Here is a 72,089-nt window from a genome sequence, read left to right on the forward strand (position 1 = left end):
GCATAGGGCAGTTGGCGAATGCACTGAAGGATAATAACAGAGGCCAGTTTCCGAGCAACACTGAGGTAAATCCCAAGGAGCAGTGCAATTCCATCGAGTTGCGGAGTGGAAAAGAAGTTGGAGACCAAGAACCTGCTGTTGAAGAGGAGAAATTTGAGAAGGAAGTCGAAGAGAAAGAGCTTAAAACTGAGCCAAAACCGATGTACAAGCCTCCACTTCCCTACCCGCAGAGGTTCAAGAAGAAGGCGTTGGATGAGCAGTTCTCCAAGTTCTTGGAGATTTTCAAGAAAATTCACATCAACATCCCCTTTGTTGAAGCTTTGGAGCAAATGCCGAACTATGCAAAGTTCATCAAGGAGGTGATGTCCAAGAAGAGGAAGCTGCAAGAGAATGAGGTGGTGAGCTTAACTGAAGAATGTAGTGATGTGCTCCAAAAAAAGATGCCACAAAAGCTTAAGGATCCAGGGAGTTTTACTATTCCTTGCACAATTGGTTATTCTTATTTTAATAATGCACTTTGCGATTTAGGAGATAGCATTAATTTAATGTCTTTGTCTGTTTTCAGGAGCTTAGGACTTGGTGAGGTGAAGCCCACAATGATCGCATTGCAGCTAGCTGATAGATCTATCACATATCCGCTTGGAATCATTGAAGATGTTCTGGTAAAAATAGATAAATTTATTTTTTCGGCGGATTTTGTTGTTCTAGATATGGAGGAGGATGCAAATATGCCACTGATATTAGGGAGACCATTCTTGGCCACTGCTGATGCCAAGATTGAGGTGAAGAGTGGTGATTTATCGATGGGTGTGGACAGAGAAAGAGTTATTTTTAACATATTCAAGAAATCCAGTAATCCACCCATCGAGGAATTATGCATGATTGAGCGAGTTGTGAAGCTGGATGGCCATCCCAAACTTGTTTATGAGGTAGATTCAAAGAAGAATGATCTGAAGGTTCCAAAGAAGAAGAAGAGAACGAAGAAGAAAGCAAAGTTTAAAAAGATTGTTGAATTTATTTGGAGGGTAAAAGAGAAAGGGAAGACCCTCAACAAAGCGGAACCGGGCTAGAATTGGAATACAGTCGAGCTATGGACTATAAACTAAGCGCTTCTTGGGAGGCAACCCAAGCTAGTTTTTATGCGTTTTTTTTATCTTTTAGTTTTTTTTATTTTTTTTCATGAGGAAACTAGAAATTAATAATGATTTTGAATTGTGTAGGTGAAAAATTACGGAGCTGAAAGAGTTTAGGAGCCACCCCTGATGGAGAGTTTTGAGTGATTAAGATGGTGCCGAGTACTGACGCTCGGTGCCTAAGGTATGCGTCCCTTGTTTTTAATGATAATGTACATTGAGGACAATGCACAATTTAGGTTTGGGGGGATGTGTGAAAATTTAAAATTTTCATGAGTTAGGTTGAGTTAAATGCATGATAAAATTTAAAATTTTCATGAGTTAGGTTGAGTTAAATGCATGATGTTGTAATTGTGTTGGCCTATGATGAAAAATATTTTTTTGTGCTAAAAAGTTAGTGTTAGCTAGATTTAATCTTGAGTTCTCACTTACATGCACGAATGCCATGATTTTCGATACTCCTAGCAATTAGAGAAATTATGTGTATTTGTGATGTGGATTAGAAGATTTGATTCTTAACTCTCGTGATTTTTGCTTGAAACTGAGGTAGATTTTTAAGAGCACAGAAGTGATTTAGGCATTTTTGAATTCGTTGAGCCTTTTTAGCCATTATTCATTTGTTAGTCATATGAATCATCAAAAAAATCCAAAACCAATTGAGTAGCTAAAAAGTACAAAGAAAAGTAATGGCGGAGAAAGTAAGGTGAGGGGAGACCTTGTAAAAAAAATGGATTGAAATTCTAGTCCAAAAACAAGGCTAAAGATGTAGAATGTATGGAGTAGAAGGAAGCCTAGATGGAATTATCTGGCAATGCAATGCAAGTAATATTTTTAGCTATTCAATACTGCTCAAATTAAAAATATACATTCTCTTTGATTGAATCCCGAGTCTTTGATTACCATTGATACATATCTGGACACAGATCTCCTGCTGATTATACTTGAGCCTAAAATTTCACCGAAAAATTCCTTTTGATCTGTGTAAATAAAAGTTGAACTTGGTTGATAGTATTTTGAAACTTGAGGGGGATTAATGAATCTGTGAAGCTTACGGATTGCAGGATTTTATCGAAAGTTAGGCGGGTAGATGAGATTGGCTAAATCACACACACACGAGAACTCTTGAGAAAATTAGCCTACATGTGAATTTAATCTTGGAGTGTAAAAATTCGGAGGTCGACTATATTGCTCATTGTTGTTTTGCTCGGGACTAGAAAAAGTGTAAGTTTGGGGGAATTTGATAAGTGCATTTTATGCACTTAATTTATATATGATTTGGCTTGGCTTTTGTGATGTATTTAGTGGATATTACGCATATTTGTTGTTGTTTTTGTGAGTTGCAAGGATTGGAGCAAAAGTAGCTATAAGAAGCGGAAGGATGAATTTTGGAGCAGCAACTTCAGAAACTTACTGGGAATTATTGAGCATCCAAATCCGATCTTCACCGTTCATAATAAATTTAGGATGTTTAGCAATTGCTGCCAAAATTTCAGCTCAATCCGACGGTTAGTTGGAGAGATATGATTTTTTGAAAATTGTCGCGCGTTGCAGAATTCCTCATGCGAGAGAAAGGAGCGCCCGCCCCGATTTTAGGCGCGCCCGCGCCGTCCCTGGACGTAAAAAGAAGTGCAAATTCGAGGCTTAGGCGCGCCCTCGCCACTCTACTGCACGTGAAAGAGTGGGTGCCCGGTGAGCCAACTTGTGGCTAAGGGCTTTGATGACTCTTTGTATAAACAATCTTTTGTTTAATATAATTTACACTTTTATTAATGGCAATGACTTTATCTTTCTTCATATTGTTATATTGTGATATACTATTGTTGTTTTGATAAAGACCTTGAATATACTATAGTGTATGTAAGATGTGGTAGCACATGGGGATGACTATCATGAAACACATCTTATAGTCACTGTATATTCTAAACTGTTCCTAGTCGATTGAGCCGTCCGTTAATAAGGATAAGGATCGCTCGAGATTGAGACTAGCATTTGCGATGCCGAGTACCACGTTTCATTGGTATGGAACATAGAGATGTTCAAAGCATGCAAATGGATATTCATACGATGAATGATCGAACTACCCTATCTGGACTTTCCAAGTGGTTATCACTTATCGAGTGGATAAAGTCCGCGGTTTTGGTTGTACACCATTAGTCCTTACTACTTGAAACATCATTGAGACTCTATATGCTAGTACTGTGCTTTGACTCGTTTACCGACTCTATTGGGGTCATCAGGTGTCGGATTGGGTACAGTTACGACACATATAGGAGTCGATGCTTTGTTGTCAAGGATTCACCACATACTTGCGAGTGTGGATATCTTATGCAATCTGAGGAGATATTAGTGTGACGAATCTCTGGCCAGAGTACATGATGTGTTTTAAGAAATGGTTTCTTAGTAGCACATGCGATGTCACTATTTGATCTTCAAGATGTATTGCATAGTTATCGAATCTCGAACGACTCTCGATTTACCAATGGTTGTTGATTCGATCGGGATATATGGATGAAGGGACCGTACTGTACGCTAACCAAAATCTATTGGTTCTTGCAGGCACTATCAGTGATACCTAGGGAATCATGGGGCGATGTTGCTAGGCGCTCTTACCATGATTCGATGGGTAGGCCGGAAATTGTTGTTCCGAGTCACAAGGAGTTGTGAGCCCACGGCTAGCTGTATCCCTGAACCATTGAGGGTCACACAGAGTAATGGATTTTTAATCCCCGTTGAGATAGTTAAATTTAAAGAGTTAAATTTAATGAACAAAGAAGTGGGACTTCTTATTTAAGAGTAGAGGAGTAAGATTTCCTAAAATGACATAGGGATTGGCATTTTTGGAAATCACTGAATTCGGATTCAGAAAATTTATCTTGACTCTAAAAGATGCAAAAATGGTTTCTGTGAACATTGGTGAAATTGGTTTATCAATCTGAGTCACGATGAATTTTATATTAATTTCTGAACATGCGGGCTTTGCTTGTCAGGCTTGAACTTATGACTAATGGGCCCTAAGCTGTTAGCAGCCCACATTATAAATAAGTAATTGCAGTACAGAAATTAAATAACAGAGGTCACAAAATATTTTTCGAAAACCCTGGTTTTTCCTACTGTGGCCGCCGCCCCTCCCCTCTGCTCGGGAAAAATCCAGCCTGTGAATTTTGAATTACAGTCTGGTTTAACGGATCAAATTCGTTAATTCTCTTCGTAGAAACTTCTGATAGATTTTCTAGTGCAATCTATCAGAGGGATTAAATCTCTGTTCGTGGACCTGATTGAAGAACAGTTCGTCCATCAGTTCCAGGGATATACAACAAGAGCAGAGTAATCTGTTGGTGTCCATAATCTCGATTCGAGATTGGAGGTAAAAATTTATAATTGTTATTTAATTTTTACACACACAATTTAATCGTAAAGTTTTGATACCCATTATGGAATCGTTCCATATAAAATTTTTAAACTTCCGCTGCACCGGGTATCAATAATGATTGATCTGATCGTCGTTCTCCAACAGTGGTATCAGAGCCAGGTTGCTCAGATCAAGCGATTAAATTAATCGATTGTACAAAAATTTTTAAGCCTCGGTTTTTGAAACAAAATAAATTTTTTTTAAAATAAAAAATTAAAATTTTTCGGGCAAAACACGGGCAGTGATTGGATCGTTGCCCGGGGGGCAGCGACAGTGCACGGCGCTGCCCAGGGCAGCGTCGAGCTGCCCGGCCCGAGCCCCTTTGGGGCGCGGGCAGCCCGGGAGCGTCCCGAGCGGCCCGCGAAAATTAATTTTTATTTTTTAAAATTAAAATTTTAATATTTTAAAATTCTATTTTTGGTCCGATCGAAAATTGTTTTTGATTAGTCCACGAGGCGTCGGATCGAATTGTTCGAGTTCGAAAATTTTAAAATTGATTTTTGGATAAATTTGAATTTTTGGAAAATTTATAGATTTTATCCGTTAAATCAGATTTTATGAAATTAATTATTTTTGGTACAATTGATGATAAGATATGATCTTATGGAAATATAGAGTAAAATATGATTTTATGTATAAAATTGGATTTTATATGTAAAATATGATTTTATTTGATAAAAAGATAAAATATGATTTTGTATGTAAAATAAGATTTTATATATGGAATATGATTTTATCCTTTTAATTTAAATTTCCATTGCATGTTATCCAATAAATTAATTTTGAATTAAATATTATTGGATAAGGATGATCGATTGCCATGACCAATTTTGTAGGTATATGTTAGGAATTTACATTTGTTTTTATTGTTGTTGGATTTATTAATGGGCCTGGTTTATGGCCCAATATGAATTGTCATATGTAATAAAAGTGGGCCTGGTTTATGGCCCGTTCCCACCCCTTAAAATGTATCCCCTACTTTTCATGGTTATTTATTGTAAATACATTAGACTTAGTGAGAGATGAAGATTTGAAGATGGAGGTGGGCCCAGCAGACAATAAAGACTGAAGAAATGTAAATTGGAAGCTCAATGTAATAGGATTGCATTGCATACTGCATATTACCTAGGATTGGACTAAGACTCGTGATTGGCAACCACGGGTCGATTAGAACTGGAATCGATCATCCTATATAATATATGATATTATAGTTGTATGCATGTTTTAGACAAAATTGTATGAATCCCGCAAGCATACAAATTTTAAAATGATGAGACAAATTTTCAAAATTAAAATCCCTCATTTTAAATATGATTTAAAATTGATATCAAGATAAATAAAGGAAATTTAAATATTGTTTAAATGTTCCTACCTTCCATCAACGATCAATGTATGAGATGCTACCCGCGGATACGGTACGGCTCATATTATTGGGGGGGCCCGTTCGTCGGAAAGCTGTACATTGGATCGACACATGTTGTAAGTTGGGTGGAACTCCCATGGGATCGGCTCATATTATTGGGGGATCCACATGGCGACCGTCCATCACAACTTAATATTGATGGGTCATCTTGACATGTCACAATAAACGGCGTCATATTATTGGGCCCTTATTGGACGTGAGGTAAAAACGTGGAGGTTGCTTTGGAAGCAATTGGGCTCTACCTTTTGAATATTATGGTTGGCTGATATTATTCGGGACCATAGTTTGTCAATTGGACTCCATGTTCCCACTAAGGAAAATAGTTTCCCGTTTTCACTAGAGGGTAGTGAAATCGTTAAAATAGTGGGAGTGAGATTCATAAAATAAATTTCGCCTATTTTATGTCTTAGTAAATTAATTAAACAATCACTGATAATTGTCTGTTTCTTTTCAGTATTTCATTAAGATGAATTTGCGCAATCCACTATTCTCTATCCTCGAACAAAATAAACTGACTGGCGCAAACTATACGGAATGGTTCCGTAAGTTGAAGATTGTCTTGACTTCGGAGAAGATGCTCTACGTGTTAGAAAAATCTCCTCCGAAGGAAGCACCAGCTGATGTAAGTCCGGAAGAGTTGGCCAAACTTGATACATGGTGGGACCATGATATCAAGGCCAAATGCTATATGCAAGCCTCGATGTCTGATGAACTCCAGAGGCGATTTGAGGATACCGTGAATGCTGCTGACATTCACGTACAACTCAAGGAACTTTTTGGGGCTCAATCGAGAGCTGAAAGGTTCACTACTGTAAAAGAGCTAATGACGTGTCGCATGCGTGAAGGGACTTCGGTCCGTGATCATGGGGTACGAGTGATTTGGCTCATACAGAAGTTGGTAACGCTTGATTTGGTGTTGGAGCATGAACTCAACGTGGACTTATTACTTCTATCTCTTCCTTCTTCGTTTGACGGATTTGTGGTGAATTTCAATATGAACAAGATAGAGGCCTCCCTTGAAGAGATGGTCAATATGCTTGTAACATATGAATCCACTTTAAAGAAGGATAAACCGGCTTTCTTGGTGGGCTCCTCTTCTTCTGCTAAGAAGGGGCCAAGTACAATGAGTAAGAAACGTTCTGCCCCACCCAAGAAAATCGAACCCGAGAAGAAGTACAAGACAAAGGCTTCAAACATGGAAAAGTCCAAGGATGTTTGTCATTACTGCAAGAAGCCCGGTCATTGGAAACGTAACTGCAAGGAATATCTAGAGCAGTTGCGAACTGCGAAGGGTATGTTCTATATTGAAATAAATGTTTCACTTAATACTACTTCTTGGGTATTGGATACCGGATGTGGATCTCACATTTGCAATGATTTGCAGGTGATGACAAGAAGTCGCAAGCTTAGAATGGGTGAGACCCAGCTGAGGCTCGGAAATGGTTCTAGAGTTGAAGCTAAAGCTGTAGGAGACGTTTATTTAATTTTGCAGAACGATTTTAAGTTACTTTTGAGAGACGTTTTATTTGTTCCAGATTTAATTAAAAACATTATTTTTGTTTCTATGCTTGATAGAGATGGTTTTTCTTGCAATTTTGTGAATGGGATTTGCAATATTTACAAGAATGAATGTTTAATTGGAAATGGACAACTTGAAAACGATCTATATAACTTAAAATTAAAAGACGTTCCAATAAATTATGTTGATAAACCGACAACAACAAACAAAAGGAAAATCGATAGTCAAAACCCGGCAAACCTTTGGCATGCTAGGCTAGGTCATATTTCCTCAAGGAGGATGAACAAGCTAGTGGGAGAGGGCATGTTTGATATGTCTGATATTAACTCTCTACCTACTTGTGAATCCTGCCTGAAAGGAAAAATGACTAAATCTCCTTTTAAGGGGAAACCTGAGCGTAGTCAAAATCTGTTGGATTTGATCCATACAGATGTTTGTGGTCCATTTAGAATTGGTACTCAATTTGGCCACACCTACTTCATTACCTTTACTGATGATTATTCTAGGTATGGGTATTTATATTTAATGAAATATAAGTCTGAAGCATTTGAAAAGTTCAAAAAATTCAAGGCTGAAGTAGAAAACAAGCTAGGTAAAAGTATTAAAGCACTTCGATCGGATCGAGGTGGAGAATACTTAAGTACCGAGTTTTTGGACTATCTGAAAGAGAATGGGATTCTCTGTCAGTGGACTCCTCCTATGACACCACAGCTGAATGGTGTATCGGAGCGTCGTAATCGAACTTTGTTGGACATGGTTCGATCCATGATGAGCTTCACTGAGCTTCCACCTTCGTTTTGGGGCTACGCGCTTGAAACGACGGTGTTGTTGTTAAATAACGTCCACACCAAAGCAGTGGACAAAACACCATACGAGTTATGGAATGGCAAAGCTCCTAAGTATTCGTACTTGAGGATTTGGGGATGTCCTGCTTACGTGAAGCAGACAGTGGGATATAAGTTGGATAGTCGATCCACCTTATGTTATTTTGTAGGGTATCCGAAGAATTCAATCGGATATTATTTCTATCATCCTGCTGAAACAAAGGTGTTTGTTTCAAGGAATGCCACCTTCTTGGAGAAGGAGTTCTTATTGGATAAGAAAGGCGAGATGATGGAACTCGAAGAAATTCGAGAAGAACCCGAAATACAAAATAATGATCCTACACCTGAGGAACCATTGATAGACACGCCTATACTTAGAAGATCCGAGAGGACTTCTAGACCTCCTATTCGATATGGTCTTCTTCTTGAAGGGGATCAAGATGAACCCGATGTTGGATGTGATCCAAGAAACTTCAAGGAAGCAATTTCTGATGCGGATTCAAATTTATGGCTTGAAGCTATGCAGTCGGAAATAGATTCGATGCATACAAACCAAGTTTGGTCTTTAGTAGATCCTCCCGATGGAATTGTTCCAATAGGGTGTAAATGGATCTACAAGAGAAAGCTTGGGCCTGATGGTAAGGTATTGACCTACAAGGCACGATTGGTGGCGAAAGGTTATACTCAAAGACAAGGAGTTGACTATGATGAAACCTTTTCACCAGTTGCAATGTTCAAGTCCATAAGAATCCTTATTGCCATAGCTGCTTGGTATGACTATGAGATATGGCAAATGGATGTGAAGACTGCATTTCTTAATGGTAACATTAAGGAAGAGATCTATATGACGCAGCCTGAGGGATACACATCCATGGGAAGCGAGCATAAGGTATGCAAGATTCAGAGATCAATCTATGGTCTCAAACAAGCATCAAGAAGTTGGAACCAGAAATTTGATGAAACAATAAAGGATTTTGGTTTCATCAAGAACCCGGAGGAACCATGCGTGTACAAGAAAGTAGTTAAGGATGCTGTGACATTCTTAGTACTTTATGTTGATGACATTCTACTCATTGGGAATGACGTAGGGATGTTGCAGTCAACAAAAATATGGTTATCAGGTAGATTCTCGATGAAGGATTTGGGTGAGGCATCCTATATTCTAGGGATACAGATCTATAGAGATAGATCTAAGAGAATGATAGAACTCACTCAAGCAACCTACATCGACACCATATTGAAACGGTTTTCAATGGATGGGTCCAAGAGAGGACATCTACCTATGTGTCATGAAGTTTCTCTATCCAAGTCTATGTGTCCCAAGACTGATGAAGAGATAGAGAAAATGACACATGTACCATATGCGTCAGCCATTGGTAGTATCATGTATGGGATGATATCTACCAGACCGGATGTAGCATTTTCTCTGAGTGTCACGAGCAGATATCAAGCTAATCCCGGTCAAATGCATTGGAAAGCCGTGAAGGACATTCTTAAGTACTTAGGAAGGACTAAGAATATGTTCATGGTATATGGAGGAAGAGAACTAAAATTGGAAGGCTATACCGACTCTAGCTTCCAAAGTGATGTGGATGACTCGAAGTCAACCTCTGGATTTGTATTCATGCTCAATGGCGGTGTTGTCTCTTGGAAGAGTTCCAAGAAGGACACCACAGCGGATTCCACCACTGAGGCAGAATACATTGCAGCATCAGCTGCTTCTAAAGAGGCCGTTTGGATGAGGAATTTCGTCCAAGAGTTGGGCGTCATTCCTGAAGTTGTTGGTCCAGTCCCGGTGTACTGTGACAACACGGGTGCCGTTGCTCAGGCAAAGGAACCAAGGTCTCATCAAAGATCCAAACACGTACTGAGGAAATACCACATCATCCGGGAGATTGTGGAAAGAGGAGACATCACTGTCGAAAGAGTGGCCTCTGCAGACAATATCGCTGATCCACTTACTAAGCCCTTGCTAGGACCATTATTTGACAAACATCGCAAAGCAATGGGTCTACGTAGTATGACTAGTTGGCTTTAGGGCAAGTGGGAGATTGAAAGAGTGGGTGCCCGGTGAGCCAACTTGTGGCTAAGGGCTTTGATGACTCTTTGTATAAACAATCTTTTGTTTAATATAATTTACACTTTTATTAATGGCAATGACTTTATCTTTCTTCATATTGTTATATTGTGATATACTATTGTTGTTTTGATAAAGACCTTGAATATACTATAGTGTATGTAAGATGTGGTAGCACATGGGGATGGCTATCATGAAACACATCTTATAGTCACTGTATATTCTAAACTGTTCCTAGTCGATTGAGCCGTCCGTTAATAAGGATAAGGATCGCTCGAGATTGAGACTAGCATTTGCGATGCCGAGTACCACGTTTCATTGGTATAGAACATAGAGATGTTCAAAGCATGCAAATGGATATTCATACGATGAATGATCGAACTACCCTATCTGGACTTTCCAAGTGGTTATCACTTATCGAGTGGATAAAGTCCGCGGTTTTGGTTGTACACCATTAGTCCTTACTACTTGAAACATCATTGAGACTCTATATGCTAGTACTGTGCTTTGACTCGTTTACCGACTCTATTGGGGTCATCAGGTATCGGGATTGGGTACAGTTACGACACATATATGAGTCGATGCTTTGTTGTCAAGGATTCACCACATATACTTGCGAGTGTGGATATCCTATGCAATCTGAGGAGATATTAGTGTGACGAATCTCTGGCCATAGTACATGATGTGTTTTAAGAAATGGTTTCTTAGTAGCACATGCGATGTCACTATTTGATCTTCAAGATGTATTGCATAGTTATCGAATCTCGAACGACTCTCGATTTACCAATGGTTGTTGATTCGATCGGGATATATGGATGAAGGGACCGTACTGTACGCTAACCAAAATCTATTGGTTCTTGCAGGCACTATCAGTGATACCTAGGGAATCATGGGGCGATGTTTCTAGGCGCTCTTACCATGATTCGATGGGCAAGTCGGAAATTGTTGTTCCGAGTCACAAGGAGTTGTGAGCCCACGGCTAGCTGTATCCCTGAACCATTGAGGGTCACACAGAGTAATGGATTTTTAATCCCCGTTGAGATAGTTAAATTTAAAGAGTTAAATTTAATGAACAAATAAGTGGGACTTCTTATTTAAGAGTAGAGGAGTAAGATTTCCTAAAATGACATAGGGATTGGCATTTTTGGAAATCACTGAATTCGGATTCAAAAAATTTATCTTGACTCTAAAAGATGCAGAAATGGTTTCTGTGAACATTGGTGAAATTGGTTTATCAATCTGAGTCACGATGAATTTTATATTAATTTCTGAACATGCGGGCTTTGCTTGTCAGGCTTGAACTTATGACTAATGGGCCCTAAGCTGTTAGCAGCCCACATTATAAATAAGTTATTGCAGTACAGAAATTAAATAACAGAGGTCACAAAATATTTTTCGAAAACCCTGGTTTTTCCTACTGTGGCCGCCGCCCCTCCCCTCTGCTCGGGAAAAATCCAGCCTGTGAATTTTGAATTACAGTCTGGTTTAACGGATCAAATTCGTTAATTCTCTTCGTAGAAACTTCTGATAGATTTTCTAGTGCAATATATCAGAGGGATTAAATCTCTGTTCGTGGACCTGATTGAAGAACAGTTCGTCCATCAGTTCCAAGGATATACAACAAGAGCAGAGTAAACTGTTGGTGTCCATAATCTCGATTCGAGATTGGAGGTAAAAATTTATAATTGTTATTTAATTTTTACACACACAATTTAATCGTAAAGTTTTGATACCCATTATGGAATCGTTCCCTATAAAATTTTTAAACTTTCGCTGCACCGGGTATCAATACTGATTGATCTGATCGCCGTTCTCCAACAGCGCGCCCGCGCCACTCTGTGCGAGAAATTGGCAGATTTTTGCAACTTTAAAACTCTCGATTTGTCGGGCTTTTTTTGACGGGCTTCGAGGACATATAAAAGAGATTTTAAAGACACAATCAAAGGGGGAGAACCGCCACAATACATAAAAGAATTATTAGAGCTTAAACTAGAGATTTGAGATAAAATATTGGAGGAGAAATCTGCAGTACATCAAAGGAAGAACACGAAGATCGATCAACCGGACAAGGAAGAGCGACTACGGATTTGTTTTTCTATTTTTATCTTTCTTAATTGTTGAATTGATGTCTAGATTTCTGAACATGATTTGTTTTATTCAGAATTTGATTATGAACTAAACTTTTCTAGTCTAGAGATTGACGTAGCTTGGTTGAGACATATTCATGAATCTTTGATTTTAATGAATTGAATTTCTATAGATTAATTGTGTTTCTAGAATTGAATGTCTTCTTAATTTACTGGCCATAAATTGAGTTGTTATATTTACTTAGAATCATTGCTTGGGAGAGGGGATTTTGAGTAGGATCAATATGAATTACACTATTAATTGTTTATATAGCTCGGGAGAGTATATAGCTTCAATAGAATCTTTAAGGAACATCTTTTTACACATATCACTACATCTAGATTTTTAATAGGGATATTGAAATCGAATTGTAGTTGATACAATCTATTCGTTGCTCGGGAGAGGGGAATAGAATAATCTTAAGTGTTCTTGGTTATTAATCAAAAGAAATTCATAAAATAGATTAATTAGGATTGAATATTGTCGAGACCAAGTGAAATCAAAACCTCTGGACTATTTTTCTCTAATTTATATTTTCTCAAAATTTGTGTGTGCGTGAGCTTGATAATTCCCCATTACTGGTTTAAGTTTTCAGCAAATTTTCCAAAGTTTGATTTTTCTAGATAAAATTAAGGCTATTTTAATTACAAGTATTGAATATTTTTAAATTATTTCCTGTGGGATCGACACTCTCTTTATCACTATACTAAAACTTGACACTCGTACGCTTGCGAGTATTTTTCACAACAGTTATATGTTACATGAATAAGTTAGGGTGTGTTTATAGCCATTTTTTGCGACGGTTTTGATAAAACCATCATAAATACTACATGGTTTGTTTATCACGTCCACCTATTTAAGTGAGGCGGTTGACCCATATGACAGATTTTAATAAAATCATCGCAATTTGTAATGGTTTTTTAATTAACCGTCGCAAATTTCAGGAGAACAGGTTCACCATGTCCATCTATTTAAGCATTGCGGTTGACAATATCACTAAATACTATTTGTGACGGTTTTTTATACCGTAGAAAACCATTTGTTATGATTTATTTAAACTTGTCGCAACACCGACGGTTTTATATAAATCGTAGAAATTTTTGGCAGTTTTTATAAAACCACCACATTTGCGATGGTTTTTTAAAACTTGCTACGGTTTAAATAAAGCGTCATGAAAGAAATTAATTATTCCTTGATATATTTTCATGTTTTGAAATATTATAATAATGTGTTTTGCCTTTTTAGAATTCATAGTTTTTCCTATCTAAGTATTTGAAATATTTTAAATTAGGAATTGTTTGGAATTGAATTGATATAATATAATTTTCCAATATTTAAAATAAGATTGATTTGTTTAATTATGATAGGAATTATCTTATATTAAATAGCTCGATTTAGTCATTTGATTAGTTTGGTAGGAGATATATTTACACTTATCAAAATATATATTAAACTCCTAACTTAATTATTTTTTCCTTATTTTGGAAACTAGATCAAGCCTTTTTGGAGATAAGGTCGAAAGGCTGTTAGGATCGAAAATACGTGTAGAAGGGGCGTGAATACAGTATTTAAAAATTTAAAGTTTCTTCGATCTGATTTGTGAAAATCAGACATAAGTTTTGTTGTTAAAAACTTTGATCTGCTCGAAAGATCTGAAATTATCAGGCGGAAGAAATCTTCCTCGTAGATTGAATACTTATAAGGATAAGACAATAATGAAAATGCAGTAAGTAAAGAGATAGAGTTGTTTCTGGATGTTCGGAGATGAATTCTCCTATGTCACCCTTCTTTTGTTTCCAAAAGGATTCAACTAGAAGACTTTGATTTATACAACGCTTTGTACAAATCCAATCCAATCAATCCTTTGAAAGGAACTCCTAACAATACTTTCTCTCAAAGCAGAAAAAACTCTCTGCTTAGAGTTTACAAAATGAAGCTACAAAATGTGCTTCGGTGATTTGATCTGGATCGTTGTGAATGACTTCGATCTGAATGTATTTCTTTGGAGCTTTGATCGATCTTCAATATTTTCTAACTCAGAGTGTCGAGACTTTGATCTGGTGATATGTGTATCTGAGTTAGTGTATTGAGTGAAGGCTTTTTGACTTGAAAAAACTTTAATATTTGATAGCTTGTAATTTCCACTCTTGGTCTCGTACTTGAATCTCTTAAATGCTCGAGTATTTATATCCTTCAAAAGTAGCCAATGAGCCGCCAACAATCCTGATATTGAGCTGCCAACATATCTTATTAAATAGGTCACAAATATTGGCTTTGATGGAGGAAGATCAACATTCAAAAATATCATTAAATGATTTTGTCTTTTACTTCAACAACCTCAGCAACGGTTACTTAGAAGTGAGATTTTGACCTGGTTGATAGCTACTTGATATGTCTTTGATCGATCTGTATTTGATCCGTTGAAAGTATTTTTGTGGTTCATCCAGATATCGGACACTTGATCTGGCAGATTTATGCTTCGATTGGTTTATCCGGATATCGGGCATTTGATCTGGCAACTTTATACTTCGATCTTGATGAATCCGAATATATTAGTTCTTAACTTATTTTATTACTTGGTTTTGTTTTGACTTGTTATCACCGAAACTTTAGAATTCTATCTCCAACAATTTTCCCCTTTTTGGTGATGTCAAAACCAAGTAAGTATTCGGATGAAATTATGATAATCGATGATAGATCAAAGTGCTTTCATAGATCGAATAATAATGACAAAATAAATGTCAAAAATTAATTTCCCAAGAAAATCATTGCATTGATCTGATCTACTCTGCTCTTCTTCTGATCTGATAGTTTTTACTTATTTCCTTTGCCTTTGGTTTTAGATGAAATAACATTTTCTCCCTTTTTGGCATCATCACTCTTAGATAAAAGGTCTAGAATAACCGTGAGTTGGGTACCAAAAGTATCATGAATCTGTTTGTTGTGAGCTTCAGTGGAGGCTTCCATACTCTCAAGCTTCCGAAGAATATTAATATATTTTTTAGTTTGTTTCTCCGAACATTCAAAACAGATTCACTAATAATATTTACCATTGTCAGCACGTGTGACTTGAAATCATGAAGTTCTATAGAATTTTGTATTTGATTTACGTGCAGTTCGGATACCAAAGCAGATAGATGAGAGAGGGATTCAGATAGAGAGGTATCTGAACTGACATTAATCGGATGATAAGTGGAAGTAGAAGCATCTTCAGAATGAGGAGATCCACATAGTTGAAGCAAAGGAGCAGAAACAGCAGGAGGTGTAAGAAAAATATCTTCCATAAGTCTTGACGGTTCATTTGGATCAGTGATGGAGATCTCTGAGAGAGTTGCAGATGGAAGATCCAACTTGTTCTTGAACGTGACGGTAATAGGCTTGAATATACTATGAATAAGATCGGTCCTAACTACCTCAAAGACATGAGGCAGATCCATTACCAAGTGTTCATAAGAGCCTATCTTTATAGAATCGTCAGACAAGTCATGACTTTGTTCTTCCATTGGAAAAAATGGTACCATTGTTGTGTGCGAATCAATAACAAAGGTCATCGTTCGTTCTGGAGAGTCCATTATCATTTCTTCAATAAGGGAATCATCTGGAACGGAAGTGTCAACTGGCAATTTATTTGCAGCTTGTTCTTCAAGAGAAATAATGGTTTCAACCGGTAGGGTGTTGAGAACAGCTGATGCATCCAGTGGTATTTCTATATCACTTTCATTGATTGAAAAGTCCGGAGGGACAGAAAGTTCAGTCTGTTGTGTATTGACAAGTTGATCACTTGATGCATTTTCAAAGTGAGAAAGAATCAGTGGTTCCTTGGATAGGAATTCCATAGCAGACTGATCTGTAGGAGCAAAATCAATTATCAATGACTTCTTTGGAGGAGAAGCAACTTTAACTGGTGAGTGATATTGGATCATCAGACAGACTAAGTTCATCCGATAAGGTTAGATCATCTATTGCAGAATGCATATCAGATGAAGAATATTGTGCTTTGATTGGAGCTTCCAGAGGAAAGTCTTGTCTCATTAACTGATCATGTGCAGTCAACAAATGAGCGTCATTCTCCAGTTGATTAAGTGCGGTAGTTTTATAAAAAATATCCAAACTCGTAGGATTGAGCTTTGCTCTCTGTATTTGGATATGAGATCGAAGAATGTTTTCCTTAAGCCGGAGTTTCACAAACTCTCTCCTTTCCAAAGCTCGAGAGATGACTTCAGTTTCAGCCCATTCAAGAATTCTTTCCTCAAGAGATGCAGTGTTTTCCAGCTTGTTCAAATTCTTGATATTTGAGAAGTGGTCCTCAGTGTGATGAAAGACCCAGTTGGCAAAAATCTTCATATTTATATCTACATTTTTGACAATGCGATCAGCAGTCAGATCAATTAGTCGTTGAGTCCTTGATTGAGGATCCAAGACATCATCAGGCTTTTTGAAAAATCCAGAGCAAAGAGTAGTGATGTTCATCTGAGTGACCAGAGGAATAACAATTTCCACCATAGAAATAGGAATAGCTGGAACAGGTCTAGGTTGGATAGGCTGAGGAATCCGAGGAGGAAGTCTAATTGTCCTCATTCTCTTTTGAAGATTGGGCTCAACAATGTCTGCAAAGGTCATTTGATCTGATTCTGAAGTCTTTGAGTCAGAAGAGTGAATCAGCAGCTTTCTCTTTCCTGAAGATTTTCTCCTTGGTGTAGCCTTTTTGGGAGGTGAGGCTTCTTTATCTGCTTCGATTAATAGTGGCTTGGTTTCATCCGGAAGAGTCAGGTCTTCAATTTCATCTGAATGAGGTGAACCACGTTTGAAGACTATCAATTGCTTAGCCCTGTATACTTCAATTGATCTCTCATTCAAAGTATTTTGCGGATGAAGTGTAGATGAGGGTCCCAGATGGACATTCAGATCATTCAATATATCTTCGATCTGAACTGCAAATCCTTGGGATTGTTCTGTGGGTGCAGTTATCATAGCAGATAGAATGTTGAACAGAACAACAGACCAATTCATAGTAATACCAGCAAATATAGCAACCACAACATCAAATTTTTCAGATGTAATTGCATCAAAAGAACCTGCTTTGGCCAGAAGAGACTTGGCCACAATGTCGTGAAAATTTATGAATTCCATCTTCAATTCCTTTTTTTGCAAGGAATGCGGACTGGTTTGTCTGTCAAAGTGTCATGCTCTTCATCTGTTTCTTCGTTTCGGCAGAGATTGTTGAGAAATCAGTTATGCCCTGTCGTGGTAGATCGAATGAAGTGGTGAATAAGGCGGATGTAAGTTGGACTGATTCTCCACCCATGGTTGCAGAGATAACACCATCTTCAAATTTGGTTGTCTGAAAGACTTGGGTAGTGTCTGCTTGTAAAGCGATTTGCCTCTTTTGAGAAATTTCTGCAGCCCAGATGCTTCAATTTTTCTGAACATATCCACCATACCTTGATTTGTAGGATCGAATATGGTGTGGAAGTCAACGAGAAGAACTTTTTGGGTAATGTGTGTCATTTCGTTCCTGCAAAATCAAAGAGACGAATGCGAGTAGTCTGTTCTTGCAACGAAAACAGGTTAGGGCTTAATAGAAATGTTAAGTGTTGGAAGAAATACATATCCGATAAGTTTAAGTATCTCAAGTACGTGGAAAATGACGTAATCAGCGATTCAATATCAAAAATATGCGGCTAAGATAAAAGTCAGGCACGCGGCAAAAATAATATTATTTTAATGATTTCTCGGGAATCCTAATCGACAAAAATAAATCCCTTATAAACAGGATACTCAGATGGAAGGTCCGAATAACCTTTCTCATTTTCAAGGCTAAATAAAATAAGTTAAACATGAGTTCTGATCTGACTGTTGAGGAATTCAAAGAAGGGTTGCAAGAGTTCATCCTAAAATGGGTGATTAGGCTCTGGTTCATGGTTAAGGAGATCCGGATGTATCACCAGGCTCCATTCCCTCCACGCAAGCATGAGGATGAGTGCGAGCTGGAAGATCTCAAGGGTAAATATATGGAGCTACTGGGTGCCATCAATGTTGATGAGATTCTTACTCATCAGGGCATGTCCTTTCTGATGTACAGGAAGGAGGTGAAGGTCCTTACTCAGCTGATCAATTCAGGTGATTTCAAGGGTAGGCGTTTTGATCCGGCCCTGCTTGAGTGGTTGAACCTGTGACATCTTGATGCCGATGTGAGAAAGAGAGTCCGGGGTCCAATGAGAGAGACTCTAGGTGATTAGGTTAAGAATTTGTAAGGTGTAGTGGGATTTTTTAAGCACTCGAAGTTTTATAGAATGAAGTATTTTGCTGAAATATTTTAATTTTGTTCATATATGCAGATGAAACTAAGTGAACTAAGCACATATAATTCAAAGTAAAGCTTTAAACCATACTTAAGATCAACTAAGATTACATAAATCAGATAAGGTTGACCCAGATTAAAGTTTATAAACGTTTCATCTTAGGCGGATGAAACATCCCATTAGTCAGAAGAAAGATTACCTAAAAATTGGTCAATCGATAAAATTAATGCTTAGTCAGATAGTAATGATGAGATTTTTTAGAAATTCGAAGCAAGAAAATGTATACATTCAGAAAATAAAAGAAAATATTTGTGATTGAACATGCTGTCTGTGAAATAATTACGTGACTGATCAATTTCCTGCATAGAATAGGAAATGGTATTTAAAGTCAAAATAAAGTTGATAGGTTTTGAGAATCTCAAGGAGGATTGATGAAATCCAGGAGACATGCAGATCAATTTTAATAGTCCATAATAACCATTGATTGGACAGTTGTGAGGTTGATGCATTCGATCTTCCTTCATCTCCTTGAAATGTACCTATAAAAGCAAAGCTAAATGAAACATTATAACCAAAAGATAGAAGAAATAAAATATAATTTCCAATATGAATGATAATAACAGTGTTCTATCTGTTGAGCAAGAGTATGAGATCCGGAGGGATCTTTACAGGAGGAGAGTTTTTGAGCGAGGGATGAGGATGTGGAATTTCCTTGATTCTCTACGCTGTCCTCGCCGTGCTAACCTTCCTCCATTGTATCCTGCAATGCGTCGCCGTAAGTATGAAAAGATGCGCTGGTGCAAGTTTATGCTTGGTACTCAAAATACTCGAGACGTCCTGAAGTCTTCTGGAGTTCGTCTGCTCATTCTTCTCACTGAGCGAGATGAGATGCAGAACATTTTCTTTGAGGATGACGTTTGCAATGGCCAAGGCTCCCTAAGTACTTGGATGATAAACTGGAGTCATGAAATGAGTAGTAGGATAGATCTTGCGCGTGTAACTTATGATGCAGATCGATGAATGAAATGCAATAACTTTATGTTTTTCATCTATTCCTTTGTACTTGATCAAACATATAATTATTATATAAGCAAATATTCCCCCTAAACATGTGCTTAATTAATCAATATCAATTTAACCAAAAACATTTCGAAAATAAGAAAACTTAGCGTCGGGTAGTGGCTTGGTGAAAATATCAGCAACTTGCATTGGTTGAGACATGTTCCAGACGAAAATATTTCTTTTGAACATGGTCTCGGATGAAGTGATGTCGAATGTAAATGTGCTTCATCCTGAAATGTAGAACAAGATTGTATGTGATAACAATTTCACTTGTATTGTCACAGAAGATAGGTGATTCAGATAAATCAACACCATAATCTCTGAGTTGATGTTGAATCCAAAGCAATTGTGCACAACATCTTCCTACGGCTAGGTATTCTGATTCAGCTGTAGATGTAGAAATAGAGGTTTGTTTCTTACTAAACCAAGAAATAAGTTTGTCTCCAAGAAATTGACAAGTCTCACTTGTGCTTTTACGATCAATTCTGCAACCTGCATAATCTGCATCTGAATAACCAATAAGATTAAAACTTGAATCCTTTGGATACCATAATCCGACATTCTGAGTTCCTTTAAGATATTTTAGAATCCTTTTGGCAGCAATGTAGTGAGATTGCTTCGGATTGTATTGAAATCTTGCACACATACCGACTGAGAACATTATATCTGGTCTTCTTGTTGTCAAATAAATTAAGGATCCTATAAGTCCCCTTAATAGAGTTTGATCTACTGAAGGTCCAACTTCATCTTTATCCAATTTGATTGAAGCACTCATTGGATTACTAGCAGCAGAACAATTCTCCATTCCAAATTTCTTCAAAAGTTCTTTTGTGTACTTAACCTGATTTATGCCATTTGTCTGACTTGTAATCCCAGAAAGAATGTTAATTCTCCCATCATGCTCATTTCGAATTTGTCCTGCATCATCTTAGAAAATTTCTTGCATAATTTGGGGTTAGATGACCCAAATATGATATCATCAATATATATTTTAACTAATAAATTATGATCGCCTTTGACAAATTTAAAGAGAGTTTTATCTACAGAACCAATATTAAAACCATGATCATTAAGAAAAAGTGAAAGAGTATCATACCAAGCTCGTGGAGCTTGTTTCAACCCATAAAGAGCTTTATCCAGTTTGAACACACGATCTGGATATGTTTGACTTTCGAATCCTGGGGGTTGTTCAAAAAACACTTCTTCTTGGAGAAGACCATTGAGAAATGAACTTTTAACATCCATCTGGAATACTTTAAAGTCCTTGAAAGCAGCATAAGCAAGAAATATTCTAATAGCTTCAAGTTTAGCTACAGGAGCAAAGGTTTCATCAAAATCAATATCTTCTTCTTGTTTGTAACCCTGTGCTACTAAGCGAGCCTTATTTCTTACTACATTACCACTTTCATTGAGTTTATTTTTAAATATCCATCTAGTTCCTATTATAGATTTATTTGAGGGCCTAAGAACTAAATGCCAGACATAGTTTTTTTCAAATTGGTTCAATTCATCTTGCATGGCTTCTATCCAGTTGCTGTCAAGAAGAGCTTCTTCTATTTTCTTAGGTTCTATATGAGAAATAAAAGCAGCATGCATGAACTCATTAATCATCTGACCTATGGTTCTTAAAGGAGCAGATGGATTACCTATTACCAAACTTGGTGGATGATTCTTGGACCATCTGTAATATGGGCCAAGGTGATATGTGTATCCTTGTTGATCTTGATCATCGTGAAGTTCAACATGATATGTGTTTGTTGGGATCTCATTATCAACTGGTGGTTCAACCTGATCTGGCTCACATTGACTTTCTCTATTCTGTATGATCTGGATCTCTTCTTCATCATCTGTGTCAAGCTTTGAATCTTTTATTATGTTACTAAGATCATTTAATCTTGGAGATTCATTAGTGACAGATGTTTCATCAAAAACAATGTGAACTAATTCTTCAACTGTTAGAGATTTAGTATTGAATGCTCTATAGGCTTTACTAACAGATGAGTAACCAAGAAATATACCAGCATCTGATCTGACATCAAGTGCAGTCAGATGAGTCTTACCATTGTTGTGGATGAAACATTTACAACCAAATACCTTGAAGTATGATATCACTGGAACTTTACAATACCAGATCTCATAAGGTGTTTTTCCGACTTTCTTGTTAATCATTGATCTGTTCTGAGTGTAACAAAATGTGTTTACAGCTTCTGCCCAAAACTTTGTGAAATACCTGAACCAACAATAATTGTTCTAGCAGCTTTTTTTGGAGTTCTATTCCTCTCTTCTGCAACACCATTTTGTTGTGGCGTTCTAGCTGCAGAATACTCATGCTTGATTCCATGATTTTCTAGATAAGTAGACAGAGTTTTATTTATAAACTCGGTTCCTCTGTCACTTCTAATATTATCAATCGATTGAGATTTCTCATTTTGAAGTCTTAAAAGAAATTTAATCAATTGGGTGACAGTTTGATCTTTGGATTTTAAAAATATCACCTAAGTATATCTCGAGAAATCATCAAAAATAACAAGGGTGTACTTCATTTCCCCTAAGCTCGTTACTGGTATAGGACCGAAAAGATCCATGTGCAATAGCTCTAAGCTTTTGGAAGAAGATTTACATCCTTTGTTTTTAAAATTTGATCTGATCTGCTTACCAAGTTGGCAGGCAGAACACACTTTATCTTTCGAAAACTCGATTTTAGGCAGACCTGTAACCAATTCATGTTTACTCAGATTGGCTAACGCTTTGAAGTTCAAGTTATTAAGTCTGTTAGAACCTAATGGGGGGGGGGGGGGGAATTTAGGTTCTATTGGAAACTTTAGCAATTTAAAGCGATTATGCAAATACGCAAGCGGAATACTTAAAGCAATTAATAATAAATGCGGTAAATAAATGCGTAATGTAAATAAAGCAGTAAAATGGATAAGAGATGTTTATGGAAGTTCGACGATAAATCGTCTACGTCTCCCCTTCTTGGTTAATATCGATTAACCAAGGATCCACTAGAACTTCAACGTCTTGGCCTTGATGGCTCCAAGGATAGCCACAACACTCGCAAAATACACTTGACTTCACACACAAGTGTTTACAATAACCGAGCAACCAACTCACAAATGATTTAATACAAACAACCCTCGATTTTGAATAAATCGCTCAACTATCACTTGAATACTTTGAAGAAGATGATATTGCTTGAAATGAGATATGAGAGTGAATTGGTGAGTTGAATGGCCTTGGAATGCATCTATTTATAGCTTAAAATTTGGGCAGGCTCGTTGCGTCCGTTTGGGCCTTCGTTGCGTCCGTTCGGTGCACATTTAATTCTTCCAACGTTGGTGACGAACGTTGCGTCCGTTCGTAGGTTCGTTGCGTCCGTTCGGCGTGTTGTGGCTTTTGTCGGGCGACTTTCTTCCTTAAAAATTGGATCGTGTTTTTGACAAGGAACGTTGCGTCCGTTCCTATGTTCGTTGCGTTCGTTAGTCACAATGGAGACTGCGCGGAAAACTTCAAAAATTCATAACTCACAATCCGTCCGTCAGATCGACTTGAAATTTGGACAGTAGCTTTAGAACATCCTGAATTTTATTTTGAAAGGTGAAGATTGGATTTGAATGCCTCAAACGATTTCAGTACTTTTTTGAATTACGTCGTCGTATTTTTGCTTCTAGTTCTGCGTGGAACTTTTGAAAAATTCATAAATCTCAATCCGTCCGTTGGATTGAAATGAAATTTGAACCATAGCTTTTGAGCATCCTAAAATTTAATATTACTGGTGGAGATCGGATTTGGATTACTCGAAAACGTTCAGCATTTTTCGCAATGTTTCTGCTCCATGGTTTGTTCAATTTCATCGATAGAATTGATTTAATCTAATCTGCAAGGTCTCACTTTAAAAGATTAAAAATAATAACCTAGTTTTGTAATTATCAAAACAAGATAAGTTATCGCCTTAAAAATATTAATCTCGTTTAAGAGATTTGTATGCGTTTAAGGCGTAACAATCTCCCCCTTTTTGATAATCACAAAACTTGGTTAAACAGGAGATATAAAGTGCAATATATAAAAAGCTCCCCCTTAATGTAACATAATTTTAAGCAAATTTTTTATCACACAATCAATTTTTATTTAACCAATTTGAATATTTAACCAAATTTATTCTCCCCCTTTTTGTGATAATTAAAAAGGCAACAAATATGATAAATGAATAACAAAATATATAAAAACATATTTTATTGATAGAGAAATTTTACAAAAAATACAATCAAAATATAAAACTAAGATTCATCATCCGAATCTGCTTTAAGAAGGTTTTCTTCCATCAAAATGAGTCGCTTATGGACAGATTCAAAAGATCCTCGCATCTCTATTGTCAAGTCCGTGATCGATATCTGGAGAGACTGGATAGCGGTGTAGTTGCGATCCATAATGATCTCAAGCCGCTGAAGATACTCAAAGAGTCGATCGGAAGGTGGATCCGGAGTAGGTGGAGGGTGAGGCATCATAGGAGAAGAAAAAGGTAGATCGCCATAGTCAAACATGGGCGTGGAAGATGGAGGGACCAAAGAAGAGAAAGGAATATCGGTGTCAATGAAACCAATAGGAAATCCTTGCTCTTGAATGGAAGGAGAAATAAGAGAAAAAGGAATGTGAAAGTTGGTTACAGGATGATAGCGGGTGAAAATATGAGCTGTATCATGCACCCATCGAGATAATATAGGATTCCATGACAACTCCATTTTAGTGATGGAGGCATGGTCAAGAGTATAAGTCTCAGTGATAGGTATCTTCTCCAAATCATCGAAGATAATATCAAAGTGAGTCAGAATTCAGTTAATAAACCGAGCGAAAGGGAGAATGACTTTCTTTGAATTTTTGGCAGTGTGATGCATGACCTGAATGATAAACCTAGGCAGGTTAAAAGGTTGTTGAGCAACAATGTGAAAGAAGACATAAAGGTCCAGATATTTTCACATGGAGTGGTCTCCAGCGCGCAGAATGATCGAGGAAGTGATAAGCTTTTGGATAATTTGAAAATCAGGACAAAACATCTTAAGAGATGATCGATCAAGAATGACAGAAAGAGTTTCCTCACGATTAAACGCGGGACTATCCTCAGGCCATTTAAATGCAAAGAACTCACTGGGTCTATTTCTAGGAAGAGAGAACCAAGCAGCGAGATCACCTGAAGAGAAACAAATGTACCGATTTTGAACAATTGTAACAGCATATAAGTCATCGCTGCACAATTCAAGTTCAAAATTGGCATAAAACCCATGGATTAGGGATGTATAGATAAAATATGGATGAGAAGGATGGAAAAATGCTCTCCATTGTTGGAAATCAATAAGATCCAACAAACGAAGATGAGAGGACGCCAAATAAGAGCGATCAAGAATACGACCCGAAAGAATTTGCCTATCGGGGTAATCATCAGGAATAGGCCGTGAGACAGCGGGTTGGTTAAGGTTGTGGACAAAAGGTTTAGTACGAGCACGAGTGCATCGCCTCGGATTGGCGGGATCAACTTGGCATCTAGAAGTCATTTTGGAAAGAATATTTCGAGCAAAAGGAAGGAAGAAGAGGATTTTTGGGGTGAAAATTCTGAATGGTTTAGGCCATTATTTATACCTCGGACGGAGCGAAAGCAATGTTCAGGATCGTTTCATCCATTTGTCCTGGCGGGTAAAAAGTGCGGGAATTTTAAGATGATATTTTGAAATAAGGCGATAAAAATGACAAACGAAAGTAACGTTTGTTCCATCGGACGCAAAGTTGGGACTTTTGGCGGTAAGAATTCGCGGTAAATTTTGAAACTGAGGCGGGAATGCTTGCCAATGGAAGCAATGTTGGTCTATCGGACGCAACGTTGGTTGCTTGGCGGTAAAAGTTTGCGGTTAAAAATTTAAACAAAGGAGGGAAAAATGAAGGGACGGAAGCAACGTTATACGACCGTTTGCAACGATGGTACATCAAACAGACGCAACGTTCCAAGTAACGGATGCAACGTTCGGGCAGGACAAGCAAATTTTGGATTTTTCCTCTTAAAAATATATTTTTGAAATTTTTTTACCATATAATACACATAAAATGTGAGCTTATAATTATGAATAAATACAATTAATTTGTATTATCCAACATTAAATTGCTCAAATTTAATATTAAGGTCCCTCTTAATATGAAATTAAATTTTCATTTATGTCTACAAGTGATTACAACTCAATCATGTCAAGTTCACCACGCAAACGAATAAAAGTATTTTCATCTAGTGGTTTTGTAAAAATGTCGGCAATTTGATTTGACGTGTCAAAATATTGAAGTTCAACTTCATTTCGTTCTATGTGGTCACGAATAAAATGATGACGAATGTCAATATGTTTGGTGCGCGAATGTTGAATCGGATTCTTTGTTAGACATATGGCGCTAGAGTTGTCACAAAAAATATGGATTTTATAAAAAGAGACGCCATAGTCAAGCAGTTGATGCTTCATCCAAAGAATTTGCGCACAACAACTACCAGCAGCCATATATTCGGCTTCGGTCGTTGACAACGCAACACAATTTTGTTTCTTTGAAAACCAAGAAACTAAACAATTTCCTAGAAAGAAGCAAGTTCCACTAGTGTTTTTCCTGTCCACCTTATATCCACCAAAGTCGGCATCACAGTAAGCTTTCAAATCAAAGAAAAAAAATTTCGAATACCACAAGCCGAAATTTGGAGTATTTGACAGATATTTGAAAATGCGTTTTAAGGCAAACAAATGTGATTCCTTTAGACATGATTGAAATCGTGCACACAAGCAAACACTAAACATAATGTCCGGTCTACTAGCAGTATCATATAATAAGGAGCGAATCATACTACGAAAGGAAGATTGATCTACAGATTTACCATTTTCATCCTTGTCGAGTCTGATTGCTGTGCTCATCGGTGAGGATGATGATTGTAACGACCCTCACTACTAGGCTATCAGACTATAATTAAAATAAAAGAAAATTTACGGATTTTTAAAAATTTTGCCATGACCTATTTGTAAAACAAATAAGCCATCAAGACTCAAACAACAATTTAAATAAGAAAAGAAAATTGACTTCAAAACTTAAGTGCGTTAAACATAAACATGCAATCCTAGTAACCACCTCCCGGTTACAGCATAAAGTAAACTAAAGCATTTAAAATTAATTCCAACGATAATCATAAACTTGCAAAAGCGGAAAACGTACTTCAAAACATAAGCTGTAGCACAGGGAATGCACATCCTGGCTATAAATACTACAAGATCTCAAATAATACTTCATTATTACAAATTTGATAACTGTGCGGAAACATAAACTGAAAGGAAGCAACGGTCACTGGGCCTCGCACTACCGATGGCCTCATCCCAGTAGATCACGCCCCTCCGTCTCCTCCACAAAATCCTCACCTGCAAACATTCAAGCATAGTGAGTCTAAAGACTCAACAAGCATAACTAGGATAATAACAAGGGTTTAAAATACGTGATGCAAAAACTCAACCTAAACTGTAATATGCATGAAACTAGAAAGATATAGAAATCATGCATTAATGAACTCACACTATGATAAACTTTAACTTTCATAACATTCAACTTAGACTCATGCATAACTGAAAGACTGACATCAATGCAAAACGAGTCAACTAAAATTGTGAAACTTTAACTTTTAAACTTTTCTTTACTTTTTCCTCTTAGAAATCCGATCCCTGATTTGTGACCCTCTGTTTCGATCATGATCATGGCTGCAGTGCACTATGCCGGCAAGACGACGAGATTTCTCCCGACGAACTTAACCCCTCTATGGCAAGGAGACCGAGATGCCTCCCGATCCCACATTGCCCCTCTGTGACAAGGGTAAACAAGATGTCTCTTGCTCCTTGCCTAACCTCTATAACCTCTTGGTGAGTAGACCGAGGCATCCCCCGGCCTAGCAACACCCCTCTTGTCACAAACAGATCACTTCATTCAAAAATATTTGCTTTCTTTTCCCTTTTCATTTATAAAGACTCAACTCATACATTAAATGGCATGCAAACAAGTAAGCTTCCTTTTTCTTTATTAAACTCAAGAACACGTCAAATGCACACGAATAAGCAATCTTTAAGACATGAGACTCGACTCGAAAATGTGAGTTTAAGGTGGATGAGTGGCTGCCCTTAAGTCCAAAGAAGACAACTTACCCAACAAAATTCTCAAACTTGACTTAACTCGAGCAAGTAAACCGAAAAACCCTTAACTTTGTCATATCTTAACCAAAACCCGTCCCGCTTGAACCGACACCTCATAAACACTCCAAATTACCCCTAGGACCAGAAAGTAACCTCCAAGGATCACCCAAACATTACAAACCAAAAACATTCCCGGACAGCCCCTTATACTCAAAAAAATTCTGCACTTACACCACAAACTTAAAAGACTCATAACTTACTCAATACTTATCCGATTCGGGCCCATTTTATATCGACGCGACCACAACATCATGAACTTTACCATGGAATAGCCTAACCCTGCACAGACCTCAGCCACGACACTGCCCTGCCCTGTGAACAGTGCTGCCCTGCACACTCACAACATCCAACTTACCTCTAACTCAAGAATTCAACCCCATAACTCTTCTTCCTCAAATTTTCTCCATACCAAACAACCAAACACCTCAAATAACCTCTCTTAGGACTTTTTCCAAACACTTGGGCTACACTCAATCCACACTTGCACAACACATATCAAGAACATCAATAATTAACCATCAAAACTCCAAAATGTTGAACAATCAATCAAGACCAATGCAAGACCAATAAATACTTCAACATCAATTAAATTTCAGCCCCTACACATGCAAAATTTCGAAATTTAGGTCCTTATACATTCTGAAAATTCGAATTTTGGCAAGAACAACCATATAATTCCATGTCAATGCACATATACTCAACATTAAATCACATAAACCCAACCCCATAACCCATTTAGCAAAAAAATCAGCCCCTTAAATGCCCAAATTCGAAACCCTAACATCACAACATCATGCATTTTCGAAATTATTGCAAGAAATCTTAAGGGTGGGGGTAGATATTGCTTGAATGAGTGCCCAAAAAAAAAAGTTACACTTGCCTTCAACTTTTACCAACAAAAATTCGAAAATAAGGGGAGATGGAGGGTGGAACTTCAACCAAACACCAAGCTAAGCACCTAGGGGAGCTTCTCCGGTGGCTGGGACGGCGGCAGGCGGCGGCGGACGGCGGCTGGGCGGCGGCAGGAGGAGTTGGCCGAAGTGAAGTCTTCAAGGAGAAGGGGGGGCGGCTCTTGAGTCCAAAAAGGGGCTAGGGTTTTGACTTAGGTTGTAAATATATATTTTAGAGGGAAATAAATGAGAGTGTAAATTAAAAGTGTAGTGTATTGGGTGTAGTGTTTTAAAAATTTCACTTGTACTAGCAAAAGTACTACTTGTACTATTAAAACTTTTTACCTCAACTTTTTGCTATTTCCAAACTTCTAAATTTAAAATTTCAACTCTCAACATTTTAATTGAAATTCCACTAACCCGGATTTAATAAAATCCTATTTTATGAAAAGTCTAGGAATAAATCTAAGAAAATAATAAATTTGCTTTTCGACCCCTTAAAAGTTTAAAATTTACATTTTTGGCCAAAATCCCCTTTTTCTTCTAACTTAAAATCTTAAAAAAAAAAAAACGAAAGTCTTGATAATATACCACCGAAGCCCACCATCGTCGCCTGCCGGGACAGAAACTCACTAAACTAACAATTCAAGGCATTTTATTCAAATAAATCAAGCAATGATATCTTTAACTAAAACTTAAACAATTAACTTCAAAAAATTAAAAACATACATACTGAAAATAAATTTTAGGCATGAATATTTAAATCATGGAAATTCCAGGCACTACATAAACACTAACTTAGAAATTAAAATCAACAATTTAAATATTTTGATGTCGGAACAATAATTAAGATTTTTAAATAATAAGCAGAGCGATTAAAATAATTTAAACAAACTAGACAAACGATTAAAAGTCATTTAACTAAACGCACTATCGGCATAAAAACCTTTAAAATGATTTAGACAGATAACGACTTAAAAATAATTAAGCTAAACATTTAAAATCATTTAAATGAATAAACTAAGCAATTAAAATAATTTAAATAAGAAAGCTTAAATCTTTACAATACTTAAAACAAGTAAGCTGCACGATAAAAATCATTTGAATAAAGAAACTGAAACAATAAAAACATAACTCACATAAATAATTTAAATCAATTAAAATTAAAGATAATGATCTTAATATTTATTAAATTAATGAATGCGATTTAGTAGATTGGATTACAGGTACTACAATGATTTTGTGTTCTCCATCCCAAACTTCTTTAGAATCTTCTTGATGTATTTGCTTTGGTTCACAAAGAACTCATCCTTGCACTGTTTGATTTGTGTAGTGAAAAATACTCGCAAGAGTACGAGTGTCAAGTTTTAATATAGTGATTAAATCAGATATCGATCCCACAGGGAGTAAAATGAAAATAATACTGCTTGTAATTAAAATAGTCCAAACTTTATCTAGAAAATCAACCTTTGAGAATTTTGCAGAAAAATAAAATAATCAGAATGATTTGATAGCACGCACACAACTTTCAGATAATATCAATCAGAATATAATGGTCTAGAGGTATAGATTTCACTTGGTTTCAACAACAGTCAATCCTAATTAATTAATCTTCATGAATTCCAATCAATTAATAGCCAAGAACACTTAAGTTTATTATTTCTCTCTCCCGAGCAACAAATAATGTTTATCAACTACAATTCAATTCCAATATTCCTATTAAGAATTTATCGTAGTGATCTATCACAAAACAATGTTCTCTTTAAAAGCTCTATTAAAGTTATAAGCTCTCCCGAGTCAGATAAATAATTAACAGTGTATTTTCTAATGGTCCTATTCAAAATCCCCTCTCCCGAGTAATGATTTCAAATAAATATAACAAATCAATTATTGATCAGATAATTGAAAAGACAATCAATTCTAGAAAAAACAATTAATCTAGAAGAAACTCAATTTAATAAAATCAAGAATTCATGAAAGTATCTACACCAGGTTTCATCCGACCTCTAGACTCTAAAAATTTAGTTCATAATAAAATTATGAATAAACCAAAACATGTTCAAAAATCCAAACATATTCAGAATAAAATAAATAAAAGATAAAAGAAACAAATCCGTCGTCGACGTCGTGTTCGGACTATCGAACTCCGTCTTCGTTCTTCAGTTAACCTCCAGATTTCTTCCAGAAAAGTTCACGAATCAACTCTGTTCTCTGATATCTTCATTGTGTGGAGGCTAGCCTCCCTAAAGTCTGATAAGAATTGCCTTTTATATCGTTCCACAAAAGCCCAAGAATAAAGCCCAAGAAATATAAAAATTTCCTTCCGATAAAATATTTCCAAGTCCACATTAAGCGACGAGCGCCCGCTCCACGACTCACGCGCCCGCGTATAGGCCCCTGGATTCAACTTTTTCTCGCTTCAACTCTTGCGCGTTAGCGCTTCTTCATCTTCTTGTTTAGCGCTAAAAGAAGCGCACATGTTAGGCCCAATAAGAAGCCCATCAAGCTTCCTTCACTGTACGTTCTTTTCTTCTTTCTTTTCTCTTCCTTTCTTTTCTAAATTCTCTTTAATTCATTTTTCTTTTTTTTTCACAATAATTCAATAATTCTCTGAAAACACAATAACAACAAAACACAGCATAAATCTGCTCAAAATAAACAATTAACAACTAAAATCATATATAAATTAAGTGTATAAAATACACTTATCAAATACCCCCAAACTTAGACTTTTGCTAGTCCCGAGCAAAACTATTCAAATCAAATTCTAAAAACTCATTCTATCAACCAACAAAACTAGTCAAGAAATATTATGGAGCAATGGCCTCAACAATATTTTCAAAACAATATTTCAAATCCAATCCCATCCAACCTACTAACACTGGAAAGTTTCAGCCAGAACAAAATAACCTCATAAACTCACAATCTCCACAACTCACGTTCAAAACACCCTTATCCAAGTTCAATTCACACATTCATAGATCATGAAGACTTTTCAGGTAGCAAGGATCAAATAAAGGATATTTATCAAAAACACTCACAATTAGGTAAATTCAACGAATAATAGTGTGTGCGTGTTTCGATCAAAATTCATAATCATTAAAAGCATCAATCAACAGTCCATAGGCTAAATTCTCGCAACTCTTCTCCACTAGTATATTGGGCAACTGAGACTCGGTCAATATGACTTAATTAGCTTAATATATAAGGCCTGGCTCACGGCTACAAATGAAGAATAAGAATTCAAAATAAGGAGTAATTTATATTCATGCTTAATTCTAATTTCAACTCATTTTCATTCATAATTTCACACTTTTTCTCTTCACTTCATTGTTCATTCAACTTTTTCACTTCACAAATTCTTTCACAACCACAATTTTTTCTACTACCTTTTTTCATCTTTTCAATTCATCCACAACATCATTCCATGTTCACAAATAAAACTAGGAGCATATAACATTTTAGCATTCAAATTACTCCCTTAAAGGTAGGAATTAGTATATAGGCTATTTCGGTAGTCAATGTAGGACCTTGAAATAATAACGAATTGGGGTTTATTCACACGTTTACACGCATGCCATTCGATTTTCAATAAGGCTCAAGCAAGGTAATAGGGATAAAATAGATAAATAGGTAGATTGAAAGGCTCAAACGAATTCAGAAAAATCACCTAAATCATTCCTAATCTCAGTATTGCCCGTATTTCGCCTCGAAGAGTGTCCGAACTAGCTCTATACAATTATCAATCCACAATTAAATCATACAAATTCAATCAGTGCAGAAAAAGAACAATCATCAGCAGTTAAAGATGATTTTCACAACAAATTCAGATTTTTATACCTCAATGTACTATTATACGTGTAGGCTCAAATGAGAAACTAAGGATAAATTTTATTTCAATGAAAATTAGGCCCAAAACTTCAAACAATGCCTCAATCATATCTATGTTTGTATGTTTCAAAAATCAGATTCAAGTATTAATCACAGAGTATATAGGAAATTGTTCATCCAATTGGTTCCGTTTTTCTCAAAAATATTTTGTGAGATAGGTAGAAAATCATGGATTTCCGTTATAGCACAAAAAATATTTATATCATTGCAATGAATCCATTTATTTCTCAACTCAATTCAACTCAAACTAAACAAAAACAACAATTAAACTCAACAAAAATTTTATCTATAAAGCACACAATAAAATTCAACTACTCAACTATCAACCAAACAACTAAATCAAACATTGATTCATCCCCCCAAACTTAATGTAATCATTGTCCCTAATGATTAAAAATCAAAAAAAATGAACAAGGGACTCATACCTTCGACACCGAGCATCAAGAATTGAGAATAATCACGACATGATCATCCAAAAGAACCTAAAAAAAATACAGGCATACAGTTAAACACTAAAATGAAGCTCAAAGCAATAGAAAAACATAGGAACTCGAATTGTAGTCGTCAGGTAATAAGAGCGAGAAAGCTTGATTCAAGCGCTTTTCTGGTAGCTTCTTGGCGCATTTATGAGATCATTGGGGAGAGTGCTATTGCTCATGGTGAATGGTGCCAGGTGAATGAACTCGAGGATGCATGGAATAAGAGCTTCTTTTTTTTTTTACAGCCGGTGGAGAGGCGTGATCGCGAAGAGTTGTTGCAGATGGTAAGCTCGAGCATGGTGCGCTGTTCAGTAGCTTTTCTGCGCATGTATGAGGCGCGATAAAGCTTTGATGAGCGCAGATGATGATGGTTGTTTGCGCAGATGGTTGCGCGGTTGAAGAGGTTGGATGGCGCATGGAAGCACCGCTATCGCGCTAGGGTGAATCGATGCTGGATTGAGCGTTAGCGCTATAGTTTGCGCAGCTTGTTAGTGCGTTTGCGCTTGGATTGGCGCGACTTGGTAGCGCTATCGCTCATGAATTGGCTTGTTCTTAATTCAGTGAACCGTAAAGTATGCGCGGGCGCGGGAGAGTCGACGAGCGAGCACGCATAAAGTTCTGCCCAGACTTTTAAAATCCTGAAAAAATTTCAACACATTTATAAAATCAAACCTCCAAAATTCCCAATAATAATTTTTTTAAAAAAAATAAAATTAACTGAAGAACAAAAATAAAAATAAAAGCATAAAATAAAAAAAATAAAAATAAAAATAAAAAACAAAAATTTTGGGTTGCCTCCCAAAAAGCGCTTGGTTTAGAGTCGTTAGCCCGACTTTCACCGGTATTACGTCTTCCCTTTCTCTTTCACACGCCAAATAAAGTCTACGAACCGCCTTTTAAATTTCGCTCTCTTTTTCGTGGCCTTCTTTGTTGATGAACTTGACGCTTTACTCTTTGCAACCGGCTCAATATCGGCTCTTTGACATCCCACCGGCTTCACAACCGGTTCAATTAAGCACAATTATTCGATGGGTGGATTAGGTGCTTTCGTAAATAAGTTGAAGATTACTCGTTCACACTCCACACCCATTGACAACTCCCCTTTCATCACTTCAATTTTTGCATCCGCCGTGGCCAAGAATGGTCTCCCAAAAATTAGCGGAGCACCATGATCTGCTTCTATATCCAATACCACAAAATCCGCTGGGAAGATGAATTTATCCACCTTGACTAGAACATCTTCAACAATTCCTAGTGGATATTTAATGCTCCGATCCGCCAATTGCAATGAAATCTTAGTCGATTGCATGTCTCCCAACTCCAAGGCCCTGTAAATAGATAATGACATTAAATTAATACTGGCCCTAAATCACAAAGTACATTATTAAAATAATAAGAGCCAATAGAACAAGGAATAGTAAAACTCTCTGGATCCTTAAGCTTTTGTGGCATCTTCTTTTGAAGTACCGCACTGGACTCTTCAGTTAAATTGACCACCTCATTCTCTAGCAGTCGCCTCTTCTTAGACATCATCTCCTTAACGAACTTCGCATAGTTCGGAATTTGCTCCAAAGCATCAGCGAAGGAGATGTTGATATGAATCTTCTTGAACATCTCCAAGAATTTGGAGAACTGCTCATCCAACGCTTTCTTCTTGAACCTCTGCGGGTAGGGAAGTGGAGGCTTATACATCGGTTTTGGCTCCGGTTTAGGCTCCTTCTCCTCAACTTTTTCCTTAAATTTCTTCTCTTCAACAGCAGGTTCTTGAATTCCAACTTCTTTTCCACTTCTCAACTCTATGGCATTGCACTGCTCCTTGGGATTTACCTCAGTATTTCTTGGAAATTGGCCTCTGTTATTATCCTTCAATGCATTCGCCAACTGCCCTATGCTAGTTTTCATGGATTGCAGTACAGTACCCATGCTTGCCATGTGCGTCTCCAAACTGTCAAGACGAGACTCAGTCCTCGACATCCTCTTACCTGACTCCTGCACAAAGGTACTAACCAAATCCTCCAAAGAAGTCTTACCCTCATCCTTGTTTGTATTGAACCCCGCAGGATTCAACACATTTTTGTTGTTAGCATAAGAAAAATTTTCGTGATTTCGCAAGATAGGATGGTAAGTATTAGGGACAGGATTACCTCTGTAAGCTCCAAAGCCCTGGTAGCCACTAGGATTGATATAATTAACTTCTTCTGATGTATGATATCCTTCAACTCTAATTGAATCTGCAACATTAGTCTTATTAAAAGAAGCTACCTGTGTAGTCAGTGAAGATAATTGAGCAGTGATGGACATGAGAGGATCCATAGCATACACTTCAGCTGGCTTCTTAACTCCTATACGCTCAGATGGCCATTGGAAACTATTGACCGTCATCTCCTCCAACATATCATAAGCCTGAACATGATCCTTCGCAAATATAGTACCTCCAGCTGATGAGTCCACATTCATTCTCGTAGGCGCATTCAGTCCGTTGTAAAACCACTCGATATGTTCCCAATCTGCAAAATTGTGGTTAGGACAACGACTTAATAATTCTTTATACCTTTCCCACGCCTCGTAGAGCTATTCAGAATCCATCTGCCTGAAGGTGCTGATCTCGATCTTCAGTTGGGTGGTTTTGGCAGGAGGAAAATATTTCGCAAGAAATTTTTCTGCCATCCCCTCCCAAGTAGTAATGCTTCCAAGAGGAAGTGACTGCAACCAACTTCTGGCTTGATCCCTGAGAGAAAACAGAAACAAGCGTAAGCGAATAATATCCTCAGACACACCATTAATTTTTACCGTATCATTAATTTCTAAGAAGGTCCTGAGATGCATGTAACGCCCCAAAATTATCTTAATGGACTTTAATTGAGATAATTAAAGATTTTAGAAGTCGAGGGCTGATTTGATTTTTATCAGAGACTAAAATGCAATTTTCGGAATTTTCAGGGACTAAAACGCAAAAATGGGATTTGTTATAAATTAGAGACTTTGACTAAGTCTCTCATTCCCTCACTTCATCCCTCCCAAGCGTCTCCCACCATGGAAACCGCCCCTTTGTGATTCCAAGCTTTGGGATTTCCATTCTAGCTCGATCCGTCCGTTGGAAATTGATCTGAAGTTGATATTTGCGATCACAGCGACGAGTGCTCCGTTTAGAAGTAAGTTTATCTTATTTCTGAGATGTTTAAATTTTTGGATGTCTTTAGAATTGATTTATATTCGGAAAGGATGATTATGAGATAGCTGTGATAGTATATCTAAGACGGTTCGAAGAAATAACGACGATTGGAATTGATATGATTTTTGTTGTTATTTTCGAAAATTGGAGTTTTGTGATGTGTTGGGATTGTGATGGAATTGATGTTTGAGGATTGGAATGAGTATATTGAGTTGTTGAATTGCTGTCTGCATTTTTGGTTTGATCAGTTTATAGCCGTTATGCCGTCAATTTGAGTTTTGGATATCGTTTCGATGTTTTGAACGTATCGAGTTTGATTGAGCTTTTAGATGTCGAAATTGATCCTTTTGACTCCTTCTGATAGATTGAAGTGAAGTCAACAGAGTTGCGAGGTAGCAGCTTTGGTCAGTTTGGAAGATTGAAGTCGGTACAGTATCGATTTTCTGATTTATCGATCGAAGAAGTTTGTTTGAGTTTTGAATTGAATTGAATTGGATATTGATTATTATCCTTATTGTTGTTTTCAGATTTCAATACCTTCGAAGAGAATAAGGTAAAAGATGACTTAGATTTGAATGGAACGATTAACTCGAATGAGACTTGATTCGAGTGTTCCGAAGAAATCACATACTTGCATGATTGAATGCTTATTTGAAATCATATTTGAATGTTTATTTGAATGCATGAGATTATATATGCATTTATATTTATGAAATCATGTTTGAATGATTATTTGAATTGATGAATTAAAGCATGATTGAATGCTAATATGAACTGATGATTGAAATGATATTAGAATGCATGAGATGACATATGCATTCATATTGAGCCTTGATTCATTTCAATTTGATTAGACGATCTGGAGATTATAGTTGAGTGGCCTTGGTAGGCGAATTACTACAAGTGTCGATTAACTCTCTATAATGCTCTAGAGTCTAGAGGATTAAAATATATCTCGTCCACCTCGAGAGGGGAGTTCGGTGTGATTGTTGGATATTTTAACCTCGGGATCCCAAACCGAAGAAAGAAAGAAAGAAGAATTCCCTTTGATTATCTTAGTCTGATAATCCAGAAGTTTTAAAGACATGCATATCATTTTAATTCAGTACTTGGATGAATTGTTTGAATTCTATCTTGAAGTGATAAGATATATGGAAGTTGATATATATAAATTGGATTGATACATGTCTTGATTGATATGTTTGATTGATACTGCATGATAGTCTCTTTTACTGGAAATTATATTCTCACCAGATTATCCGGCTGTTGTCTTGTTTTGTATGTCTACTTGGCAACAGGTGGGGCAGGATTGAGTCAGAGACGACAGGGATAGAACGAGATTGAAGATTAGAAGTGAGACTTCGAGTTAGAATTGGAAATGCATGCCAATCTAGTTTATGTTTTGAAATCATGTTAGAATTCGAATATATTTTATTTTATTTTGAAGTATGGAATATTAGAATCGATTGAATGATGAATATTGAAGTTTGTATGTTGATTGCATGTTGTATAATTCCGAATTGAGCTTGCTAGATTGCTTATGATTAAGTTGGTTTTGGTTTTGCACTTTCCCAAGCTTTAGATTGGCTTTTTGGGAGTGTTTTTAAGTGCATCTCGAAGGGGCAGCGCGCCCGCGCGACTTGAGGAGCGCCCGCGCCCCTTCTGGGCTTGGAAATTCGCATTTTGCGAAGGTACGGCGCGCCCGCGCCTATGGTTCGAAAAAAAAAAACTTGGATCTTTGGATGTCTATCGATAGGATTAATTTTTGATTAGATGATTAGAATCGGGGTCTCACAATGCAGGTGAGGATCAGCTGTGGCACTCCCATTAAATTTGTTCGATTGAACCATGTTGATCAAGGCCGGCTTTAGCTCAAAATTGTTGGCATTGATAGTTCCTCGAGCTATTCCAGAGTAGTGAGCCTGGATTATCGGCCTGAAGTGATCTCTGATTGGCACCAAGGGAGCTTGTTGTGCTTCTTCTTCAGCCATGTTACTTAATTCTTCTTTCTAATTCTTCTCAAAGCACGTGCACTGCGCTCGATCTCCGGATCAAAAAGTAACGAATTCGCACTTTGAGATCGTTGCATAAATTGCAATTAAAAATAAGAATAAATTAATTAGTAAATTAAAATTAAATAAAAAAACTCTAAATTAAAATCTAGACTAATTGGTAACACGACTAAAAAATAATCTAAATTTACTCCCCGGCAGCGGCGCCAAAAACTTGTAGTGAAAAATACTCGCAAGCGTACGAGTGTCAAGTTTTAATATAGTGATTAAATCAGATATCGATCCCACGGGGAGTAAAATAAAAATAATAGTGCTTGTAATTAAAATAGTCCAAACTTTATCTAGAAAATCAACCTTTGAGAATTTTGCAGAAAAATAAAATAATCAGAATGATTTGATAGCACGCACACAACTTTCAGATAATATCAATCAGAGAATAATGGTCTAGAGGTATAGATTTCACCTGGTTTCAACAACAGTCAATCCTAATTAATTAATCTTCATGAATTCCAATCAATTAATATCCAAGAACACTTAAGTTTATTATTTCCCTCTCCCGAGCAACAAATAATGTTTATCAACTACAATTCAATTCCAATATTTCTATTAAGAATTTATCGCAGTGATCTATCACAAAACAATGTTCTCTTTAAAAGCTCTATTAAAGTTATAAGCTCTCCCGAGTCAGATAAACAATTAACATTGTATTTTCTAATGGTCCTATTCAAAATCCCCTCTCCCGAGTAATGATTTCAAATAAATATAACAAATCAATTATTGATCAGATAATTGAAAAGACAATCAATTCTAGAAAAAACAATTAATCTAGAAGAAACTCAATTCAATAAAATCAAGAATTCATGAAAGTGTCTACACCAGGTTCCATCCGACCTCTAGACTCTAAAAATTTAGTTCATAATAAAATTATGAATAAACCAAAACATGTTCAAAAATCCAAACATATTATGAATAAAATAAATAAAAGATAAAAGAAACAAATTCGTCGTCGACGCCGTGTCCGGACTATCGAACTCCGTCTTTGTTCTTCAGTTAAGCTCAAGATTTCTTCCAGAAAAGTTCACGAATCAACTCTGTTCTCTGATATCTTCTTTGTGTGGCGGCTAGCCTCCCTAAAGTCTGATAAGAATTGCCTTTTATATCGTTCCACAAAATCCCAAGAATAAATCCCAAGAAATATAAAAATTTCCTTCCGATAAAATATTTCCAAGTCCAGATTAAGCGACGAGCGCCCGCTCCACGACTCACGCGCCCGCGTATAGGCTCCTGGATTCCACTTTCTCTCGCTTCAACTCTTGCGTGTTAGCGCTTCTTCATCTTCTTGTTTAGCGCTAAAATAAGCGCACGTGTTAAGCCCAATAAGAAGCCCATCAAGCTTCCTTCACTGTACATTCTTTTCTTCTTTCTTTCTCTTCCTTTCTTTTCTAAATTCTCTTTAATTCATTTTTCTTCTCTTTTTCACAATAATTCAATAATTCTCTGAAAACACAATAACAACAAAACACAGCATAAATCTGCTCGAAACAAACAATTAACAATTAAAATCATATATAAATTAAATGTATAAAATACACTTATCAAATACCCCCAAACTTAGACTTTTGCTAGTCCCGAGCAAAACTATTCAAATCAAATTCTAAAAACTCATTCTATCAACCAACAAGACTAGTCAAGAAATATTATGGAGCAATGGCCTCAACAATGATTTCAAAAAAATATTTCAAATCCAATCCCATCCAACCTACTAACACTTGAAAGTTTCAGCCAGAACAAAATAACCTCATAAACTCACAATCTCCACAACTCACGTTCAAAACACCCTTATCCAAGTTCAATTCACACATTCATAGATCATAAGGACTTTTCAGGTAGCAAGGATCAAATAAATGATATTTATCAAAAACACTCACAATTAGGTAAATTCAATGAATAATAGTGTGTGCGTGTTTCGATCAAAATTCATAATCATTAAAAGCATCAATCAACAGTCCATAAGCTAAATTCTCGCAACTCTTCTCCACTAGTATATTGGGCAACTGAGACTCGGTCAATATGACTTAATTAGCTTAATATATAAGGCCTGGCTCACGGCTACAAATGAAGAATAAGAATTCAAAATAAGGAGTAATTTATATTCATGCTTAATTCTAATTTCAACTCCTTTTCATTCACAATTTCACACTTTTTCTCTTCACTTCATTGTTCATTCAACTTTTTCACTTCACAAATTCTTTCACAACCACAATTTTTTCTACTACCTCTTTTCATCTTTTCAATTCATCCACCATACCATTCCATGTTCACAAATAAAACTAGGAGCATATAACATTTTAGCATTCAAATTACTCCCTTAAAGGTAGGAATTAGTATATAGGCTATTTCGTTTGTCAATGTAGGACCTTGAAATAATAACGAATGGGGGTTTATTCACACGTTTACACGCATGCCATTCGATTTTCAATAAGGCTCAAGCAAGGTACTAGGGATAAAATAGATAAATAGGTAGCTTGAAAGGCTCAAACGAATTCAGAAAAATCACTAAATCATTCCTAATCTCAGTATTGCCCGTATTTCACCTCGAAGAGTGTCCGAACTAGTTCTAGACAAGTATCAATCCACAATTAAATCATACAAATTCAATAAGTGCAGAAAGAGAACAATCATCAGCAGTTAAAGATGATTTTCACAACAAATTCAGATTTTTATACATCAATGTACTATTATACATGTAGGCTCAAATGAGAAACTAAGGATAAATTTTATTTCAATGAAAATTAGGCCCAAAACTTTAAACAATGTCTCAATCATATCTATGTTTGTATGTTTCAAAAATCAGATTCAAGTATTAATCACAGAGTATATAGGAAATTGTTCTTCCAATTGGTTCCGTTTTTCTCAAAAATATTTTGTCAGATAGGTAGACAATCATGGATTTCCGTTATAACACAAAAAATATTTATATCATTGGCCATGAATCCATTTATTTCTCAACTCAATTCAACTCAAACTAAACAAAAACAACAATTAAACTCAACAAAAATTTTATCTATAAAGCACACAATAAAATTCAACTACTCAACTATCAACCAAACAACTAAATCAAACATTGATTCATCCCCCCAAACTTAATGTAATCATTGTCCCTAATGATTAAAAATCAAGAAAATGAACAAGGGACTCATACCTTCGACACCGAGCATCAAGAATGTAGAATAATCACGACATGATCATCCAAAAGAACCTAAAAAAAATACAGGAATATAGTTAAACACTAAAATGAAGCTCAAAGCAATAGAAAAACACAGGAACTCGAATTGTAGTCGTCAGGTAATAAGAGCGAGAAAGCTTGATTCAAGCGATTTTCTGGTAGCTTCTTGGCGCATGTATGAGATCATTGGGGAGAGTGCTATTTCTCATGGTGAATGGTGCCAGGTGAATGAACTCGAGGCTGAATGGAATAAGAGCTTTTTTTATTTTTACAGCTGGTGGAGAGGCGTGATCGCGAAGAGTTGTTGCAGATGGTAAGCTCGAGCATGGTGCGCTGTTCAGTAGCTTTTCTGCGCATGTATGAGGCGCGATAGCGCTTTGATGAGCGCAGATGATGATGGATGTTTGCGCAGATAGTTGCGCAGTTGGAGAGGTTGGATGGCGCATGGAAGCAGCGCTATCGCGCTATGGTGAATCGATGATGGATTGAGCGTTAGCGCTATAGTTTGCGCGGCTTGTTAGTGCGTTTGTGCTTGGATTGGCGCGACTTGGTAGCGCTATCGCTCATGAATTGGCTTGTTCTTAATTCAGTGAACCGTAAAGTATGTGTGGGCGCGGGAGAGTCGACGAGCGAGCACGCATAAAGTTCTGCCCAGACTTTTAAAATCCTGAAAAAAATTTCAACACATTTATAAAATCAGACCTCCAAAATTCCCAATAATAATTTTTTTAAAAAAAAAAATTAATTGAAGAACAAAAATAAAAATAAAAGCATAAAATAAAAAAAATAAAAATAAAAATAAAAAACAAAAATTTTGGGTTGCCTCCCAAAAAGCGCTTGGTTTAGAGTCGTCAGTCCGACTTTCACCGGTGTTATGTCTTCCCTTTCTCTTTCACACGCCAAATAAATTCCACGAACCGCCTTCTAAATTTCGCTCTCTTTTTCGTGGCCTTCTTTGTTGATGAACTTGGCGCTTTACTCTTTGCAACCGGCTCAACATCGGCTCTTTGACATCCTACCGGCTTCACAACCGGTTCAATTAAGAACAATTCTTCGATGGGTGGATTAGGTGCTTTCGTAAATAAGTTGAAGATTACTCGTTCACGCTCCACGCCCATTGACAACTCCCCTTTCATCACTTCAATTTTTGCATCCACCGTGGCCAAGAATGGTCTCCCAAAAATTAGCGGAGCACCATGATCTACTTCCATATCCAATACCACAAAATCCGCTGGGAAGATGAATTTATCCACCTTTACTAGAACATCTTCAACAATTCCTAGTGGATATTTAATGCTCCGATCCGCCAATTGCAATGAAATCTTAGTCGATTTCATTTCTCCCAACTCCAAGGCCCTGTAAATAGATAATGACATTAAATTAATACTGGCCCCTAAATCACAAAGTACATTATTAAAATAATAAGAGCCAATAGAACAAGGAATAGTAAAACTCTCTGGATCCTTAAGCTTTTGTGGCATCTTCTTTTGAAGTACCGCACTGGACTCTTCAGTTAAATTGACCACCTCATTCTCTAGCAGTCGCCTCTTCTTAGACATCATCTCCTTAATGAACTTCGCATAGTTCGGCATTTGCTCCAAAGCATCAGCGAAGGGGATGTTGATATGAATATTCTTGAACATCTCCAAGAATTTGGAGAACTGCTCATCCAACGCTTTCTTCTTGAACCTCTGCGGGTAGGGAAGTGGAGGCTTATACATCGGTTTCTGCTCCGGTTTAGGCTCATTTCCTCAACTTTTTCCTCAAATTTCTTCTCTTCAACAGCAGGTTCTTGAATTCCAACTTCTTTTCCACTTCTCAACTCTATGGCATTGCGCTGCTCCTTGGGATTTACCTCAGTATTGCTTGGAAACTGGTCTCTGTTATTATCCTTCAATGCATTCGCCAACTGCCCTATGCTAGTTTCCATGGATTGCAGTACAGCACCCATGTTTGCCATGTGCATCTCCAAATTGTCAAGACGAGACTCAGTCCTCGCCGTCCTCTTACCTGACTCCTGCACAAAGGTACTAACCAAATCCTCCAAAGAAGTCTTACCCTCATCCTTGTTTGTATTGAACCCCGCAGGATTCAACACATTTTTGTTGTTAGCATAAGAAAAATTTTCGTGATTTCGCAAGCTAGGATGGTAAGTATTAGGGACAGGATTACCTCTGTAAGCTCCATAAACCCGGTAGCCACTAGGATTGATATAATTAACTTCTTCTGATGTATGATATCCTTCAACTCTAATTGAATCTGCAACATTAGTCTTATTAAAAAAAGCTACCTGTATAGTCAGTGCAGATAATTGAACAGTGATGGACGTGAGAGGATCCACAGCATGCACTCCAGCTGGCTTCTTAACTCCTATACGCTCAGATGGCCATTGGAAACTATTGACCGTCATCTCCTCCAACATATCATAAGCCTGAACATGATCCTTCCCAAATATAGTACCTCCAGCTGCTGAGTCCACATTCATTCTCGTAGGCGCATTCAGTCCGTTGTAAAACCACTTGATCTGTTCCCAATCTGCAAAATTGTGGTTAGGACAACGTCTTAATAATTCTTTATACATTTCCCATGCCTCGTAGAGCTGTTCAGAATCCATCTGCCTGAAGGTGCTGATCTCGATCTTCAGTTGGGTGGTTTTGGCAGGAGGAAAATATTTCGCAAGAAATTTTTCTGCCATCCCCTCCCAAGTAGTAATGCTTCCAAGAGAAAGTGACTGCAACCAACTTCTGGCTTGCTCCCTGAGAGAAAATGAAAACAAGCGTAAGCGAATAATATCCTCAGACACACCATTAATTTTTACCGTATTAGTAATTTCTAAGAAGGTCCTGAGATGCAGGTGAGGATCAGTTGTGGCACTCCCATTAAATTGGTTCGATTGAACCATGTTGATCAAGGCCGGCTTTAGCTCAAAATTTTTGGCATTGATAGTTCCTCGAGCTATTCCAGAGTAGTGAGCCTGGATTATCGGCCTGAAGTGATCTCTGATTGGCACCAAGGGAGCTTGTTGTGCTTCTTCTTCAGCCATGTTTCTTAATTCTTCTAATCTAATTATTCTCAAAGCACGTGCAGTGCGCTCGATCTCCGAATCAAAAAGTAACGAATTCGCACTTTGAGATCGTCGCATAAACTGCAATTAAAAATAAGAAGAAATTAATTAGTAAATTAAAATTAAATTAAAAAAAACTCTAATTTAAAATCTAGACTAATTGGTAACAAGACTAAAAAATAATCAAAATTTACTCCCCGGCAGCGGCTCCAAAAAACTTGTAGTGAAAAATACTCGCAAGCGTACGGGTGTCAAGTTTTAATATAGTGATTAAATCAGATATCGATCCCACAGGGAGTAAAAGGAAGCAGCAGATGCAGCATCCCATGCCACACAAAGGATAGAGAACTACCTGGCCATGCATTTTTCCCATTTCTTTCATATATCATAGGTTTTTCTTGATGACACCATCTGTGATAATTTGTTCTGAGTTATATATGTAAAGGTTTTTTTTATTCTCTTTTCAAATGCAATAGTAATTAATATAAGGTTTTCCTCTTGTGTTTGATTATAGAGCTTTAAACACATTAGCCAGCGCATAAACCCGTCGAGCTGACTTAACCACATGAGCCTGACCAAGCTTTAGATTTTTCTATCTCGAGCTTTCATGTTCGGGCTTTCTGATGAGCTTGATCTTAACTGGTTAAAGATCGTGTGTCCAGCCGATCATGAATCTAAGCTCGCTCTACCTAGTGAAAAAAGCTGAGAGAACAAAAAGGTCCAGACAAATATTTTAATGGGATTTCAGCTTGTTTTTAAATATTGACTTTGAGCTTTTAATTATATCTTAATTATTAAAAATTATGATTTTGAAATCGTGAAGGATTGTTTGATTTTCTTATTATTAAGTTGTACGATTTTGATTTCCAACGTGAGAGATCAGTTGAAGCTAGGTCTATTCTATCTTCACAGACTAGGATTCAAGGAATGGCCCTTCTGCCGTGGGCCTTGAGCATGACTCATCTTCAGAAGATGAGGATACTCAAATTATACCCCAGAAATATTTCAACAAGCATAAGGGAATCCCGAGATCTGTGAGTTTTCTTTTTTTATTACTATCAACAAGGAATGTATTTGGATATTTCTTGTCAATTGTTCGATGTGCAGCTAAGTATCTGTTTTGGCTAATCTTGAGTTGAAATTATATGGAAAAGTTAAAATTTCATGTCTTGTACAAGAGCAAGATGCATGCTCACCTCTCTCATCTAATCCCATCACATCCTCCCAAGTCCCATCCCTTTTGATCCATTAAATTCAGAGTCCACCTGGGATTTAGGTGTTAGGCTGAGAATGGTGAAAATTTATGTTTTAAGGGTATGGCCTAAAGGTAATGTGTTTGTATAATGATAGTAAATTTGGACTTTTCTTGTGGGAAATGGTTCTTTATTTTAGTAAATTGATCAACAACGATGGGTACTATTGTTAAAGAAAATGTTGATGTTATACTATTTTTGATACTCTGCGAAACATTACAATTTATAAAGTTGCAGCGTGAATTAGTCGGACATACCGAGTTTCAGATGCAGCATCAAATTTCAAATGTGGATGCAGATTTGGAAGATTCGGTAAACATAGTTGTCTATAATTTATTTATATGCTGGTGTTCTTTAAGTACTATTTTGCCAGGGAGATGTCACGTGGTCTTTGTTGCTTACTTCGATTCTTTGTTTATCTTCTAAGATGGTTTAGTCATATGCGAATTTTTTGGATAAATGCATGTATTGGAAATTTACTATCAAGTCGATCTTCCCAGCATATTTGTTTTATGGATTTGAATTCCAGAATTTTGACATTTTTTTGCTACTTGAATTTGTCAACTTGTGCAGATAGTCGTTATGCAGAGGATATGTTAATCTGGAAGGAGTGTTCCAAGTTAATTTATATAGATTAGTTCATAGCTCGATATATTGGAAAGTTCCGAGTTAATTTATATAGATTAGTTCATAACTAGATCAATATATTTTCTAGTGTAGATTGATTTAGAATTTAGAATAATAATATTGATTTGTAATATTGAAAAATTGTATATTAAATTTTATTTTAGAAATTTTAAATTTTGTTTCATTTGTAATGTTGAGGACAATGAATAATAACTGTTGTGAAAATCAATTTAAGACAACGGTTTAAAATTGTTGTAAAAAACAACATACGACAACGGTTTTAAAACGTGGTTGAATAATAAGCAAACACCTACATAGGACATCGGTTTTAAAATGTGGTTGAATAATGTCTACGACAACGGATATAACATGTTGCAAATTTGTTGTCGTATGTCAACATAGACAACGGTTTATAACTGTCGTTAAAGGCAACTTAAGACAACGGTTATAAACCGTGGTCAAATACTGCATACGACAACAGATATTTATTGTTGCATATCCGTTGTCGTACGTTGGAATCCACAACGGATATAAACCGTTATTGAATGTTATACTTTCGACAACACCTTAAAGTACAACGGTTTTTTGACCCCTACGATCCGTTGTCGTAGCCCGTTTTTCTTGTAGTGTGTATTCTTTATTAATTAGGTTACTGTCAATTGTAATAGTTATATATAGTCATTAAGTGAAACACAAAATTTATGAAATAATGACTACTAAATTATAACGTACGTAAACTGCGCGCATGCATGCTTTGAACAAAACTAATTGAAAGGTCAATTAAATAAATTAGGCAACAATTAAAACATGTGTAGTCACTAAACCAAGTCCTAATAAGACAAAACATATAATAAACTAAAACACAAAATTATATTATACACATGAAGTTATTAATTGTTATCCTGTTCGAGTCAATAACGTACGCTTCCATCTCCCGTGTGTAGCTGATCATGAGTCAGCCACCCACCCACCACTCGAAGGTGGCCCCTAGCTCCCATCACACCAACAAACCTGCATCAAGTACTTCACCACCCAACTAGATCATGTATAATTCTGTAGCAGAAATTCAAGACCATAAGTTTACTTGGTTGCATAATATATATATGGTTGCCAAAAAAAGAAAAAAAGGAAACCAATATGGTAGTAAAATATAATGCTAAAAATATTTCAAACCTTAGCCAACTGAAGTGCAAGAAATGCAAACCAAACAAAGGCAAGAAGCCCAAACTCCTTCCAGCAAATATATATATGTGTGTGTGTGTGTGACTTTGGTTTTATCGATTATTAATTGATACTTGGAGAAACTTCTCACCTCAAATATTTCTCCTGAATCTGTGGCACCCTTATCCGTAACAACTGGGCCACCAGGAAGAAGCATATACTCTGCCTAAAATTGCAGAAGCTAGCATATATATATATATATATATATACATGCTTTAATAATTAGTGAATTGAGAAGGACAAAAAGGAAAAGGATATGGAATAATCAATCAACCCACCCTTTCGATTCTAATTGCTTTAATTTGCAACATAAGGACTATTAGTTATTTGAAATTTCATACTAGTAAATCACGCACATAATTTTTGAACACTGGAAATATATAATAAATTATGCATGGGTACATTGTAAATCATGTTTAGTCACCTGCATGCTTAACTTCAAGATATATAGTTTCTTTCTTCCATGCACTTTCATAAAGGCTCTGGTTGATGTTGGCTAGCTGAAATCGGCATATACTTAGATGGAAAAAGTATTGTAAATTTGTAATATATAAAATATAATTATTAATGCACCAAAGTATTACGTACTAATTACGAAATAATGATTAAAATTATGTAATAGTATTACATTGAAAGTAACTCCGATCCATTAATACTTAATTATTCTCATGCATGGAGCATTGAGCATTGGTTGGATGAGAACAGTAAGTCATAATCAATGATGGTCATTGTCAACGGAGGGATATATATATGCCAATTAATGTCAAACGAAATCATGATGTTCACAACAAATTCATGTAATACGGTTTTACATTTAGTGTTAGGATCGGTTGAAAGTCTAGAGGGGGTAAATATACTTTCAAGTAGTTTTGTATAAATTATGGAACTCGGTCGATTTAACGAAGGAGTTCAAGGCTTATCTTAGTGTCAAATGTAGCTTGTCAAACAAATTGTGTGCGGAAAAATGTCAAGCTACAGATTTAAAGCACAGAGTGTAAATCAGTTTTGGGATGGGTGTGATAATGGTAGGTAAACTGAAATGACACAAATAATTGTTTATGGATGTTTGAAGATTTCAAACACTCCTACGTCACCCCTTCTTCCACCTCGAAAGGATATCACTAGAAGACTTTGATTTATATAGAAGATTTGCACAAACCCAATCCAGTTTAGGACTTAGACACTGCCTAAACAAGAACTCCTAGTATAACACATTGGTTTCAGTCCTAGACTGATCGTACAGTATAATGAATACAACTCAAAATCTTTTAACACAAAGATTGACCCTGCAATGGTCAGAATAATACTTTTGAGTGTTTGTGCTTTCGAGTTTCTTGATCAAATCTTGAGCGTAAGAAGCTTTTTGTTTATATGAGCAATAGCAGAGATATCAGCACCTTCGTTTGAACTTTGATCAAGATCCCTATTTATACTCTTTGGTTTGCCAACGATCATAATTTCAAGATGTTCTTCAGATGGGATTCAAATTATTTCCGTTGGATTTTTCACTATCATCAACGATCTCTGACGCCGACATTCCCTTAGTATCGCGACACTACCTTCTGCAGAGATCTCAGAGTACGGATAATCTTATCCGGAAGTAGTATGGCAGTGAACTGTTGTGAATACTTTGACGCAATCAGTTTGGCAAGGGTAAACTGATTGATTCAGTTTAGCAAGGTAAACTGATTTGTATCTCTGAAATAATCAGTTGAGTAAGGATGGAATGATGGATTCAGTTTAGCGAGGTAAACTGAATTGTGTTCCTTTAGCGTGTTTGATGGATTCAGTTTAGTCGAGGCAGACTGAATCATTTATGGTTCAGTTTAGCGTTTCAGTCTAGAACTGTAAATCGTACCTGTAGGTCATCATGACGTTATCATTTCCTGAATATCAGTTTAGTCTTTTGCTTAAGTAGTTTGGCTTTTTTTTGTAAATACCAAAACTAAATTTTCCAATAATTTCCCCATTTTTGGTGTTTATCAAAACATTTCAGTTTTTCATATCATAAGCTGATATATATATTGTCATCATCATAAACTGATATATATATATATATATATGTATATGTTTGTCATCAAAAGGTGATATTCATTGTCATGCAAGGTTAATCAAGTTCGTAAGAACTCTTTCCCCCTTTTTGATAAACTGAGAAATACAAGAGTAGATAATATAATGTTCTTGATGTGAGAAACATAAACTATCTCCGATCGGAAGATGGTCTGTGAAATGATGAACTACAAGTTGGTTGATGAGCTGCTGAGTTAGAACGTTGTAGAGCCTGAGTTTCTGTCGGAACACGGTCGTTCTCCGGATAAAAAAGAAAGTGATACCCAGTGCAGCAGAAGTTTTAAAATTTTATATGGAACGATTCCATATTATGGGTATCAAATTCCTACAATTAAAATTAAATCATAAAATTTAAATCATATAAATTTTACCTTAAAATCTCGAAGCGAGATTATGGACACCAACAGATTAATCTGCTCTTGTTGTATATCCCAGGAACTGATGAACGAACAATTCTTCAATCACGTCCACGAACAAAAATTTAATCCCTCTGACAGACAGCACTAGAAAGTCTATCAGAAGTTTCTACGATGAGATAGAACAGATATGATCTGTTAAATCAGTCTGCAAATTCAAAAATTCACAGACTGAATTTTCGAACACTGTGAGAGAGGGGGAGGGGTCAGCCAAATCCCTTGAGAGAATGCTCTCTAGGGTTTCAAAATTTTGAACTGTGTTGTATAATTTCTGCACTGCAATAACTTATTTATAATTTGGGCTGCTAACAGCTTAGGGCCCATTAGTCATAAGTTCAAGCCTGACAAGCAAAGCCCGCATGTTCAGAAATTAATATAAAATTTATCGTGACTTAGATTGATAAACCAATTTCACCAATGTGCACAGAAACCATTTCTGCATCTTTTAAAGTCAAGACAAATTTTCTGAATCCGAATTCAGTGGTTTCCAAAAAATGTTCATCACTATGTCATTTTAGGAAATCTTACTCCCTCTACTCTTAAATAAGAAGTCATACTTCTTTATCCACTAAATTTAACTCTTTAAATTTAATTATCTCAACGGGGATTAGAAATCCATTACTTGTGTAACCCTCAATGGTTCAGGAATACAGCTAGCCGTGGGTTCACAACTCCTTGTGACTCGGAACAACAATTTCCGACTTACCCATCGAATCATGGTAAAAGCGCCTAGAAACATCGCCCCATGATTCCCTAGGTATTACTGATAGTTTCTGCAAGAACCATTAGATTTTGGTTAGCGTACAGTACGGTCCCTTCATCCATATATCCGGATCTAATCAATAACCATTGGTGCATCGAGAGTCGTTCGAGATTCAATAACTATGCATTACATCTTGGAGATCAAATAGTGACATCGCATGTGTTACTAGGAAAACCGATTAACCTAAAACACATCATGTACTCTGGCCAGAGATTCGTCACACTAATATCTCCTCAGATCGCATAGGATATCCACACTCGCAAGTATGTGGTGAATCCTTGACAACAAAGCATCAACTCCTATATGTGTCGTAACTGTACCCAATCTCGATACCTGTTGACCCCAATAGAGTCGGTAAATGAGTCAAAGTACAGTACTAGCATATAGAGTCTCAATGATGTTTCAAGTAGTAAGGACTAATGGTGTACAACCAAAACCGCGGACCTTATCCACTCGATAAGTGATAACCACTTGGAAAGTCCGGATAGGGTAGTTCGATCATTCATCATATGAATATTTATTTGCATGCTTTGAACATCTCTATGTTCCATACCAATGAAACGTGGTACTCGGCATCGCAAATGCTAGTCTCAATCTCGAGCGATCCTTATCCTTATTTGTCGATGGCTCAATTGACTAGGAACTGTTTAGAATATACAGTGATTATAAGATGTGTTTCATGATAGTCATCCCCATGTACTATCACATCTTACATGCACTCTAGTATATTCAAGGTCTTCATCTAAGAAACAATAGTATATCACAATATAACAATATGAAGAAAGAAAAAGTAAATGCCATAATAAAATTGTAAATTATATTAAACAAAGATTTTTTTACATAGAGTCATAAAAGCCCTTAGCCACAAGTTGGCTAATCGGGCACCCACTCTTTCAGTTTCATGTTGAGCTCGCAAGATATTCTTTGATAAGCTAGCCAAAGAGTTCAGTTGCCGAGAAATCCCTTGAAAATTTGACTGAACTGAATTGTGAAAGGTTTGAACAAAGCCATTCAAGTTGTCAACTTTTGTCTCCAAAGACTGATGAGAGTTTTGTTGATGAGATAGTGAACTAGTCAGTTGATTTGAATCTGCTAAGAGTTTATCCAGTAGTGAAAGCTTTTCCTGAAGTTTTCCAAACTCAGCATTCATCGATTGTCTCAAAAAAGAGATGGTATTGGTTGTTGTTTGTTGATTTTCTTTAAGACTGGTGATAGTTTTGGACATGACATAAACTGAGTTCTGAATTTGAGAAAGAGTTTGATACCAATCATCTTCAGCTGTGGAAGTTGGAGAAGGAAGTCCTTTTTCAGTGAATGAGAGATATGCTTTGGTAAAATCTTGCTTCTGCCCTTTAGGATGAGATGGAGGAGTAGTTGTGAGCATTTCAACCTTTCCTTTACCCTTGTCCGGATGATTTGATGATTCAGGAGCTGTGTGAACAATCATTGCTATAGTTTGAGGTAGAGTCTCAGTCTCAATAGCTTTGGCAGGAGGAGATGAATCATTGATAATTTGTTCATGTGGGGAAGATTCATTCATCGGTTCTTGCAGCTCCTTATCCTCAAGAGGAACTGGTGGAACTAAAGAATCATCAGTTGAAGTGAGTTTTGAAGGTGCTTTCTCCGAAACAGACTGTGGTTGAGCAGGTGTGTCATTGAGTTGAGATGGAGTGTCCAAAGTCTGAGTGACTTCCTTAGGTTTTGTCATAACTGATTCGAAGGGTTTTGAGAAGGATAACTCATCTACCTGAGACAGGTGTGGTTCTGAGATTTCCGTCTGAGTTAAAGTGAATGACTCGTCTGTTTGATCATGAATTGGAGAAGATTGTGTGTCCATGATGATTTGTTGAGGTTCTTCAAGTTCTTTTTGAAGAAACATAGGAGACACAAATTCTTCTGTAGTTGGCGCTGATAACATAGGAGTTGAGTTATTCTCTGCCTCAATGTGAGAGATAACTTCATCAACGTTCATAAGTTGAAGCTCAGGTAGAGCTTTGTCAATATCTGAAGGGTGTAGTTGCTGCTCAATGGTTGTATCTAGAGAAACTGAAGTTTCTTTTTGAATTTCTTCAAACGCCTGATCAATTGACTGGTTGGAGGATTTAGTTGAGGTATGACTTTTATTGTTCCTTTTGTGTTTGGATTTGAATAAGGAATGAGTTTTGTGTTTCTTCCAGACAAAGGCTTCTGGAATATCCAATTTTTGATCAGTCTCCCAGAATTTGACTTCTGTTTGTATGTTGATGAGATCAGTTTGCAGTTGAGTGAATATGGCTCTGTCTTCATAAGAAGTTCTAGCACGTGGATCATAATTGCTTTGAAATTCATCAACAATTTCTCTCAGCTTCTTTATCCGTAAAAGATCATAGAAGTACTTTCTTCTTTTCAAAGCGTCTTGAATGTTGGCAGTCTTGAAAACTCTTAGCACAATTTCTTCAGTCTTGACAAATTTAGACAGCTCAGTTTTCTTGGTGAAGTGCCTAGCTAATGTAGAAGTCCTATATTGATGTCAAGTATCAAATATTTCAGCAGTGCGCTTCTCAGCATATTCAATTACTTCATCCATGGTCAAGTCAATTTGTAGTTGAATGACATTGGATGGTCTGTCAGGGTCTGAGGATGATGCTATTTGTGAACTTCCTGCAACCAAGTCCAAGCCTGAGTGAGTGTATTCAACAATTTGTTTCGAGGATAGACCACCGATTGGTGTTGCTGGAGGTAGAGCTATAATTGGTGAGATAAACTGCAGGGTAGATTTCTGAGTTTTAACAATAGTGCCCAGATCTTCGGGTGTTGGGATTTCCAAAGATGGTTGAAGACTCTGAAGTGGTTCAATCATCATAGGTTTATTTCCCTTTGGATCAGTTTTGGTTGAGAACTCCTCAGCTGTTTTATCAATGAGGTGAGTATCTTCAGTTGAGATCAAACTAGCTGGTTTAGGAACAACAAAAATGATCAGTTTAGATGGGGAAGTTACAGCCTTTGCTTGTAAAGTTCTTGTTCGCTTGGTTTGAGGCAGTTTAACCACTTCTTCACTGTCAGTTTCATCACTATCATGAATGACAAAATTTCTTTTCTTTTTGGTTGACTTCTTCGTTGGTGTTTTCTGCACTTTTGCGATCATTGAGTCAGCAGATTCTCTGGATTGAAAGCTTGCGAGATATTCATGATTCAGAATTCTAAACTTTTGCAGTTGGGAGGAAGTTTGAAGAGTAATTCCTAGAGCTTCAAGAAGTTGACTGGCTTGAAGAATATAACCAGAAGATTGCTTTGTAGGTGTCATCATTTGAACAAAGATATTGAAAAGAATGTTACTCCAATTTATCTTTACACCTTTCATGATAGCCGTCATTACTTTAAACTTTCCAACAGTTAGTCTAGCGAAGGACCCTCCTTTGGCCAAAATATTTTTGGCAACAATATCAGCTAACATTTGATATTCAGGTTTAAGGTCTCTTTTGAGTCCAGATAAAGAAATTGGTTGACTAGAGCCTGAAAATAGATGTTGCATCTCAGTGATATCAGTAGTTGAGATAATGTTGAAATCAGTATTACCTTAAGTAGGTAAACTGAAAGTTCTGGCGAAGAATGCTTCACTGATCTGAACCAAATGTCCTCCGAGAGAAATCAATAAAATTCCATCATCACCGAGCTTACAGTGATGATATAGTGACAATAGATCGTTTTGGTAGATGATCAAATTTTTTATATCTAAAAATTTACGAAGCCCAAATTGTTCCAAAGCAGTACAAACCTTGGATATTCCTGGTTTGTCCATTCCGTATAGTGATTCAAAATCGACGGCGAGAGCATTGAGAATGTAAACTGCAGATGAGGTAGCCATTGATATTATTTCCTGTGAATCAATAGAGTAATCGGAAGAGAAGTTAGACTGAAGTTAGGGTTCTTGAAGAACTTAGTTGTTGTAAAATAAAATAGAAGACTTGGTCAATACGACACAAGAGTGACGTGGCTTACAGAGGAATTTAAAATTCAAATCAAATAGTACAGTAAGGCGGGAGATAGTACATGTATTTCCCTTTAAACATGCTACAGATAACACTATAAAAAGGTGAAGTTGTGATTTGATAGCTATTACCAAAAATTTTAAAAAATGAGTGGCAATATTCCTTTGTTTGGTTTTGGTCAAAATCCATATGTGGCATGTGAGGCATGTCGTGACAATTACTTTGAGGTTGAAAAAAAGAAGATCGAGGAACGTGTATTTGAAAATGTGATGAAGGTCTGGATAAAGTTAGAAGAGCTCCATATGTATCATCATGCTCAATTTCCTCCGAGAAAATTTGAGGATGCTAAGGAGATAGCTCAAAGAGCAATGTACTACATGATAGCACTGGATACTTTTGCACCCAGAGATATTTTTAAGGATAAAAATATTCTCTATATTATGCTTAGTAAAGAGTAAATCACATTGGTTCGCATTGCAACTGATGAGCTAACTGATCCTACTGTTGCTCCTCTACGAGCATGGGTGACAAGCTGGAGTTATGAAATTTTTCTTAAGATGAGGGAGATAAAAAGTGTGTGATTGTAACCTTTTTTGATTCTTAAGTATCAATAAAAAAAGCTAATTTAACTAGACTGATTTTGTTCATAAACTGATCTTATCTAGACTGATATTGTGTATGAACTAATTTTACCTAAACTGATATTGTGCAACTGGTTAAATGAGTGAAGGTAAACCGAAGTAATAGAAGGCACGAAAAACTATATGATCAGATAATGATTACAAGCAATCAAATTTCAGAGATTTTCTTTGTCATAAACAGTGCCTTATTTCATGAAAGTTATACGTGAGAGATTCTTGATATTTCAAATATTTTAAATATAATAAATGAGAGAAACTCTTCGATATCTGGACTTTTAGTCTATATATATAAGAAAAAAATAATGAAGTTCAAGTAAGCATTAGAGTGAAAGAAATGGAGAGTTGGAGAGTTGCTCATGAGGGATTCATCGAGGAAAAAGTTGCTCGTTTGCAAGCAAAGCTGATTCGGATGCAGTTTAGGGGTCCAGATGCACTTGATCTTGAGGAGGTGCGACGTCTAGAGAAGTACAAACAAGTGCTCGGAATAAATGATACTGCGTATGTCCTTGGCCGGGAAGGCATACGACTCCTGCTCTTGAAGAAGGAGTAAGGGTGGTAACCCTTTTCCATGGCCTGGAAGATGTGGAAGATGGCCCATTGAAGGAGCATCTTCACCTGTTGAAAATGGCTGTGGAAATAGAAATAGATATTGTAAAAGGAGTTTATTAATAAAATAAGTTTTTTGTTTGAATGTGTTGTTTATAATTTTATTCTTTTGATGCGAGCCTATATTATATCCTGCAAAGGAATTTATTAAAATTCCCCCTTAAAATATGCGTAAATCTTTGTAAGAAAAAAAAAATTATCAACAAATAAAATAACAAAGGAAAGTTAGTTTAACGGCCCTGCGAAGAATTCAGTTTAGATCATACTAAACTGTTTAGATAATTTGCAATGGATAAACTAATTTTAATCTAATTTAATAAGTCCTAAAATATTTCGAAAGTAAGAAAACTTAGACTCTGGGAGAGGTTTTGTGAAGATGTCTGCTGTCTGTTGCTCTGTTGATATGTGCTCCAGTCGGATGTTCTTCTTGATTGCATGCTCTCGGATAAAATGATGCCTAACTTTGATATGCTTCGTTCTAGAGTAAAGAATGGGGTTGTAAGTAATTGCAATTGTGTTGGTGTTATCACAGAAGATTGGTGAATCTTGTTCTTCAATTCCACAGTCCCTCAAATGTTGTTGAATCCAGAGCAGTTGAGCACAGCAACTTCCTGCAGCTAAGTACTCAGCTTCTGTTGTAGAGGTTGCAATGGATGTTTGTTTCTTGCTAAACCATGATATTAGTCTATCCCCAAGGAATTGACATGATCCACTAGTACTTTTTCTATCCAGTTTACATCCAGCATAATCAGCATCTGAGTATCCAACTAGATTGAAGGAGTTGTTCTTAGCATATCATAGACCAACATTTTGAGTTCCCTTTAGATACCTTAGTATCCTTTTCCCAGCTATGAAGTGGGATTTCTCAGGATTTGATTGAAATCTTGCACATAAACAGACTGCAAAAACAATGTCAGGTCTACTAGCTGTTAAATAAAGCAATGACCCTATTAGACCTCGATACATTGTGGCATCAGCTGATATTCCCCCTTCGTCTTTGTCAAGTTTGATTGATGCACCCATGGGAGTTGTTGCAACCGTGCAGTTTTCCATACCAAACTTTTTGATTAATTCTTTGGTGTACTTAGTTTGTCTTATGAATGTTCCATTTTCCATTTGATGAACTTGCAATCCAAGAAAGAAATTCAGTTCACCCATCATGCTCATCTCGAATTTTTCCTGCATTAGCTTTGAGAATCTTGTGCATATTTTGGGGTTAGTTGACCCAAATATAATATCATCAACGTATATTTGAACTAATAGAGTGTGATCATCTTTCGTAAATTTGAACAATGTCTTATCAACTGTGCCTATAGTAAACTCGTGTTCAAGAAGAAATTTGGTTAAGGTGTCATACCAAGCTCTAGGAGCCTGTTTCAGTCCATAAAGAGATTTATTTAAATGATACACATGATCTGGAAATTGATGATTTGTGAATCCTGGTGGTTGTTCAACAAAGACTTCTTCTTGGAGTTTCCCATTCAAGAAAGCACTTTTAACGTCCATTTGATAAACTTTGAAGTTTTTGAATGAAGCATACGCGAGGAATATTCTTATTGCTTCCAGTCTAGCTACTGGTGCATAAGTTTTGTCATAGTCAATTTCTTCTTCTTGCCTGTATCCTTGAGCTACTAATCTTTCCTTATTTCTTACCATAATTTCTTCTTCATTAAGCTTGTTTCTAAAGACCCATCGAGTGTCAATGACTGAATGATGTGTTGGTCTTGGAACGAGATCCCAGACTGCATTTCTAGTAAACTGATTTATCTCTTCTTGCATTGCTTCTATCCAACAGCTGTCAGCCAATGCTTCTTCAATTTTCTTTGGCTCTTCTTGGGAAATAAAGGCTGCGTGAAGAAGTTCTTTAATCATTTGTCCTCGAGTCCTTAGTGGCGCCGTAGGATTACCTATAACAGAGTTGAGTGGATGCTTTTTAGACCATTTCAGTCTAGTATTAGACTTATTTTCACTGATTACTTGTGCCTCTAGATCTTGATTGTTCATGTTGTTTTGGTCAAGCTCTGTGTTCTAACGGTGAGTGTGGTGATCCTGAGTCTCACGATGCTGTTCTTCAACATTCTCAACTGAGTGAGTTTGATGGATGTCAACTGGTTGATCAATGTTATGATTTTCAATTATTTGGTCCACAAATTCAGGTTCAGGGGATTGAAATGTTCTTATGGGTGGTGAAACTTCGTCTTCACTTTCATCTTTATCATCATTGTCTAACTGTATTTCCTGAAATATATCTGAGAGTTGATGAGTATTAGTTGCAACATCAGTAGTAATATCTTCATCAAATATAACATGGATTGATTCTTCAACATTTAGAGTTCTTTTGTTGAAGACTCTATAAGCTTTACTGATTGAGGAGTATCCCAGAAAAATTCTCTCATCTGATTTTGCATCAAATGCAGTCAGATGATTTTTACCATTGTTGTGAATGTAGCATTTACTCCCAAAAATCTTGAATTATGATATATTAGGTTGTCTGCCATTCCAGATCTTATATGGGGTTTTAAAAAATTTCTTGCATATCATTGATCTGTTCTGAGTGTAGCAAGCAGTGTTCACAGCTTCTGCCCAAAACTTTTGAGAAATTTTGGAGTCAACTAACATGGTTCTCGCAGCTTCTTTAAGAGTACGATTTCTCATTTCTGCAACACCATTTTGTTGTGGTGTTCTAGCTGCTGAGAATTCATGTTTGATTCCATAATGCTCTAAAAATAAAGATAAAGTTTGTTTGACAAATTCAGTCCCTCTGTCACTCCTGATTCTGTCAATCTTACTTGATTTTTCGTTAAAAAGTCTTTTAAAGATTTTGATGAGTTGAGAAGCAGTTTGGTCTTTTGATTTTAAGAAAATGACCCAGGTAAAACGTGAGTAATCATCAATAATGACAAGAGTATACCTCATTCCCCCTAAACTTGTTATTGGATTGGACCAAATAAGTCCATATGCAGCAGTTCCAAGCATCGGGAATATGAGTTATAACCCTTGTTTTTAAAAGATGACCTAACTTGCTTCCTAAATTGACAAGCTGAGCAAACTTTGTCTTTGGAAAAATCAATTTTAGGCAGTCCTGTTACTAGCTCGAGCTTACTCAGACTGGCAATTGATTTGAAATTAAGATGATTCAGTCGCTTATGCCAAATCCAGTTGCGCTTAGAATTGGAAGCTACGAGGCAGACTGGTTTGCTAGACTGAATGTTTCAGCATACTTTATATGTGTTTCCATATCTGTTTCCTGTTAAAATAATGTTACCAGAGAAATCTTTAACAATGCAGTTTAGCTTTTGAAATTCAACGGAATGCACATAATCACACATTTGACTAATTTTGATTAAGTTATATTTCAGATTATCAACCAATAGAACATCTTGAATGATAATGTTGTCGTGGATAATCTTACCCTTACCCACGGTCTTACCCTTTGAGTTGTCACCAAAAGTGATAGTGGGACCATGGTATTTAACAATTTCAGACAGTAGTTTATCATTTTCAGTCATGTGTCTCGAACATCCACTGTCTAAATACCATGATTCCTCTTCTTTTTCCTTGATACCTGCTACCTACATTCACAAGGTTGAATAATTTTGGTACCCGCAACTATTTGGGTCCACGAGGGATTAATCCTTTAGGAACCCAAACCTGGAATACTTTAACCACTTTACCAGTTTCTGTGTTCCTATAGGTGTGTACTAAGTTAGATGCTCTAGATGGTGGAGTGTGATGTGCTTGTGAAACTGTATGTTTTTTGCCTTTTCCAGTGTCTTTGAAGTTTTTATATCGCTTTTGAACTGTACGTTGATTATGGTATTGATTTATGTTTCCTCTCATGAGATTAGGTTGAAGTGCATTAGTCTGTTTAGGACTTTTAGCAATCTCTTCCTTAGTTTCATGAGGGTTGAAGCCAATAACAAATCTTTTCCTATTCATTTGCTCTATTTGCTGCCAAGTCATCAGGATAGGTTTTTCATTTTCATTTTCCCTAACTGCTCGTACAAAGTTTATGTATTTGCCTTTTCACATATTCAGTTTGGGTAGAGTACTTCATTCACCAGTTTCCACTGTCTTCCCATATCCAAGACCAGTTTTGTCATGGAGAGGTCTTTGTGAATCATTCATTTCTGTCAACAAGCTCGAAGATTTATTCCATGAACTTACCAATTCATCCATGTTATGTTTTTATTTTGTAAGGTTCATGATATCGATCTTGAGTTGTTCATTCTCAGTTCGGAGCACAGCAATCTCTGTTTCAAGACAGTTTATCTCAACTGATTGTTCCCAGGAGGGTTCAGTTGAGGTATCTTGCAGATCCTTTTTCTTGACTCTGACTTCATCAAATGCTAAGGACAGTTGATGATACTCATTTTCCATATCATGAAGAGCTTTGATCAGTTCTTCTCTGGTAAATTCCTCAGAGCTGAAATCAAATACATGTTCACTAGTGGATGGAAGCTCATGATCATTTTCCATAAGACACTTGACCTCTTCTTCATCATCACTGGAACTGGATGAGCCACTTGATTTCTTTGAATCACTATCTGTTTCTGCCCACTTGGTTTTGCTGCCTTTTGCAACCAATGTTTCATGTTTCTGTCTTGAGGTGTATCTGTCATTTCTTGAGCTTTTCCTTTTGTCGAGGTTCTTTGGTTTGGGATAATCAGCAATATAATGTCCTGTTTTTCCACAGTTGAAGCAACTTCTTGGTTCTTCGACTGTCTCTTTCTTTTGGAAATTTCTTCTGTGGAATCATTCTTGGTTTATTCTGATGAATTTGCCAAATTTCTTTACAAACAAAGACATGGCATTACTACTCAGTTGTTCTGCTGACTTTTCTGATTTGACTGGTGACTCTATTTTTACTGCAGTCAAAGCCTTAGTTAATTGTGAGGTAGATTGATCTTCTTCCCGAGTCTGCAACTCAAATTCATAGGCCTTTAGGTCAGCAAATAAGTCATGCAGCTCTAGTTTGTTCAAGTCTTTCGATTCTCTCATGGCCATTGTCTTCACATCCCATTCTTTAGGAAGGCCTCGAATCACCTTGAGAATAACTTCTCTGTTGGGATATGTTTTTCCTAATACATTAAGCTCAATGACAATGCTGCTTACTCTCTCATCAAATTCTGTCATTGATTCTCCTTGTTTCATCTTGATGTTGTCAAATTTTTGAGTGGCTACAGACAGTTTGTTTTCCTTTGTCTGTTCATTTTCTTCACAGAGTTGAATCAACTTTTCCCAAATCTCTTTTCCAGTTTTACATGTCTTGATTTTGCTAAAGGTATTCTTGTCAAGAGTTTTATACAAGATATCGTTAGCCACATTGTCCAGGTTTGCCTTCTTTTTGTCTTCAGCAGTCCATTCGATTCTAGGTTTCTCAATGTACTGTGGACCACCTCCAGAAAGGGCTATAGCAGTATTGACTTTTGTGATCTCAAGAGTTCCATCAGTGATAACAAATCACATGTCATCGTCTAGTGCTGATAGGTGTGCTTGCATACAAATTTTCCAATCATCAAATTCTTCCTTTGAGAACATAGGAATTTTGCTGAATGAAGTCATTTTGGTTTAGTGTTTTAACAGTAAGATAATAACCTCTCTGATATCACTTGTTAGGATCGGTTGAAAGTATAGAGGGGGGTGAATATACTTTCAAGTAGTTTTGTATAAATTATGGAACTCGATCGATTTAATGAAGGAGTTCAAGGCTTATATTAGTGTCAATGTAGCTTGTCAAACAAAGTGTGTGCGGAAAAATGTCAAGCTACAGATTTAAAGCACCGAGTGTAAATCAGTTTTGGGATGGGTGTGATAATGGTAGGTAAACTAAAATGACACAAATAATTTTTTATGGATGTTCGGAGATTTCAAACACTCCTACGTCACCCCTTCTTCCACCTCGGAAGGATATCACTAGAAAACTTTGATTTATACAAAAGATTTGCACAAACTCAATCCAGTTTAGGACTTAAACACTGCCTAAACAAAAACTCCTAGTATAACACCTTGGTTTCAGTCCTAGACTGATCGTACAGTATAATGAATACAACTCGAAATCTTTTAACACAAAGATTGACCCTTCAATGGTCAGAATAATACTTTTGAGTGTTTGTGCTTTCGAGTTTCTTGATCAAATCTTGAGCGTAAGAAGCTTTTTGTTTTTATGAGAAATGGCAAAGATATCAGCACCTTCGTTTGAACTTTGATCAAGATCCCTATTTATACTCTTTGGTTTGCCAATGGTCATAATTTCAAGATGTTCTTCAGATGGAATTCAAATTATTCCTGTTGGATTTTTCACTATCATCAACGATCTCTGACGTCAACATTCCCTTAGTATCGCGGCACTACCTTCTGCAGAGATTTCAGAGTACAGATGATCTTATCCGGAAGCAGTATGGCAGTGAACAGTTGTGAATACTTTGACGCAATCAGTTTGGCAAGGGTAAACCTATTGATTCAGTTTAGCAAGGTAAACTGATTTGTATCTCTGAAATAATCAGTTGAGTAAGGATGGACTGATGGATTCATTTTAGCGAGGTAAACTGAATTGTGTTCCTTTAGCGTGTCTGATGGATTCAGTTTAGTCGAGGTAGACTGAATCGTTTATGGTTCAGTTTAGCGTTTCAGTCTAGCACTGTAAATCGTACCTGTAGGTCATCATGACGTTATCATTTCCTGAATATCAGTTTAGCCTTTTGCTTAAGTAGTTTGGCTTTCTTTTGTAAATACCAAAACTAAATTTCCCAACATCTAGATTTTTATATAAGACAAATTTCTCATTGAATTCGATTCATGAAAAATTATTATATTTTTCTTTCAAAAGTATTAATTTTTTATTATAAATTTGGGTTATATCAAAAATATAGATCCATAAGACCATCTCAATGGTGACTGTCTTAAAAATATTGTATTTTCTATTTGAGTAATTAAGTCTAGACGGTTCAAGTGGATTATATCCTTGAGATGAGTTGATTTTGTTCATATTTATAGCAAAAAGTAATATTTTTAAAAATTAAATATTTTTTCATGAGTTTTGTTAAAATAAAAGTGTGATACCCGTGAAAATTTATAACATACTAGAATACTTATATATATGTATACATATGAAATCGATTTTAAAACATATATTTCCATAAATATATATATACATATGAAATCGATTTTAAAACATATATTTCCATAAATATATATATATATATATATATATATATATATATATATATATATATTCATATCTTTTTTCATAGTTTTATTTTATGTTAATGGATTTTAATTTCATAATTAATTTGAAATTACTAGAATTTATAATCTTGTAACCTCCATTTGACCATCATAATTAACCAATTTATGGGTGATTATTCAGCCATTATGAGACTATTAAAAGACCATATATATAAATCAAGGATAATGACCCTTAATAAGGACCATAGAATGTGACCATCAACGACAATTAAGTGAGAACCTTCCATCTACCCTCTTTTCCCCTATAAATACCACACCAAGGTGAAGGCATGAGCACACCAAACACAAGACTCACTCCTCTAGAAATTTAAGCAAATAAGGGTTGGGGTGACAGGAATTCCGTCTAGTCTTAGAGCCAAGGTCTGCCAAAGAATCGAGCAAGGAATTGCTACCCGATTTCAAACAAGGTTTCGGCCAAAGTACAGTCAATTGAATCCCTTTTTTTCATATGAATCAAAGAAGTGGGCTTATATACGTTTTTAAAACATTATGTATTGTGTTAAAATCTGGTCGTACACTATTTCGTTCATATTTGTTATGAATAGCTTCGTTCTATTTGGATTGTTCGTGCTTTGCACAATAGTTATTCAATTTCGAAATCCATTGTACATCATGTGTCGAGTCCTTTGTTTTGTATATGTCCAACAAGTCTTTCATTCATTTATTATGATTTGAACCTTCGAAACGGCACTGTTATGAATTGACTTTGAAGTGGAGAAAATATGATATGATATGGCCCTGTAGTATGGTGGGTATAAAACCATACCTATGGCCCTGTAGTACGGTGGGTATAAAATCATACATATGGCCCTGTACGATGGGTATAAAATCGTACCTATGGCCCCCTTCGATGGGTATAAAACCGAACTCTCGCCCCTTAGAAAAGTAACATATAGGGGACATAAAACGGACCGTGAATAATGAAATGAAGGTTCAGTTCCATCTATATGTTTTTGTTCTGTTTCTGATGCAATCTTATTCACTGCTTTGAATTCTGTTGCTATCGTGTTTTGACCCGTGTCGTGACTCGTCTTGTGACATGTCCTGAGAGATGTTACGTCCAGAACCATTTTTGTGTATATACGTATTCTGTATTTTGGTGTACGAGTATCTCCTACTTGCTGAGTGTTTTCCAAAATACTCACCCCTTACTTTCCTCCCCAGATAGGAATGAAGATCAAGTCGAAGAAATCGAAAACAATTCATGTCTTGGAGATGGTGATGAAGAGATTTTATTTTGAGATTTTATAGTTATTATACTGATTTTTAAGTTGTAAGACGTTCCGCAAATTTTATTCCTTATTTGGAAATTTTGATTTGTACAAAATATTTATTTTGGATTTTATTCATGAAATAAACTGGTTTTAGTTAAATTTTGTACTAAGAGCCTTGTTGTTTTTGATATTATTTGAAAGCAACAGCGATGTCACCCGACCCCGGGATCGGGACGTGACAAAAAAATTCATCTCACAAAATCGACCCGTGAAAATGTTTTATTGGAGTTTCGTGTTGCTATTTTTATTTATTTTTAAAAAAAAAATTTGAATTAAACAGTATATTTTATTGTGGAGAACACAAAATTAATATATAAGGGGAGATAATTGGTTGATTTAACATGTTGTAGACATTAATATAAGGTTTGGTTATATGAAATCAAGAAAATTAAGATTTAAGAGTTGGTATTTTGTTACCACGTACTTCTTGAACAATGCTTGTTAATTTTTTTTATATGAAAAGTCACGTTCATCAAGTGAAATGCAACGTAGCTGTTGTACGTGTACTTGTTGCGAATGTGTTGCATCAGCATATATGTAATATTTTTCGTGTTAAACTTTTAGATAGAAACATGAATATATATCTTTTCAAAAAAAAACGTGAATATATATTTAAAAAAGCGAGAGAGTTTGTTGAAAATTATAATTTAAATATTATACATATATTATATAATGGTCAAAATATTATATAATATATAATGGTCAATTTGCATGTGGGACGAGCTGAGCTGGAAAACATGAAAACTCAGTAAATTTTTCATAATTAATTTACCCCCACCGACTGCATTAGGAGAAAATCATTGGATTGATGTTGGTTCACGATTCAATATTCTATCCTCGGGAGTCGGGACATTGTAAAGTCGTGAATTTAAGGTAGAGTTTTGAAAAGTTGTTAGGAAGTATTTTTTTAGTATTTTTTAAGGAAAGATAGTCAAAATGGTTTTGTAAATTTGTTAATTTTGTGTTTTGGTTTTATAAGTATTTAATTTTATGTTTTGGTCCTATAAGTTAAGTTATAATTGAATTTTTGTCCTTTCTTCATAGATTGTTGATGTGACATTAGAAAATGCTGAAGTGACAGCTAAAAATTCTTAAATGGCATTGAGAAATGATGACGTGTCTATTGTGGTATTAACAATTAAATGTTATGTTTTCAAAAATTTAAATATTATGTTTTCAAAATCAGACTGTACCAACTGGTTCAACTAATTCGACACGGAACCCGTCACTGAAACACTCCAAAAACCATTTTAACGATCGAACCGACAGAATTGGTCAATAACTGAAAATTGGTTTTTCAAAATTTTTCAAAAAAATTAGTTTTTTATTTTAAAACCTTAATTTAATATTTTATTATATATATACATCATAATTATTTGATTTTTTTCTCGTTAGAAATATTATTTATTAATATTAGAGTTTATAATTTTTAACATATTTTTTATTTTTTAAAAATTGATTAATATTTATAAATATTAAAGTTTAGTTTTCAAACTACGATAAATATATATATTTTTTCTATTTATAAATTTGTTAGGTTTTATAATTTAAAATATATTATTAATTATATTATATAAACGATTTTTTGATACGACCGTTCGGTTAAAATAATTCAATCAATTGGATTATTTTTTTAAGTTAGATCGGTTTGATCATCGGTCCAATTATAAAAATATTTTTTAAATGAAAAAGGATTAAAAATAAAAATATAACTAAAATTACATAACCAAAACTCAAAATTTAATATTTAGAGGATCAAATCACAGAACAAGTAAACTTACATGACTATTTTGGCTATTATCCCATTTTTTATATAAAATTTTTAAATTTTGTGAAGGAAAAACTGAAAAGTGTTTATAATTAATAGTTTTATCGATTTTTTAACTTATAATTAATGTTATTAAGTTGATGTGGTAAATTATTGAGTCATTAAATTGATAATTAAAGTAATAACTTAAAATAGGTTGAATTCTACACAATTCAATGGTTGACGATTAACCTAGAAAATTTCTCCAAATATATGGAGTTTACGGGAAGAACATGTACCAGACGTTAATTAATTACTGGAACTTGATTAATTAGTCAATCGAGTCATGTCATTAATTAAAGTGCAAAAGAGTGTGAAATTAATCAGATGGCGGCCAACCGAATTGATCAGTGCTGGAATTAGTGAATAATTAATTTATGACGACGGGATCTAATCATTTGTTTAATTACTTAATCATCTTAATATAATTATAAGGAAAAAAATTCACGGCCTAAGGTCATTTTTTTAAACGGATCTTTTATATGAGTTATCCATTAAAAATTCTTATATTTTAAGTCAAAAATATTATTTATCATTATAAATATGAATAAAATTGATTCGTCTCATAGAAATATTACTCAATCCTAAGACGCTCAAAAATATTATTTATAATTATAAATATGAATAAAATTGATTCATCTCATAGAAATATTACTCAATCCTACGACGCAAGCGAGCCTTCGTATTCGTGTATTGAATAAGCGAGGTTCCACCCGCTGAATCTTAGATGGAATCCATTTGTTTGATATGAAAATTTTCAATGTAAAGAGCCAGAAAATAAAATTATATCATAAACTTAGAAAATATAATTCATTGTGATATTCGAAGAATCAACGTCTTGTATTATATTTCTGGCACATGGGTACACGGATTGTACGGACACCAGTTATTCACACCACATCATTTATCACTCTTGATTTAGTATTAATTTCAATCCCAGCTCACACATGCCCAAAAATCTTCTATGTTATAATATATTGATATGCTTATTGGCTATAAAATATAGCAGTGAATTTTTGTGTTTGTGGTGTGCTTGTAGAATTGAAATATGAGTAAATTTTTTGTGAGAAGATTTTTATTTATGAGACGTGATATTTTTTCTATATTTACAACAAAATATAATACATTTGAGATAAAGAATAATACTTTAATTGGTGGGTGAACCTGATTAAGAATTTCGTCTTATAAATTTTACTCGTGAGAACATCTAATATTAGTTTTTGTGTTGATATATCTTACAAAGACATTTTTTGTTATTAATGAATTATCTTTTCATGTTTTTTTTATGAAGTGAAACCCGCAATCGCTATATTTCGGTATGAGCTGGGTAAACACCAAAACTAACGTAATAACTTGCAAATTATGCCTAATAGACCGTCTAATATAAAATAAAATAATACATATAAAGATAATATTGAATTTAAATTTTTAGATAAAGATAATAGATACATGAAGAAACAATATTTTATAAAATAGAAAAATAAGTTTCAAATCACTAATAAAAATGAGAAATTGCAGATAAAAATAATTTTTGGGTAAAATAAAAAAAATAGACATTAATATCAACTGTAAATTCATTTTGGTTTTCACTAAATTTATTAATAATTTAGTTATTAAAGATAGCATGTTTTTAATTAAATAGGAAGATGTATAAAGAATTCTTTATATCCATAAAGAGGAAGGTGTATATAGAGGATCATTAAATGTTTTGTTACTTTTGTAAAACGAAAATAGAGACTAAATTTACATGAAACATACTTTTTTTTTTTTTTTTTTGCATTTATGCATGAATGAAGTATATATTACGAAGAACATTTTGAGGATGTGATGCAAATTAAAAAAAAAAAGACTTTAAATATTTTGGGCAAAATATAAATATAGGGTTGCCATATCGAATCCATAATACTGAGTTTTAGGCTTATCGTTTTAAATTTTTTTTGATATACAGATATTTTTTTAGTATAAATTTTTTTTCATATTTATATGATATCAATATGAATTTTTTCTATATTAAAATTATGAAATTTTAATATCAGTGCCGATATAAAAAAAATTTATACCAATATTTTTAATACAATATAATGAAAAACCACACCTAAATTAAGCCAATCAATCGGAGATAACTTATCAGTAGGATGATACGTTGACTATATTGCCAAACTTATTTACAAGCAACAACTTATTTACAGAAATAGTATGAAACGTAACTTACTTTTAAATTTTTTTTGAAATAAATATTTAATATATTTTTATTTTTTAAAATACATCAATATGCTCGTTATTTTACGTTTATGTGTGTTGAATCCGATATTTTGGTGATAACAAACAACAACTCATTGTATAGGAATGTGCTGCCAACCATTGTATTTCAGGAATCTACTACAACTTCTACCGGAAGCTTGTCAACCGCCTTTGCTCTCGACCGGCTGAAGTCACAAGCCTATCGACTGGCTATCAAAACCAGCAGAGGATAAATCTATCTACCGGAAGCTTGTCAACCGCCTTTGTCTCTCGACCGGTTGAAGTCACAAGCTTATCGACTGGTTATTCAAACCAGCAGAGGACAAATATCTCTACAGGTAGAATGCCAACTGCCTATCAGGATATCTCAAGACAAGTACGTGTGACAAGATGTTCTTTGCAAGATCTTTTATTAAAAGCAGAACCGGCGTGTCAGAAGATATGTTGACTCCTGCAATCGAGACAACAGGTTGCACCAAAATGGCAAAAACACAGAATGACTACAGATAAAGCATTCGACCGTTTATTCCAGTTTTGGACCCTGGAAGTTGTCTGCAGTGTACGATCTTCATGCAGAATCATCAATGCATTTATGAGCATTAAATGTGCATTCAATGCAGCATCAGAACGTTCAAAATAAAGACGTTGATGATTGACCTATATAAAGGGAAGATTGCTCAAGAAGACAAAAAAAAAAAAAGGGGGCAGACAACAAAGAGAGACAAGCAATTCAGAAAAATCTCAATCAACTCAATCACTTGAATAATATCAGAAGTCCTCATCTGATATACTTGAGCACACTTACAAGATCATTCATTTGCTGCTCAAATAAACCCTCGCCTACAGTTCACATATCTGATCGTCAAGGATCATCCTAGGGTTTTCAAGCCTCTCGACCGCTCTGCAGTTTGAGAAGCTCAACTCAACTATACTCATTGTTGAAGAGAATTGAAGCTACTCTGAAAGCTTCCACCAGTCTGATAAGAACTGAGAATCTTATCTGTGTAAATCTAGGAGTTTCGGATTAGGCATTGGATAAGTCCTAAGTCTGAAGTGGGTGTATTACAAGACGTTGTAATAACCAAAGTCTTCTAGTGAATTCCTTTCTAAGTGGAAGAAGGGGAGACGTAGAAGGATTAAGCCTTCGAACTTCCATAAATCGTGCCTTAGTCTTTACTGCTATTTATCTTACATTCTGCTCATACATTGCATTATAAACTTTGCATCACTAAAACCTCTGAACTATTTCCGCACTATTTAAGTTGTTCAAACCGTTTTAGAAGTTGAGAAAACAGATTAAGTGAACTAAACCTCACTTGATCATTTTGAAGAAGAAGAAGAAAAGTTTCAGAGTGTATTCACCCCCCCCCCCCCTTTACCCTCTGAACCGATCCCAACAAGTGGTATCAGAGCGGGTTCCTTTCTCAACTGCTGATCTGAAGTTTTAAAATCATGACTTCTTTCAACAGAATTCCTATGTTTTCTAAAGAAGAGTATGATGATTGAAAAATTCGCATGCAGGCACATCTTGCAGCACAGGATGATGACATGCTATATGTCATAACAGACGGTCCTATCAAAATTATGAAGGTCAACCCAGCTCTAGCCGATGGTGCAGGACAAATGATTGAGAAACCAAGAGCTGAGTGGACCACTGAGGACAAAAAGAAGGCCAATCTTGACAATGTGGCCCGGGACATCCTATACAAAACACTGGATAAGAATATGTTCAGCAAAATCAAGTCATGTTCCACAGCAAAGGAGATTTGGGAGAAGCTCACTCAGCTATGTGAAGGGAATGACCAGACAAAGGAAAACAAGCTCACTTTGGCCATTCAAAAATATGACAACGCCAAAATGAAGCCAGGGGAAACCATGGCTGAATTTGATGAACGGTTCAGTAGTATCATCTGTGATCTTATTGCTTTAGGTAAAACTTATACTAACCGTGACATTGCTGTGAAGGTTATGAGAGCTTTACCCAAAGAATGGGAGATCAAGACAGTGGCCATGAGAGAGTCAAAAGACTTAAGCAAGGTTGAACTGCATGATCTCTTTGCAGATCTCAAAGCCTACGAGTTCGAGCTCAACATGAGAACAGAAGATGAACCATCTACTTCTCAACCAACCAAGGCCTTAACCTCAACCGTGATATGTCCACCGGTCGAGGAAGCTCCAAAGAGATCAGCTGAGCAAATCAGCAATGAAGCCATGACACTCTTTGTCAAGAAATTTGGTAGATTTATGCGTAAAAACAATTCTAAATTTAAAAATTATCATAAATCGGACCATACAAAGGATGGTCCTACTTGTTTTAACTGTGGCAAGTCAGGCCACTTCATTGCAGACTGCACCAAGCCTAAGAACAATGATCAGAAGCAATTCTCCGAAAGAAGAAGGGGTAAGGAGGATAAAAGGACGTTTAGAAAAGGAAGAGACCAAAGGGTTCTAGTAGCAGACGAAAGCAAAAGCAAGTGGGCTGAGTCTGACTCTGACAACTCCAATACCGGAAGCTCTTCAGATGACAGCGATGATGAAAAAGTGGAATGCCTTATGGCCGACATCGAAGAAGAAGCTGAGGAGGTATTTGACTTTGGCTCACCTGAATTTACTCACAGTGATTTAGTTACTGCTTTACACGAAATGGCTAATGAATACAAAGCATTATCCAAGGAGTTCGAGGAAGTAAAGGCAGAAAGAGCTGACCTAAAAGATAAGTCAAGCAAATCGAGCTGCATGCAGCAAAAAGAGCTTGATGGTCTTAAGGTCAAGCTAAGTCTGCTGGCTACTGAGAACGACACCTTGAAAAGAGTATTCCAAGCTACCTTGATTGAGAATAAAAAACTACTTGAAACCATTAAGGCTTGGAATAAATCTTCTGTAACCATTGACAAGATTCAAGAAATCCAAAGACCGGTACATGATAAAACCGGTCTAGGGTTTGGAACAAATGAACAGTCTATGGAATCCTGTATTCAGTCAAGCCTGGACAAAGGCAATCTTAACAAAATAAGATTTGTCAGGTCCAGCACGATATATGAACACGATAAGTGCAGCTTTGACAAAAATCAGAAAGTATCTAACGAACGAAGCTCTAAGCA

The sequence above is a fragment of the Henckelia pumila genome, chromosome 1 (assembly GCF_033568475.1).
Source record: "Henckelia pumila isolate YLH828 chromosome 1, ASM3356847v2, whole genome shotgun sequence".
Classification (NCBI taxonomy): domain Eukaryota; kingdom Viridiplantae; phylum Streptophyta; class Magnoliopsida; order Lamiales; family Gesneriaceae; genus Henckelia; species Henckelia pumila.